The following is a 72,089-nucleotide window of genomic DNA, read 5'->3' as shown; positions in this document are numbered from 1 at the left end:
GCACCATCAGACCAATAAACGTGGATTTTTTAAATAATATTTTTTAAAGCACCATCAGACCAATAAACGTGGATTTTTTAAATAATATTTTTTCAAGCACCATCAGACCAATAAACGTGGATTTTTTAAATAATATTTTTTCAAGCACCATCAGACCAATAAACGTGGATTTTTTAAATAATATTTTTTCAAGCACCATCAGACCAATAAACGTGGATTTTTAAATAATATTTTTTCAAGCACCATCAGACCAATAAACGTGGATTTTTTAAATAATATTTTTTCAAGCACCATCAGACCAATAAACGTGGATTTTTTAAATAATATTTTTTCAAGCACCATCAGACCAATAAACGTGGATTTTTTAAATAATATTTTTTCAAGCACCATCAGACCAATAAACGTGGATTTTTTAAATAATATTTGTTCAAGCACCATCAGACCAATAAACGTGGATTTTTTAAATAATATTTTTTCAAACACCATCAGACCAATAAACGTGGATTTTTTAAATAATATTTTTTCAAGCACCATCAGACCAATAAACGTGGATTTTTTAAATAATATTTTTTCAAGCACCATCAGACCAATAAACGTGGATTTTTTAAATAATATTTTTTCAAGCACCATCAGACCAATAAACGTGGATTTTTTAAATAATATTTTTTAAAGCACCATCAGACCAATAAACGTGGATTTTTTAAATAATATTTTTTCAAGCACCATCAGACCAATAAACGTGGATTTTTTAAATAATATTTTTTTCAAGCACCATCAGACCAATAAACGTGGATTTTTTAAATAATATTTTTTCAAGCACCATCAGACCAATAAACGTGGATTTTTTAAATAATATTTTTTCAAGCACCATCAGACCAATAAACGTGGATTTTTAAATAATATTTTTTCAAGCACCATCAGACCAATAAACGTGGATTTTTTAAATAATATTTTTTCAAGCACCATCAGACCAATAAACGTGGATTTTTTTAAATAATATTTTTTCAAGCACCATCAGACCAATAAACGTGGATTTTTTAAATAATATTTTTTCAAGCACCATCAGACCAATAAACGTGGATTTTTTAAATAATATTTTTTCAAGCACCATCAGACCAATAAACGTGGATTTTTTAAATAATATTTTTTCAAGCACCATCAGACCAATAAACGTGGATTTTTTAAATAATATTTTTTCAAGCACCATCAGACCAATAAACGTGGATTTTTTAAATAATATTTTTTCAAGCACCATCAGACCAATAAACGTGGATTTTTTAAATAATATTTGTTCAAGCACCATCAGACCAATAAACGTGGATTTTTTAAATAATATTTGTTCAAGCACCATCAGACCAATAAACGTGGATTTTTTAAATAATATTTTTTCAAGCACCATCAGACCAATAAACGTGGATTTTTTAAATAATATTTTTTCAAGCACCATCAGACCAATAAACGTGGATTTTTTAAATAATATTTTTTAAAGCACCATCAGACCAATAAACGTGGATTTTTTAAATAATATTTTTTCAAGCACCATCAGACCAATAAACGTGGATTTTTTAAATAATATTTTTTCAAGCACCATCAGACCAATAAACGTGGATTTTTTAAATAATATTTTTTCAAGCACCATCAGACCAATAAACGTGGATTTTTTAAATAATATTTTTTCAAGCACCATCAGACCAATAAACGTGGATTTTTTAAATAATATTTTTTCAAGCACCATCAGACCAATAAACGTGGATTTTTTAAATAATATTTTTTCAAGCACCATCAGACCAATAAACGTGGATTTTTAAATAATATTTTTTCAAGCACCATCAGACCAATAAACGTGGATTTTTTAAATAATATTTTTTCAAGCACCATCAGACCAATAAACGTGGATTTTTTAAATAATATTTTTTCAAGCACCATCAGACCAATAAACGTGGATTTTTTAAATAATATTTTTTCAAGCACCATCAGACCAATAAACGTGGATTTTTTAAATAATATTTGTTCAAGCACCATCAGACCAATAAACGTGGATTTTTTAAATAATATTTGTTCAAGCACCATCAGACCAATAAACGTGGATTTTTTAAATAATATTTTTTCAAGCACCATCAGACCAATAAACGTGGATTTTTTAAATAATATTTTTTCAAGCACCATCAGACCAATAAACGTGGATTTTTTAAATAATATTTTTTAAAGCACCATCAGACCAATAAACGTGGATTTTTTAAATAATATTTTTTCAAGCACCATCAGACCAATAAACGTGGATTTTTTAAATAATATTTTTTCAAGCACCATCAGACCAATAAACGTGGATTTTTTAAATAATATTTTTTCAAGCACCATCAGACCAATAAACGTGGATTTTTTAAATAATATTTTTTCAAGCACCATCAGACCAATAAACGTGGATTTTTTAAATAATATTTTTTCAAGCACCATCAGACCAATAAACGTGGATTTTTTAAATAATATTTTTTCAAGCACCATCAGACCAATAAACGTGGATTTTTTTAAGTAATATTTTTTCAAGCACCATCAGACCAATAAACGTGGATTTTTTGAATAATATTTTTTCAAGCACCATCAGACCAATAAACGTGGATTTTTTAAACAATATTTTTTCAAGCACCATCAGACCAATAAACGTGGATTTTTTAAATAATATTTTTTCAAGCACCATCAGACCAATAAACGTGGATTTTTTAAATAATATTTTTTCAAGCACCATCAGACCAATAAACGTGGATTTTTTAAATAATATTTTTTCAAGCACCATCAGACCAATAAACGTGGATTTTTTAAATAATATTTTTTCAAGCACCATCAGACCAATAAACGTGGATTTTTTAAATAATATTTTTTCAAGCACCATCAGACCAATAAACGTGGATTTTTTAAATAATATTTTTTCAAGCACCATCAGACCAATAAACGTGGATTTTTAAATAATATTTTTTCAAGCACCATCAGACCAATAAACGTGGATTTTTTAAATAATATTTTTTAAAGCACCATCAGACCAATTTTTTAAATAATATTTTTTCAAGCACCATCAGACCAATAAACGTGGATTTTTTAAATAATATTTTTTCAAGCACCATCAGACCAATAAACGTGGATTTTTTAAATAATATTTTTTTCAAGCACCATCAGACCAATAAACGTGGATTTTTTAAATAATATTTTTTCAAGCACCATCAGACCAATAAACGTGGATTTTTTGAATAATATTTTTTCAAGCACCATCAGACCAATAAACGTGGATTTTTTAAATAATATTTTTTCAAGCACCATCAGACCAATAAACGTGGATTTTTTAAATAAATTTTTTCAAGCACCATCAGACCAATAAACGTGGATTTTTTAAATAATATTTTTTAAAGCACCATCAGACCAATAAACGTGGGATTTTTTAAATAATATTTTTTCAAGCACCATCAGACCAATAAACGTGGATTTTTTTAAATAATATTTTTTCAAGCACCATCAGACCAATAAACGTGGATTTTTTAAATAATATTTTATCAAGCACCATCAGACCAATAAACGTGGATTTTTTAATAATATTTTTTCAAGCACCATCAGACCAATAAACGTGGATTTTTTAAATAATATTTTTTCAAGCACCATCAGACCAATAAAACGTGGATTTTTTAAATAATATTTGTTCAAGCACCATCAGACCAATAAACGTGGATTTTTTAAATAATATTTTTTCAAGCACCATCAGACCAATAAACGTGGATTTTTTAAATAATATTTTTTCAAGCACCATCAGACCAATAAACGTGGATTTTTAAATAATATTTTTTCAAGCACCATCAGACCAATAAACGTGGATTTTTTAAATAATATTTTTTCAAGCACCATCAGACCAATAAACGTGGATTTTTTAAATAATATTTTTTCAAGCACCATCAGACCAATAAACGTGGATTTTTTAAATAATATTTTTTCAAGCACCATCAGACCAATAAACGTGGATTTTTTAAATAATATTTTTTCAAGCACCATCAGACCAATAAACGTGGATTTTTTAAATAATATTTTTTCAAGCACCATCAGACCAATAAACGTGTATTTTTTAAATAATATTTTTTCAAGCACCATCAGACCAATAAACGTGGATTTTTTAAATAATATTTGTTCAAGCACCATCAGACCAATAAACGTGGATTTTTTAAATAATATTTTTTCAAGCACCATCAGACCAATAAACGTGGATTTTTTAAATAATATTTTTTCAAGCACCATCAGACCAATAAACGTGGATTTTTTAAATAATATTTTTTCAAGCACCATCAGACCAATAAACGTGGATTTTTTAAATAATATTTTTTCAAGCACCATCAGACCAATAAACGTGGATTTTTTAAATAATATTTTTTAAAGCACCATCAGACCAATAAACGTGGATTTTTTAAATAATATTTTTTCAAGCACCATCAGACCAATAAACGTGGATTTTTTAAATAATATTTTTTCAAGCACCATCAGACCAATAAACGTGGATTTTTTAAATAATATTTTTTCAAGCACCATCAGACCAATAAACGTGGATTTTTTAAATAATATTTTTTCAAGCACCATCAGACCAATAAACGTGGATTTTTTAAATAATATTTTTTCAAGCACCATCAGACCAATAAACGTGGATTTTTTAAATAATATTTTTTAAAGCACCATCATACCAATAAACGCAGATTTTTTAATAATATTTTTTCAAGCACCATCAGACCAATAAACGTGGATTTTTTAAATAATATTTTTTAAAGCACCATCAGACCAATAAACGTGGATTTTTTAAATAATATTTTTTCAAGCACCATCAGACCAATAAACGTGGATTTTTTAAATAATATTTTTTCAAGCACCATCAGACCAATAAACGTGGATTTTTTAAATAATATTTTTTCAAGCACCATCAGACCAATAAACGTGGATTTTTTAATTAATATTTATTCAAGCACCATCATACCAATAAACGCAGATTTTTTAATAATATTTTTTCAAGCACCATCAGACCAATAAACGTGGATTTTTTAAATAATATTTTTTCAAGCACCATCAGACCAATAAACGTGGATTTTTTAAATAATATTTTTTCAAGCACCATCAGACCAATAAACGTGGATTTTTTAAATAATATTTTTTCAAGCACCATCAGACCAATAAACGTGGATTTTTTAAATAATATTTTTTCAAGCACCATCAGACCAATAAACGTGGATTTTTTAAATAATATTTTTTCAAGCACCATCAGACCAATAAACGTGGATTTTTTAATTAATATTTATTCAAGCACCATCATACCAATAAACGCAGATTTTTTAATAATATTTTTTCAAGCACCATCAGACCAATAAACGTGGATTTTTTAAATAATATTTTTTCAAGCACCATCAGACCAATAAACGTGGATTTTTTAAATAATATTTTTTCAAGCACCATCAGACCAATAAACGTGGATTTTTTAAATAATATTTTTTCAAGCACCATCAGACCAATAAACGTGGATTTTTTAAATAATATTTTTTCAAGCACCATCAGACCAATAAACGTGGATTTTTTAAATAATATTTTTTCAAGCACCATCAGACCAATAAACGTGGATTTTTTAAATAATATTTTTTAAAGCACCATCAGACCAATAAACGTGGATTTTTTAAATAATATTTTTTCAAGCACCATCAGACCAATAAACGTGGATTTTTTAAATAATATTTTTTCAAGCACCATCAGACCAATAAACGTGGATTTTTTAAATAATATTTTTTCAAGCACCATCAGACCAATAAACGTGGATTTTTTAAATAATATTTTTTCAAGCACCATCAGACCAATAAACGTGGATTTTTTAAATAATATTTTTTCAAGCACCATCAGACCAATAAACGTGGATTTTTTAAATAATATTTTTTCAAGCACCATCAGACCAATAAACGTGGATTTTTTAAATAATATTTGTTCAAGCACCATCAGACCAATAAACGTGGATTTTTTAAATAATATTTTTTCAAGCACCATCAGACCAATAAACGTGGATTTTTTAAATAATATTTTTTCAAGCACCATCAGACCAATAAACGTGGATTTTTTAAATAATATTTTTTCAAGCACCATCAGACCAATAAACGTGGATTTTTTAAATAATATTTTTTCAAGCACCATCAGACCAATAAACGTGGATTTTTTAAATAATATTTTTTAAAGCACCATCAGACCAATAAACGTGGATTTTTTAAATAATATTTTTTAAAGCACCATCAGACCAATAAACGTGGATTTTTTAAATAATATTTTTTCAAGCACCATCAGACCAATAAACGTGGATTTTTTAAATAATATTTTTTCAAGCACCATCAGACCAATAAACGTGGATTTTTTAAATAATATTTTTTCAAGCACCATCAGACCAATAAACGTGGATTTTTAAATAATATTTTTTCAAGCACCATCAGACCAATAAACGTGGATTTTTTAAATAATATTTTTTCAAGCACCATCAGACCAATAAACGTGGATTTTTTAAATAATATTTTTTCAAGCACCATCAGACCAATAAACGTGGATTTTTTAAATAATATTTTTTCAAGCACCATCAGACCAATAAACGTGGATTTTTTAAATAATATTTGTTCAAGCACCATCAGACCAATAAACGTGGATTTTTTAAATAATATTTTTTCAAACACCATCAGACCAATAAACGTGGATTTTTTAAATAATATTTTTTCAAGCACCATCAGACCAATAAACGTGGATTTTTTAAATAATATTTTTTCAAGCACCATCAGACCAATAAACGTGGATTTTTTAAATAATATTTTTTCAAGCACCATCAGACCAATAAACGTGGATTTTTTAAATAATATTTTTTAAAGCACCATCAGACCAATAAACGTGGATTTTTTAAATAATATTTTTTCAAGCACCATCAGACCAATAAACGTGGATTTTTTAAATAATATTTTTTCAAGCACCATCAGACCAATAAACGTGGATTTTTTAAATAATATTTTTTCAAGCACCATCAGACCAATAAACGTGGATTTTTTAAATAATATTTTTTCAAGCACCATCAGACCAATAAACGTGGATTTTTAAATAATATTTTTTCAAGCACCATCAGACCAATAAACGTGGATTTTTTAAATAATATTTTTTCAAGCACCATCAGACCAATAAACGTGGATTTTTTAAATAATATTTTTTCAAGCACCATCAGACCAATAAACGTGGATTTTTTAAATAATATTTTTTCAAGCACCATCAGACCAATAAACGTGGATTTTTTAAATAATATTTTTTCAAGCACCATCAGACCAATAAACGTGGATTTTTTAAATAATATTTTTTCAAGCACCATCAGACCAATAAACGTGGATTTTTTAAATAATATTTTTTCAAGCACCATCAGACCAATAAACGTGGATTTTTTAAATAATATTTTTTCAAGCACCATCAGACCAATAAACGTGGATTTTTTAAATAATATTTGTTCAAGCACCATCAGACCAATAAACGTGGATTTTTTAAATAATATTTGTTCAAGCACCATCAGACCAATAAACGTGGATTTTTTAAATAATATTTTTTCAAGCACCATCAGACCAATAAACGTGGATTTTTTAAATAATATTTTTTCAAGCACCATCAGACCAATAAACGTGGATTTTTTAAATAATATTTTTTAAAGCACCATCAGACCAATAAACGTGGATTTTTTAAATAATATTTTTTCAAGCACCATCAGACCAATAAACGTGGATTTTTTAAATAATATTTTTTCAAGCACCATCAGACCAATAAACGTGGATTTTTTAAATAATATTTTTTCAAGCACCATCAGACCAATAAACGTGGATTTTTTAAATAATATTTTTTCAAGCACCATCAGACCAATAAACGTGGATTTTTTAAATAATATTTTTTCAAGCACCATCAGACCAATAAACGTGGATTTTTTAAATAATATTTTTTCAAGCACCATCAGACCAATAAACGTGGATTTTTAAATAATATTTTTTCAAGCACCATCAGACCAATAAACGTGGATTTTTTAAATAATATTTTTTCAAGCACCATCAGACCAATAAACGTGGATTTTTTAAATAATATTTTTTCAAGCACCATCAGACCAATAAACGTGGATTTTTTAAATAATATTTTTTCAAGCACCATCAGACCAATAAACGTGGATTTTTTAAATAATATTTGTTCAAGCACCATCAGACCAATAAACGTGGATTTTTTAAATAATATTTGTTCAAGCACCATCAGACCAATAAACGTGGATTTTTTAAATAATATTTTTTCAAGCACCATCAGACCAATAAACGTGGATTTTTTAAATAATATTTTTTCAAGCACCATCAGACCAATAAACGTGGATTTTTTAAATAATATTTTTTAAAGCACCATCAGACCAATAAACGTGGATTTTTTAAATAATATTTTTTCAAGCACCATCAGACCAATAAACGTGGATTTTTTAAATAATATTTTTTCAAGCACCATCAGACCAATAAACGTGGATTTTTTAAATAATATTTTTTCAAGCACCATCAGACCAATAAACGTGGATTTTTTAAATAATATTTTTTCAAGCACCATCAGACCAATAAACGTGGATTTTTTAAATAATATTTTTTCAAGCACCATCAGACCAATAAACGTGGATTTTTTAAATAATATTTTTTCAAGCACCATCAGACCAATAAACGTGGATTTTTTTAAGTAATATTTTTTCAAGCACCATCAGACCAATAAACGTGGATTTTTTGAATAATATTTTTTCAAGCACCATCAGACCAATAAACGTGGATTTTTTAAACAATATTTTTTCAAGCACCATCAGACCAATAAACGTGGATTTTTTAAATAATATTTTTTCAAGCACCATCAGACCAATAAACGTGGATTTTTTAAATAATATTTTTTCAAGCACCATCAGACCAATAAACGTGGATTTTTTAAATAATATTTTTTCAAGCACCATCAGACCAATAAACGTGGATTTTTTAAATAATATTTTTTCAAGCACCATCAGACCAATAAACGTGGATTTTTTAAATAATATTTTTTCAAGCACCATCAGACCAATAAACGTGGATTTTTTAAATAATATTTTTTCAAGCACCATCAGACCAATAAACGTGGATTTTTTAAATAATATTTTTTCAAGCACCATCAGACCAATAAACGTGGATTTTTTAAATAATATTTTTTAAAGCACCATCAGACCAATTTTTTAAATAATATTTTTTCAAGCACCATCAGACCAATAAACGTGGATTTTTTAAATAATATTTTTTCAAGCACCATCAGACCAATAAACGTGGATTTTTTAAATAATATTTTTTCAAGCACCATCAGACCAATAAACGTGGATTTTTTAAATAATATTTTTTCAAGCACCATCAGACCAATAAACGTGGATTTTTTGAATAATATTTTTTCAAGCACCATCAGACCAATAAACGTGGATTTTTTAAATAATATTTTTTCAAGCACCATCAGACCAATAAACGTGGATTTTTTAAATAATATTTTTTCAAGCACCATCAGACCAATAAACGTGGATTTTTTAAATAATATTTTTTAAAGCACCATCAGACCAATAAACGTGGATTTTTTAAATAATATTTTTTCAAGCACCATCAGACCAATAAACGTGGATTTTTTAAATAATATTTTTTCAAGCACCATCAGACCAATAAACGTGGATTTTTTAAATAATATTTTATCAAGCACCATCAGACCAATAAACGTGGATTTTTTAAATAATATTTTTTCAAGCACCATCAGACCAATAAACGTGGATTTTTTAAATAATATTTTTTCAAGCACCATCAGACCAATAAACGTGGATTTTTTAAATAATATTTGTTCAAGCACCATCAGACCAATAAACGTGGATTTTTTAAATAATATTTTTTCAAGCACCATCAGACCAATAAACGTGGATTTTTTAAATAATATTTTTTCAAGCACCATCAGACCAATAAACGTGGATTTTTTAAATAATATTTTTTCAAGCACCATCAGACCAATAAACGTGGATTTTTTAAATAATATTTTTTCAAGCACCATCAGACCAATAAACGTGGATTTTTTAAATAATATTTTTTCAAGCACCATCAGACCAATAAACGTGGATTTTTTAAATAATATTTTTTCAAGCACCATCAGACCAATAAACGTGGATTTTTTAAATAATATTTTTTCAAGCACCATCAGACCAATAAACGTGGATTTTTTAAATAATATTTTTTCAAGCACCATCAGACCAATAAACGTGGATTTTTTAAATAATATTTTTTCAAGCACCATCAGACCAATAAACGTGGATTTTTTAAATAATATTTGTTCAAGCACCATCAGACCAATAAACGTGGATTTTTTAAATAATATTTTTTCAAGCACCATCAGACCAATAAACGTGGATTTTTTAAATAATATTTTTTCAAGCACCATCAGACCAATAAACGTGGATTTTTTAAATAATATTTTTTCAAGCACCATCAGACCAATAAACGTGGATTTTTTAAATAATATTTTTTCAAGCACCATCAGACCAATAAACGTGGATTTTTTAAATAATATTTTTTAAAGCACCATCAGACCAATAAACGTGGATTTTTTAAATAATATTTTTTCAAGCACCATCAGACCAATAAACGTGGATTTTTTAAATAATATTTTTTCAAGCACCATCAGACCAATAAACGTGGATTTTTTAAATAATATTTTTTCAAGCACCATCAGACCAATAAACGTGGATTTTTTAAATAATATTTTTTCAAGCACCATCAGACCAATAAACGTGGATTTTTTAAATAATATTTTTTCAAGCACCATCAGACCAATAAACGTGGATTTTTTAAATAATATTTTTTAAAGCACCATCATACCAATAAACGCAGATTTTTTAATAATATTTTTTCAAGCACCATCAGACCAATAAACGTGGATTTTTTAAATAATATTTTTTAAAGCACCATCAGACCAATAAACGTGGATTTTTTAAATAATATTTTTTCAAGCACCATCAGACCAATAAACGTGGATTTTTTAAATAATATTTTTTCAAGCACCATCAGACCAATAAACGTGGATTTTTTAAATAATATTTTTTCAAGCACCATCAGACCAATAAACGTGGATTTTTTAATTAATATTTATTCAAGCACCATCATACCAATAAACGCAGATTTTTTAATAATATTTTTTCAAGCACCATCAGACCAATAAACGTGGATTTTTTAAATAATATTTTTTCAAGCACCATCAGACCAATAAACGTGGATTTTTTAAATAATATTTTTTCAAGCACCATCAGACCAATAAACGTGGATTTTTTAAATAATATTTTTTCAAGCACCATCAGACCAATAAACGTGGATTTTTTAAATAATATTTTTTCAAGCACCATCAGACCAATAAACGTGGATTTTTTAAATAATATTTTTTCAAGCACCATCAGACCAATAAACGTGGATTTTTTAATTAATATTTATTCAAGCACCATCATACCAATAAACGCAGATTTTTTAATAATATTTTTTCAAGCACCATCAGACCAATAAACGTGGATTTTTTAAATAATATTTTTTCAAGCACCATCAGACCAATAAACGTGGATTTTTTAAATAATATTTTTTCAAGCACCATCAGACCAATAAACGTGGATTTTTTAAATAATATTTTTTCAAGCACCATCAGACCAATAAACGTGGATTTTTTAAATAATATTTTTTCAAGCACCATCAGACCAATAAACGTGGATTTTTTAATTAATATTTATTCAAGCACCATCATACCAATAAACGCAGATTTTTTAATAATATTTTTTCAAGCACCATCAGACCAATAAACGTGGATTTTTTAAATAATATTTTTTAAAGCACCATCAGACCAATAAACGTGGATTTTTTAAATAATATTTTTTCAAGCACCATCAGACCAATAAACGTGGATTTTTTAAATAATATTTTTTCAAGCACCATCAGACCAATAAACGTGGATTTTTTAAATAATATTTTTTCAAGCACCATCAGACCAATAAACGTGGATTTTTTAAATAATATTTTTTCAAGCACCATCAGACCAATAAACGTGGATTTTTTAAATAATATTTTTTCAAGCACCATCAGACCAATAAACGTGGATTTTTTAATTAATATTTATTCAAGCACCATCATACCAATAAACGCAGATTTTTTAATAATATTTTTTCAAGCACCATCAGACCAATAAACGTGGATTTTTTAAATAATATTTTTTCAAGCACCATCAGACCAATAAACGTGGATTTTTTAATTAATATTTATTCAAGCACCATCATACCAATAAACGCAGATTTTTTAATAATATTTTTTCAAGCACCATCAGACCAATAAACGTGGATTTTTTAAATAATATTTTTTCAAGCACCATCAGACCAATAAACGTGGATTTTTTAAATAATATTTTTTCAAGCACCATCAGACCAATAAACGTGGATTTTTTAAATAATATTTTTTCAAGCACCATCAGACCAATAAACGTGGATTTTTTAAATAATATTTTTTCAAGCACCATCAGACCAATAAACGTGGATTTTTTAAATAATATTTTTTCAAGCACCATCAGACCAATAAACGTGGATTTTTTAATTAATATTTATTCAAGCACCATCATACCAATAAACGCAGATTTTTTAATAATATTTTTTCAAGCACCATCAGACCAATAAACGTGGATTTTTTAAATAATATTTTTTCAAGCACCATCAGACCAATAAACGTGGATTTTTTAAATAATATTTTTTCAAGCACCATCAGACCAATAAACGTGGATTTTTTAAATAATATTTTTTCAAGCACCATCAGACCAATAAACGTGGATTTTTTAAATAATATTTTTTCAAGCACCATCAGACCAATAAACGTGGATTTTTTAATTAATATTTATTCAAGCACCATCATACCAATAAACGCAGATTTTTTAATAATATTTTTTCAAGCACCATCAGACCAATAAACGTGGATTTTTTAAATAATATTTTTTAAAGCACCATCAGACCAATAAACGTGGATTTTTTAAATAATATTTTTTCAAGCACCATCAGACCAATAAACGTGGATTTTTTAAATAATATTTTTTAAAGCACCATCATACCAATAAACGCAGATTTTTTAATAATATTTTTTCAAGCACCATCAGACCAATAAACGTGGATTTTTTAAATAATATTTTTTAAAGCACCATCAGACCAATAAACGTGGATTTTTTAAATAATATTTTTTCAAGCACCATCAGACCAATAAACGTGGATTTTTTAAATAATATTTTTTCAAGCACCATCAGACCAATAAACGTGGATTTTTTAAATAATATTTTTTCAAGCACCATCAGACCAATAAACGTGGATTTTTTAATTAATATTTATTCAAGCACCATCATACCAATAAACGCAGATTTTTTAATAATATTTTTTCAAGCACCATCAGACCAATAAACGTGGATTTTTTAAATAATATTTTTTCAAGCACCATCAGACCAATAAACGTGGATTTTTTAAATAATATTTTTTCAAGCACCATCAGACCAATAAACGTGGATTTTTTAAATAATATTTTTTCAAGCACCATCAGACCAATAAACGTGGATTTTTTAAATAATATTTTTTCAAGCACCATCAGACCAATAAACGTGGATTTTTTAAATAATATTTTTTCAAGCACCATCAGACCAATAAACGTGGATTTTTTAAATAATATTTGTTCAAGCACCATCAGACCAATAAACGTGGATTTTTTAAATAATATTTTTTCAAGCACCATCAGACCAATAAACGTGGATTTTTTAAATAATATTTTTTCAAGCACCATCAGACCAATAAACGTGGATTTTTTAAATAATATTTTTTCAAGCACCATCAGACCAATAAACGTGGATTTTTTAAATAATATTTTTTCAAGCACCATCAGACCAATAAACGTGGATTTTTTAAATAATATTTTTTAAAGCACCATCAGACCAATAAACGTGGATTTTTTAAATAATATTTTTTCAAGCACCATCAGACCAATAAACGTGGATTTTTTAAATAATATTTTTTCAAGCACCATCAGACCAATAAACGTGGATTTTTTAAATAATATTTTTTCAAGCACCATCAGACCAATAAACGTGGATTTTTTAAATAATATTTTTTCAAGCACCATCAGACCAATAAACGTGGATTTTTTAAATAATATTTTTTCAAGCACCATCAGACCAATAAACGTGGATTTTTTAAATAATATTTTTTAAAGCACCATCATACCAATAAACGCAGATTTTTTAATAATATTTTTTCAAGCACCATCAGACCAATAAACGTGGATTTTTTAAATAATATTTTTTAAAGCACCATCAGACCAATAAACGTGGATTTTTTAAATAATATTTTTTCAAGCACCATCAGACCAATAAACGTGGATTTTTTAAATAATATTTTTTCAAGCACCATCAGACCAATAAACGTGGATTTTTTAAATAATATTTTTTCAAGCACCATCAGACCAATAAACGTGGATTTTTTAATTAATATTTATTCAAGCACCATCATACCAATAAACGCAGATTTTTTAATAATATTTTTTCAAGCACCATCAGACCAATAAACGTGGATTTTTTAAATAATATTTTTTCAAGCACCATCAGACCAATAAACGTGGATTTTTTAATTAATATTTATTCAAGCACCATCATACCAATAAACGTGGATTTTTTAAATAATATTTTTTCAAGCACCATCAGACCAATAAACGTGGATTTTTTAAATAATATTTTTTCAAGCACCATCAGACCAATAAACGTGGATTTTTTAAATAATATTTTTTCAAGCACCATCAGACCAATAAACGTGGATTTTTTAATTAATATTTATTCAAGCACCATCATACCAATAAACGCAGATTTTTTAATAATATTTTTTCAAGCACCATCAGACCAATAAACGTGGATTTTTTAAATAATATTTTTTCAAGCACCATCAGACCAATAAACGTGGATTTTTTAAATAATATTTTTTCAAGCACCATCAGACCAATAAACGTGGATTTTTTAAATAATATTTTTTCAAGCACCATCAGACCAATAAACGTGGATTTTTTAAATAATATTTTTTCAAGCACCATCAGACCAATAAACGTGGATTTTTTAATTAATATTTATTCAAGCACCATCATACCAATAAACGCAGATTTTTTAATAATATTTTTTCAAGCACCATCAGACCAATAAACGTGGATTTTTTAAATAATATTTTTTAAAGCACCATCAGACCAATAAACGTGGATTTTTTAAATAATATTTTTTCAAGCACCATCAGACCAATAAACGTGGATTTTTTAAATAATATTTTTTAAAGCACCATCATACCAATAAACGCAGATTTTTTAATAATATTTTTTCAAGCACCATCAGACCAATAAACGTGGATTTTTTAAATAATATTTTTTAAAGCACCATCAGACCAATAAACGTGGATTTTTTAAATAATATTTTTTCAAGCACCATCAGACCAATAAACGTGGATTTTTTAAATAATATTTTTTCAAGCACCATCAGACCAATAAACGTGGATTTTTTAAATAATATTTTTTCAAGCACCATCAGACCAATAAACGTGGATTTTTTAATTAATATTTATTCAAGCACCATCATACCAATAAACGCAGATTTTTTAATAATATTTTTTCAAGCACCATCAGACCAATAAACGTGGATTTTTTAAATAATATTTTTTCAAGCACCATCAGACCAATAAACGTGGATTTTTTAAATAATATTTTTTCAAGCACCATCAGACCAATAAACGTGGATTTTTTAAATAATATTTTTTCAAGCACCATCAGACCAATAAACGTGGATTTTTTAATTAATATTTATTCAAGCACCATCATACCAATAAACGCAGATTTTTTAATAATATTTTTTCAAGCACCATCAGACCAATAAACGTGGATTTTTTAAATAATATTTTTTCAAGCACCATCAGACCAATAAACGTGGATTTTTTAAATAATATTTTTTCAAGCACCATCAGACCAATAAACGTGGATTTTTTAAATAATATTTTTTCAAGCACCATCAGACCAATAAACGTGGATTTTTTAAATAATATTTTTTCAAGCACCATCAGACCAATAAACGTGGATTTTTTAATTAATATTTATTCAAGCACCATCATACCAATAAACGCAGATTTTTTAATAATATTTTTTCAAGCACCATCAGACCAATAAACGTGGATTTTTTAAATAATATTTTTTAAAGCACCATCAGACCAATAAACGTGGATTTTTTAAATAATATTTTTTCAAGCACCATCAGACCAATAAACGTGGATTTTTTAAATAATATTTTTTCAAGCACCATCAGACCAATAAACGTGGATTTTTTAAATAATATTTTTTCAAGCACCATCAGACCAATAAACGTGGATTTTTTAAATAATATTTTTTCAAGCACCATCAGACCAATAAACGTGGATTTTTTAAATAATATTTTTTCAAGCACCATCAGACCAATAAACGTGGATTTTTTAAATAATATTTTTCAAGCACCATCAGACCAATAAACGTGGATTTTTTAAATAATATTTTTTCAAGCACCATCAGACCAATAAACGTGGATTTTTTAAATAATATTTTTTCAAGCACCATCAGACCAATAAACGTGGATTTTTTAAATAATATTTTTTCAAGCACCATCAGACCAATAAACGTGGATTTTTTAAATAATATTTTTTCAAGCACCATCAGACCAATAAACGTGGATTTTTTAAATAATATTTTTCAATTGCCAGTGAACGTGAATTTTGTTATAATATTTTTTCAAGGACCAATGAAACGTGGATTTTTTAATAATATTTTTTCAAGGGCCAGTAAATGTCGAGTTTTAAATAATATTCTTCAAGGGACAGTAAATTTGGATTTTTTAAATAACATTTTTTCAATGGCCAGTAAACGTGGATTTGTTAAATAATTTTTTTAAAGGGTCAGTAAACGTGGAATCGGGTGACGTAGTTGATAAAAGATGCCAAGGAACGGTCCTGAGCTGCTTTAACATGGCAAAGTCCAGGGTTTATCTTCGTCCAATTTCATCTCAAGTGGACACTGACCTCCCCGTGGTGTCACCTGGGGTAGCTGCCTTTAACACCTGTTAAAGTTAGTGAGTTAAAATCTGCCGCGCGTTCACCCATAAGAACGTTAAAAACTTGGGTTTGGGCGCTGGGTTAGTAACCCTCCCCTAGAATAAGCAGCCTACTATGAAAAAAAAAAAAATCAAAAGGAAACAGAAACAAATCCCTCTTAAGTTGACGACCCCCGCAAACGTTTTATGGACCATGATCTGCGAATCTGCACATGGATTGTTCACACTCTTTATAGAGAAGGTGCAGTTTACGCATTGGCAGATGTACTTAAAAAGTACATTACTGCCATACAGGAAATACGTTGGATTGCGTCACAACACCTAAAGGTGACGCACTGTATTATAGCTGCCATGGCACAAAGCATGAGCTTGGTTGCGGATTTGTAGTTGGTCGGAGGTTAAAACATCTGGTCTCCAGCTTCACCCCACTGAATGAAAGGTTCGCTGCAATTCGATTAAAAGCAAAATTTTTCAACATCAGCTTTATTTGCGCTCATGCTCCCACTGAAGACAAGGACGAACATACCAAAGATATATTTTACGAGCGCTTAGAAGAAACATATGACCGTTGCCCTGCCCATGACATTAAAATTATACTAGGCGATTTTAATGCCAAAATTGGAAAGGAGAATATCTTTGGTCCAACAGTCGGGAAATTCAGTCTCCACAGTGAAACATCTGACAATGGTTTTGAGGCTGATAGATTTCGCAGCGGCAAAAAACATGGTAGTTAGCAGCACCAGATTTCAACATCTCGACATGGCTGTCTCGAGATCAAAAAACAAGAAATCAAATTGATCACGTTGTGATAGATGGAAGACATTCATCGACCGTGTTGGATGTACGTTCGTTCCGAGGAGCAAACATAGACTCGGACCACTACCTTGTTGCAGCAAAGGTACGCACCCTATTAAACGTAGCAAACAAAGTACGAACAGACACAACACGAAAGTTAGACATCGGTAAGCTGTAAATACAACAGTTTGCCACAGCATATTCCACTCATCTAGCCCAATTGCTTAATAAAAGCACTCCTCATCCCGATAACATATCAGCGCAATGGCAAAGTATTGCCCACTCCATGCAAACAGCCGCAAAATCCATGCTTAGATACCAGAGACCTCCCCAGGGAATCCATGGTATGATCAGGAGTGTCGTGCTGCTACCTACTTTATAATCCGTAGCAACGCGTACCGCACGAGAGAGATATCGGGAGAAAAGAAGAGAGGAGAAACGACTTTTCCGCAGGAAAAAGAGAGAGATGGAAAAGTGGAGTGTGAAAAAATCGAGATGTACAGGAACCAGAATGAAGTCTGAAAATTCTTCCAAAGAGTCAAGCATCAAACGGGTGGCCTTGGTACAGGCACATTCTCCTGTAGAGACCAGCAAGGTAATTTGGTAACTGATACAGATAGTGTGCTCAGGATATGGAAAGAACATTTTTCAAAACTGTTGGTATCCAATAGCAGCGAAGACGACGAAGATACCACAGACCCAATCCCAGAAGATGGTATTGAATGTATACCGCCCAACCAAGATGAGGTGAAGACAGCAATAAATCGGTTGAAGAATAATAAGGCAGCAGGAGCCGATTGGTTACCAGTCGAGCTGTTCAAAACCGGAGGCGACACGCTGATAAGGTGTATGCATCAGCTTGTTAGCACCATCTGGCAGGAAGAACGAGTACCCGACGATTGGAACCTGAGTATCCTGTGGCCCGTCCACAAGAAGGAAGATACGACTGTATGCTCTAACTATAGGGGCATAAGTCTAATCCCTATTGCCTACAAGATCGTGTCAGGGGTATTGTGCGAACGACTAAAGCCTATGGTCAACTAAATAATTTGACCATACCAATGCGGCTTTAGACCTAGCAAGTCCACCATTGACCAGATATTTACCCTGCGGCAAATCCTGAAGAAGAACCAAGAGATGCAGATCGACACCTACCACCCTTTTGTCGATTATAAAGCAGCCTTCGACAGCCCGCTGCGTTCAAAGATATTCCAAGCCATGTCTGAATTTGTTATCCCCACAAAGCTCATTCCGCTTTGTAAAATGACTTTAACTGACACGAGGTCCTCAGTTAAAATAGGAAAGAACCCCTCCGAAGAGTTTATTACCAAAAGAGGTTTCAGACAAGGAAACAGCCTTTCGTGTGATCTCTTCAACATCCTGCTGGAAAAGGTTATACGAGAGGCAAACGTCAAAAGAAGTGGCACAATCTACACAAATAGCCACATGTTACTTGCGTATGCTGATGATATAGACATCATGGGACGATCAGTAAAATAAGTAACTGATACCTTTATGAAGGTCGAAGGAGAATCTGCTAAAGTGGGTCTGGCGGTAAACGGTGAGAAGAAAAAGTTAGTGGTGTCGACGCGCAATGCGTCCATTGAGTTCGGACGAACTGTGGAAGTTGGTTCCTATAATTTTGAGGTAGTAAAAGACTTCGTCTACCTCAGCATCTCCGTAAACACAACAAACGACATTAGTTGTGGAGAATTGTATTGACCAACAGATGCTACTTTGGTTTAAGTAAGCAGTTTAAAAGCAAAGCCACATCCCGTCAAACAAAATAACAATCTACAAAACATTGATACTACCTGTGCTGATGTATGGCTCCGAAGCCTGGGTACTTGTGCGAGCAAACATGACAGTGCTTGGTGTGTTTGAGAGAAAAATTCTTCGAAAGATCTACGGACCAACCTGCGTTGACGGTGAATATCGACGTCGCATGACCCACGAGCTCTATCTGCTACACAACGACATCAATATAGTTAAACGTATCGAAATGCAGCGATTGCGTTGGCTAGGCCGTATCATAAGAATGAGCGAAGATGAACCCGCTAAAAAGGCGTATAAATACGGACCGCGTATAAATCGGTGCACGCAGAATTGGCAAGCCAAGGAATAGATGGCGCAAACAGAGTGCGAAGCAACAAATAGAGAGAAATGGAGATCTTTTCTTAGTTCGGCCTATGCACAGTGGAAAGTGGCCAAAAATATTTCCCGTGTAAATATCAAGCCAATACGCTGGTTACACCTTTGTGCGGCAGCGAAGAGTGTTTTAAGAAACCACGAGCGAAACATTCTTCCCCCTTTCCCCTTGGGAGGGTGTATACGGTAAGAATTGTTTTATGCTGTTAATACAAAATGACATGAACAAAGGCCCCGATTATCTTATGATGCAAAAATAGGCTTGGGTAAACAAAACAATCTCCAAAACAAAACAATCTCCAAACGAATTTAGTGGATCAAAAAAATCAACATTTTTGTCTGAAAATTCGTAAAATTTTTAATATAGATCTTATAGAGTTCTTCCTGGAAGGCGTGGATTTTTTAAATGATATTTTTTCAGGGGCCAATAGACGTGGATTTTTTTTTTTTAAATAATAATTTTTCAATTGTCAATAAAAGTGGATTTTTTAAATTATACTTTTTCAGAGGCCAATAGACGTGGATTTTTTAAATGATATTTTTTCAGGGCCAATAGACGTGGATTTTTTAAATAATAATTTTTCAAGGGTCAATAAACGTGGATTTTTTAAATTATACTTTTTCAGAGGCCAATATACGTGGATTTTTTAAAAAATATTTTTTCAGGGGCCAATAAACTTGGATTTTTTTAAAAATATTTTCAGGGGCAAATAAATGTGGATTTTTTTAAATAATATTTTTCAGGGGCCAATAAAAGTGGATTTTTTAAATAATATTTTTTCAAACGCCATCAGGCCAATAAACGTGGACTTTTTAAACAATATGTTTTCATCCAAAATCAGACCAATAACCGTTTTTTTGTTTGTAAAGAATATCCCCTTTTAATAAAATCAGAAATATCCCAATTATTGTTTATTTTGAACCACTGTGTGTGCCATTTATTGGTTTTTGTCAATAAATTTGTGTGTGCAATTGCCATTGTTGTTCTTAAATGTTGTTAGTGTCAATTGCTGACTGTTAATATGTATTGCACTATCATTCTATCGGCGATTTATTTTGTTTTTTTTTTCGTCTACCAATTCTCCTTTTACAACCAACATTGTATTTGTGTATTTTCCAATTTTCGTTGACTTGTGTAGTTAGGAGTAAGGATAAAAAACTTCCCCTATCATATGTTACCATCTTGTTAAAACTTTTGATAATGCTTTTATTATAATGTAATCAGAAATGGCTTTAACTACTGGGACGTCACTGCTGCCGCAAAGAACATCATCTGTCTGCAAAACCATAGAGGGAGAAAGTAATAAAAAATGGGTTTAAAACCATTTACAAGCAACAAAAAGCTGCTAAAAATTAACCCTCTATTTGTACAAATCAAAATATTGTGCCAGCTCATTGTCGAGTCGAGCGAGCGAGTCGAGCCACATTTGCAGTTAAAGTCTTCCAGTTCTCGTTCATGAATGAGAAATACGCTGAGAGGGCACAAAAGCGACTGACAAACCCCATAGATTGACAAGGAACCAAAGTGGCGGAGTCGTAGACAGACAGTCAAAAAAATAAAACTTTACCACAATGAAGTCTGTCTGTCTCTGTGAATCCTTGGGAAAAAATTAATTGCATTAAATTTTAATCCTTCATTTTCAATTAAAGACAACTCTTGTGCCTTTTGTGCCCATTTTATTGTCCTTTTGCTGAGCACACAAATACACCAACATGAAGGATATCATAGAACCGGTTAGTGTAGTTGGTCTTTTGTTTTTTGTTACATTTTCATTTTTATTAAAATTTAACAAAAACATAAAAAAATGAGGAAAAGAAAGTATGTCAACGAACACATGATACCTTACATTAATATTAATATCCCTCACAAACCTCAAATGTTCCCACAATTACTGGAAAACACTAAATTATAATTTCATCCCTGTTTAATGGTATGATATTGGATGAAAGAATATTATTAAAAAATCCAAATTTATTATTCTGAAAGAATATTCTTAAAAAATCCACATTTATTGGTCTGATGTTGGATGAAAGAATACTCTTAAAAAAATCCACGTTTACTGGTCTGATGTTGGAAGAAAGAATATTATTAAAAAATCCACGTTTATTGGTCTAAAATTGGATCAAGGAATATTCCTAAAAATTCACGTTTATTGTTGTGATGTTGGATGAAAGAATTTTCTTAAAAAATCTACGTTTATAGGTCTGATGTTGGATGAATGAATACTCTTAAAAAATCCACGTTTATTATTCTGAAAGAATATTCTTAAAAAATCCACATTTATTATTCTGAAAGAATATTCTTAAAAAATCCACATTTATTGGTCTGATGTTGGATGAAAGAATATTCTTAAAAAATCCACGTTTATTGGTCTGATGTTGGATAAAAGAATATTCTTAAAAAATACACGTTTATTGGTCTGACGTTGGATGACAGAATATTCCTAAAAAAATTCACTTTTATTGGTCTGATGATGGATGAAAGAATATTCCTAATAAATCTACGTTTATTAGTGTAATGTTGGACGAAAGTATATTTTTAAAAAATCCACGTTTATTGGTCTGATGTTGGTTGAAAGAATATTTAAAAAAATCCACGTTTATTGGTTTGATGTTGGATGACAGAATATTCCTAAAAAATCCACATTTATTAGACTGATGATGGATGAAAGAATATTCTTAATAAATCCACATTTATTAGTGTTATGTTGGATGAAAGAATATTTTTAAAAAATCTACGTTTACTGGTCTGATGTTGGATGAAAGAATATTCTTAAAAAATCCACGTTTATTGGTCTGATGTTGGATAAAAGAATATTCTTAAAAAATCCACGTTTATTATTCTGAAAGAATATTCTTAAAAAATCCACATTTATTGGTCTGATGTTGGATGAAAGAATATTCTTAAAAAATCCACGTTTATTGGTCTGATGTTGGATAAAAGAATATTCTTAAAAAATACACGTTTATTGGTCTGACGTTGGATGACAGAATATTCCTAAAAAATTCACTTTTATTGGTCTGATGATGGATGAAAGAATATTCCTAATAAATCTACGTTTATTAGTGTAATGTTGGATGAAAGAATATTTTTAAAAAATCTACGTTTACTGGTCTGATGTTGGATGAAAGAATATTCTTAAAAAATCCACGTTTATTGGTCTGATGTTGGATAAAAGAATATTCTTAAAAAATCCACGTTTATTATTCTGAAAGAATATTCTTAAAAAATCCACATTTATTGGTCTGATGTTGGATGAAAGAATATTCTTAAAAAATCCACGTTTATTGGTCTGATGTTGGATAAAAGAATATTCTTAAAAAATACACGTTTATTGGTCTGACGTTGGATGACAGAATATTCCTAAAAAATTCACTTTTATTGGTCTGATGATGGATGAAAGAATATTCCTAATAAATCTACGTTTATTAGTGTAATGTTGGACGAAAGAATATTTTTAAAAAATCCACGTTTATTGGTCTGATGTTGGTTGAAAGAATATTTAAAAAAAATCCACGTTTATTGGTTTGATGTTGGATGACAGAATATTCCTAAAAAATCCACATTTATTAGACTGATGATGGATGAAAGAATATTCTTAATAAATCCACATTTATTAGTGTTATGTTTGATGAAAGAATATTCTTAAAAAATCCACGTTTATTGGTCTGATGTTGGATGAAAGAATATTCTTAAAAAATCCACTTTTATAGGTCTGATGCTGGATGAAAGTATATTCTTAAAAAATGCACGTTCATTGGTCTGATGTTGGATGAAAGAATATTATTAAAAAATTCACGTTTATTGGTCTGATGTTGGATGAAAGAATATTCTTAAAAAATCCACTTTTATAGGTCTAATGCTGGATGAAAGTATATTCTTAAAAAATCCACGTTTATTGGTCTGATGTTGGATGAGAGAATATTCTTAAAAAATCTACTTTTATAGGTCTGATGTTGGATGAAAGAATATTCTTAAAAAATCCACGTTTGTTGGTCTGATGTTGGATGAAAGAATATTTTTAAAAAATCCACGATTATTGGTCTGACATTGAACGAAAGAATATTCTAAAAAATCCACGTTTATTGGTCTGATGTTGGATGAAAAAAAAAATCCACTTTTATTGCTGTGATGTTGGATGGAAAATTAATGTTTAAAAATCCACGTTTATTGCTGTGATGTTGGATGGAAAATTAATCTTAAAAAAATCTATGTTTAGTGTTGCGATGTTGTATGAAAATTAATGTTTAAAAATCCACGTTTATTGCTGTGATGTTGGATGGAAAATTAATCTTAAAAAAATCTATGTTTAGTGTTGCGATGTTGTATGAAAATTAATGTTTAAAAATCCACGTTTATTGGTCTGCTGTTGGATGAAAAATTAATGTTAAAAAAATCCACTTTATTGGTCTGCTGTTGGATAAAAAATTAATGTTTAAAAAATCCATGTTTATTGTTGTGATGTTGGATGAAAAAATAATGTTAAAAAAATCTTACTTACTTAGCTGGCCCATTACAGAACATTTGTTCCATAGGCCGGACTAAGAAAACTCCAATTTTCTCTATTTGTTGCTTCGCACTCTGGATTACCGCGCCTTTTCATTTCTTTTTCCACTTGTTTGCGCCATCTGTTCCCTGGCCTTTTTACGCCTTTTTAGCGGGTTCATCTTCGCCCATTCTTATGATATGGCCTGCCAACGCAATCTCTCGATACTTTTAACTATATTGATGTCGTTGTATAGCAGGTACAGCTCGTGGTTCATTCGACGGCGATATTCACCGTCAACGCAGATTGGTCCGTAGATCTTTCGAAGAATTTTTCTCTGAAACACACCAAGCACTGCCATGTCTACTTGCGCAAGTACCCAGGCTTCGGAGCCATACATCAGCACGGGTAGTATCAGAGTTTTGTAGAGCGTTATTTTTGTTTGACGAGATGTGGCTTTGTTTTTAAACTGCTTACTTAAGCCAAAGTAGCATCTGTTGGCCAATACAATTCTTGTTTTTATTTCACAACTGATGTCGTTTGTTGTGTGTACGGAGGTGCCGAGGTAGACGAAGTCTTTTACTACCTCAAAATTATAGGAAACAACTTCTACAGTTGGTCCGAGCTCAATGGACGCGTCGACACCATCAACTTGGTTTTCTCACCGTTTACCGCCAGACCCACTTTAGCAGATTCTCCTTCGACCTTCATTAAGGTATCAGTTACTTCTTTTACTGATCGTCCCATGATGTCTATATCATCAGCATAAGCAAGTAACATGTGGCTATTGGTGTAGATTGTGCCAATTCTTTTGACGTTTGCTCTCGTATAACCTTTTCCAGCAGTATGTTAAAGAGATCGCACGAAAGGCTGTCTCCTTGTATGGAACCTCTTTTGGTACAAAACTCTTCGGAGAAGTTCTTTCTTATTTTAACTGAGGATCTCGTGTCAGTGAAGGTCATTTTACAAAGCCAGATGAGCTTTGCGGGGATACCAAATTCAGACATGGCTTGGAATATCTTTGAACGCAGCGGGCTGTCGAAGGCTGCTTTATAATCGACAAAAAGGTGGTAGGTGTCGATCGGCATCTATTGGGTCTTCTCCAGAATTTGCCGCACGGTAAATAACTGGACAATGGTGGACTTGCCAGGTCTAAAGCCGCATTGGTATGGTCCAATTATTTCGTTGACCATGGGTTTTAGTTGTTCGCACAATATCCCTGACACTATCTTGTAGGCGATAGGGAGAAGACTTATGCCCTTATAGTTGGAGCATACAGTCTTATCTCCTTTCTTATGGACGGGACACAAGATGCTCAGGTTCCAATCGTTGGGTACGCGTTCTTCTTGCCAGATGGAGCTAACTAGCTGATGCATACACCTTATCAGCGTGTCGCCTACGGTTTTAAACAGCTCGGCTGGTAGGCCATCAGCTACTGCTGCCTTATTCTTCAGTCGGTTTATTGCTGTCTTTACCTCATATTGGCCGGTGGTATACATTCAATACCATCTTCTGGGATTGGATCTGTGGTATCTTCATCGACTTCGCTACTATTGGATACCAACAGTTTGGAAAAATGATCTTTCCATATCCCTAGCACATTATCTACATCAGTTACCAGATTACCTTGCTGATCTCTACAGGAGGATGTGCCAGTTCCAAAGCCATCAGTTTGATGTTTCCTTCTTTGGTAGAATTTTCTGACTTCAGTCTGGTTCTTGTACATCTCGATTTTAAAAATCCACGTTTCCAAAATATTTATAAAAATATTTGTAATGTCCTTTGTAGGGTATAACACGAAACCATCCTTTGCCTATTGCTTTGTAAAACATTTTGTTGTTTTTGTTGCTGTTCTCTCAAATGGACTCTTAAAAACATTTGGCACATGATAATCTTTTGCATTTTGTTAAAGTGTTTTTAAAGTTGTTGCATTTCTTTTTTTGTACATTTTATACAATTACAAAACGACACACTTCGCCACCGCCACCACCTTTCCCTTTACGTTTCGATGTTAAACAGCAGAAGTAGCAGCAACAACTCTAAAACAATTATGCACCACAAAATCTCTTCCACATCTTGGCGTTATAAATGTTTGGCAGTTTATTCAGCCACTTTTTGCCCGTTTCTTCGTCTGTCTGTCTGTCCTGCCATTTATTTGACTATTTTATCTTTGTTTTACATATGTTACAACAACGATGTTGTAACATTGTTGTTCATTGTTCGTTGCAAGTAAAATGTTCTTTTACAAGATGCTACTACCAGCAGTACTTACTGTTTTTTCGTTTATTGGATGCTATGCAGTAAACACAAAATTTGAAGTTCTAAAGGAGCAGGAGGATACGGGCTACAACAATGTTATATGATATGCATAAGGATAAAGTCATTTACAATACAATTACATAAATAGTGTATGAATATATGTTTTTTTATTTGTGTAGACTTAGTATGTTTTGCATTGCCAAAAACCAGCTATTGTTGGATGTATTTTTTGTTATCGGAAACAAAATCAGTTATTATGGAAGAATACATTTTCATGTTTTTTTTATTTTTTTAATTTCAGATTCATACTTGAGCATCAACGAGAAGCTAAGTGTTCAGTGTTCTTTCAATTTAATTATTATTATATTTAAAAAAATAAATATGAATTGTATGTACATTCAAAATCTGCGGATCAAAAACTTCTCCAACTGCAAACTTCGTTTAACAACATATTTAATAAAATTATCCTAAATACCAACCAATCTGATTCCGATATGAAAACCTGTCATTATTATGTCATTAACTTTTTACCATTTTATATAAAATGGTCACAATCAAGATTTTTATCGCTTTAAAATTAGCTTTTTATAATTTTTATAAGCTTTTGCTCATTACAAGCATAGCAACTACTGAGATAATCAGCTACAACTACAGTATCGCCTTAAGTCAACTGATCTAATCAAAATTCCATAAAGGCACACTGCTTGGCTGTTGTTGTAATCAAAGAAAATATGGGAAGAAAAAATACAAACTTCAGGAAACTCCAATCAATAAATCATGACACCAAGCAGCAAGTTGAGATTGAACGAGAGAACGGCAAACCTGATATGATGACCATACCACCCACAATGATGAAAAAGAAAAATGGAGGAGTAAAAATAGAGAACGACCAACGACAAGACCTTGCTTGCAGCAAGTCCCATTAAGCTAGAAAGGCCATTCAAAATGACTTTTTATTATCAGCCTTTCGTCAGTATTGTGTCTTTTCTTCTCGTCATCTTTGTCGTTGTTTGTCATAATGAATGTTATCGCAACTCTTTTTGAATTTTCCTTATTTGTTTCTTTTCTTGCTTCAATCAAAAAGATATTTTAAGTTGCTAATATTTAGCGTCAACAATATAATCAGCAAAAGTAAAACTTGTCTTTAGGGTTTATTGGTCGCTTACAAGAAGGACAACATTTATGTAGGAGAAGAGAGTTAATATGCTAAGCGTTATTACAGCCGACACCACATTATTGTAATACAAACATTTTGGAAAGGGGAAGGGGCTATAAATGTTATATTTTATACTAGCAGACCCCGGTCCGCCCTGATCACTCGTCGCAATGAGTTTTAATGACAACTTTTTGTGGACTCTTGACTGCTTGACAATTCAAAAATAGGTATTTTTACCTTACTTCTTCGGTCCATTGTCAAACTGACGAGGATTTTAAATTTACCAAGAGATTTTGTCTGTAACCTTTATTTTCCCTTACGGACTGTCGGATTTTTTAGCAAATTGATGCTGTTTAGGATTTATTATCGTCCATGTCCTCTGTCCTTATCCTAAAGTGATCTAATTATAAAAGTTAAAAAAATGGTAAAGTCGAATTCTCCCGCTAATTGAGACTTATATGTTTTAGTATTTCATGGCTGATGGACCGCTGAACCTCGCCATTTAAGGAAATTTGTAAATATATAGGGCTTTTTACAGCTTTCTGGCTGTTTTCTCAAGAAGTGTGGATTTGCCGCTGGAAAAAATTTTACTGTCGTAATGGGGAATACAAGTTGCTGCAACAAAAATCGAAGTGATCCGAGAGCAGGTCTTAAAGTGAACATATCCGAAGTTTTGTGTGGGAGGTACCCGAAGGAGTGTACAAATATAGTACCTATTCGAATCTGATCTATATCTGGTAGATATATTAGGACGTGTAAAGTATGGACCAAATCGGTCAACCCCTTCACGAGTTATCCTGCGCACAATGTTTCCGGACATTTTTTAACTTTTGTGGGGGAGGTACCTGAAGAAGTGGACCGATATGGCTTATCTCTGAACTTAAACTAAGTTTTGACAAAATATTACAAAGGCCAAATTTTGGACCGAATCGGCAGATCCGTATACTGCGCTCCAACCACTACACACGGTGTTATAAGCTTTTTTGCACCTTTCTGACTTTTTCCCAGGAAGTTTGGCTTGCCCCTGATGAAACTTGTACCACCGTACAGGGGCAGTGAATACAAGTTGCTTCAACCATAATCAAAGCAATTCGATACCAGGTCCTAAACTGAACTTTTCCGAAATTTTGTGTGGGAGGTTCCCGAAGGAGTGGATTGAGTGCATATTGAAAACTCATCTAAGCCTGGTAGAAGTTTTACCATGTGTAAAGTATGGACCAAATCGGTTACTCCCTTCAAGAGTTATCATGCGCACAAATTTTCCGTACATTTTCAAACTTTTGTGGGGGAGCATAAATGCTGAGGGTATAAACAGGCGTGGTCGGGTCTTTAGGCCCCAAACAAGTACATCATTGTAATTTAAACCGATACGCGCGTAATTTTTACAAATATATCGTTTTTATACCCTCAGCATTTATGCTAACGAGGGTATATACACGTTCATACGGTCAAAATGTGCCTCATCGAAATAATGGTTTTAGATACCAAGTATGTTTGGACAAAATTGGTTTCAGACAATTTGGAGTTGATTTAGCCATGTCCGTCAGTCTGTCTGGAGCGCACGATAACTCTCGAACGGATCAACCGATTCGGTCCACTCCTTCCGGTATATAACGAGTGGTTTTATCTAAGGCTGAGGTAAGCTCAGTCGTCTCCAGGGTCAAATCAAGGACCCACAAACCTTAAGAAATAACACGAGGGTTGATTGGTGAGCGAGTAGCAGGCCGCAAGCGTTGACGGTGAATTGGTGACGGGCGAGCAGCGGGCTACGAGCGTTGACTGGTGGGCGAGTAGCTGGCCGCAAGCGATGACAGTGATGAGCGGACAACGGACTGTCGCTGATTCGGATCGGTGAGCGGACTGCGAGCTATTGTCTGCGAGCGTATAGCTACGTCCAGACGCTGAGCGGTTTGCAAGCGTGTATTGGCGTACGGGCGCTGAGCGAGAAGCTGAATACAGTCGTCGCTGATTCGGAACGGTGAGCGTACAGCGAGCTGTTTTCTGCGAGCGTATAGCTATGTCCAGACGCTGAGCGGCTTGCAAGCGTGTATTGGAGTACGGGCGCTGAGCGAGTAGCTTGATACGGGCGTCGTAGATTCGGAGCGGTGAGCGTACAGCGAGCTGTTGTCTGCCAGCGTATAGCTATGTCCAGAGGCTGAGCGGTTTGCAAGCGTGTATTGGCGTACGGGCGATGAGCGAGTAGCTGGCTACGGGCGTCTCTGATTCGGAGCGGTGAGCGGACTGCGAGCTGCTGTCTGCGAGCGTGTAGCTATGTCCAGACGCTGAGCGGTTTGCAAGCGTGTAGCGGCGTACGGGCGCTGAGCGAGTAGCTGGCTACGGGCGTTGCTGATTCGGAACCCGCTCGGCGCCTGGAAGGGAGTAATCGATTTGGTCCATACTTGGCACATCGTGAAATTTCTACCAGACTTAGATGAGGTTCCAATATGGACTCAATCGGTCCACTCCTTCATGTACTTCCCACACAAAATTTCGGAAAAGTTCAGTTTAGGACCTGTTCTGTTTGTTGTAACAATTTGTATCAAGTTTGATCAGGGGCAAGTCCATACTTCTTGAGAAAATAGCCTGAAAGTTGCAAAAAACCCCTATGACATAGTGTGTAGTGGTTGGATCGCACAATAACTCTTGAACGGATCTGCCGATTCGGTCTAAAGTGTGGCCTTCGTAATATTTTGTGCAAACTTAGTTTAAGTTCGTAGATAAGCCAGGTACCTCAACCACCAGATATAGATCAGGTTCGAATATGGACTATATTTGTCCATTCCTTCGGGTACCTCCCACACAATATTTTGGATAAATTCACTTTAAGACCTGCTCTCGAATCACTTTTATTTTTGTTGAAGTATCTTGCATTCTCTGCCTCAATTACGGCAGTAAAAGTTTTTTTCAGGGGCAAGTCCATACTTCTTGAGAAAACAGCCCGAAAGGAAAAAAATCCCCTATGGCACCATATGTATGTAGTGGCTGTAGAGCTGGAACCGAATACTGCGTTCGATCACACTTTGGATATCGTAATATTTCTTCGAATATTAGAAGAAATTCGAAGGTAGTGTTTATAGGTCCACTGCTTCCGGTACCTCTCCCACAAAAGTTCGAAAATATTCGCTAAAATGATAAACGTAATATCTCACAAACGTATCAACCGATTTTGATCCTTTGGACATTTTTACCGAAGGTGTTCCTAGTGGCCCGATATTATGCATTTCGTAGGCTAGTATGGTACAAAAGCCCTATCCATCGATATCCCCCGCAAATTTTTGAGCAATCCATATTTCTGTCGGTTCATACGCCCATAATTTTTTTTTTGGAAAAAGGTATTTCAATCCACACAGGCTGAGGGTATATCAAGCTTTTTGTAGAAAATTAACTTATGTTGAAACTGAGGTATGGGGTATTGTAACTCGCGATCAGTTTTACTATACCATAACTTTTGACCGCATTTCGGTAAAATAAACTGTTTTAACCCGATTCACCGAGGGGTTTCTTAAAATAATAATTTGAGCGGAAGCTGTGGTCGTACTAATGTAAAAAAATCGGAAAAAATCGTTGAATTAAACGAGTTTCATTATGTTATTTTCCAATTAGTGGTTTTACAACACAATGTAGAGCTTAATGCTCAAAGGAGACGTTAAGGAGTACGCTTCAGGGTTGAAGTTTCTAATGTATGATTTTTTAATATATCCACTGTATCTACCTCAAACGGATGCTGACATTTTGAAACCTGAAAAATGGGGTTTTTTTAATTTTTGCTCTAATCGGGATGCGCAGCTGGATTTCCCTAAATGCTTATTATTTGATTGTAGTACTCGCGATTTCGCATTTTTTAATGTATAACATGAGGGTGTAGCCCTCACAGGATCACAGTAATCTGCGCCCAAACACGAAATTTTTGTGCGTAAATTTTTCTCAAAAACCTATTTTTTTGGTTTAAAATTTACAAACGTCTTTCGATTTCCGTGGAAACCCGCGTAAATTTAGTTTTTTTACGTTCTGAATCTAACAAGCCACGACGCGCAAAAATCCACCCACTAGATCGGCGGATATGATACCCCTCAAATTTTGAAAATTTGCAAAAAATTATTTTGAAAATATCGCATATTAAAACGCGTTTTGGATGTGTCAGTTCTACTTAAATAAATAGATCGATACGCGTGTTTAAACTGTGCGAAAACAGATATTTAAAAACTCTCGTAAATCCAGAGATATAACAGATTTTTTCTAAAAATTGAGTGCGATGCTACATCCACGGTACTTGAAGGATCGCATTGAAACGGCATAGAACGATGTATTTTTTAATGGTGATTATTGAAATCGGATGCGCATAAAATGTAAATGAACTTCGCGGAAGTTATGACCATTTTACAATATTTTGCACCCTAATATGCAGCAGATGCTACATCGTGGCCGCCAAATAGAATTTGACAAACTGTACATCAAATAAGAGGGATTGATTCGCTGTGTTGGAAAATCGGATGCGCATCATGTCATTTTCATAATTACGCGGTTTATATGCGTCTCAAATGTTATAATATTCAATATAACATTATTTTAACGTTATGCCACAATTGGATTTCCTTGTGATTTAATATAAGGTTCTAATAATATTATCCAATAGGAAAACTATAAGCGAAAAATTTGTTACAACGGAATATCATCATTATTGCGTGAAATTTTCACGAAAATGCCGAAGAACTCAAACATTTTTTCTCCAAAATTTCCTATAAAACCATAAAAAATAAAATTAGAATAATATGATTTTAATTTTTTCCTCATATTTTCTTCGTATTTTTGCAAATAACATGAATACTATAGCTCCAACCTTCACAACTTAGGTTTCATTTTATTCCTCAAAATGTCTGGATGCTGTTATAATTTTTTTTATATATTTTTCGTAAGTATGAGCGCTATTGTTTCAAAAATATGTTTGTAAATACGTGAAATTATTTAACAAAATTGATTTTTCGCGAATCCATTGAGACTTTGCAATTATTTTTTGCATCATTGCAAAGGTTACGAATTCAGTTAACGATAATAGGATATAACAGCTAAATATATGAAGCCGCGATTTTTTTAGAATTTTTTCTAATTATTATAATTAAAACGGTCATATCGCATTGCGCGCAACGATCAAAGTTAGTAACGAAAACAGATTTGGAATGCAGATTTTTTTCTTAATCTGTGTACCAAAAATCATTGATGTAGTATCAAAATTTTTTTTTGATTTTTTTGAAATTGAAAAGACAATTTTAGACATTTTTCCTGATATATCTTTTAAGGCCAATATTTTTTGACACGTCCAAAAACATTTCAATTTATCCAAAAATATTTAATTTTTATAATATACAATCACAGCTATGTTAAATTTTCAAAAATATTGGTGATATATAGATATTTTATATTTTAGGTTTTATATTTTACTAGCTGACCCGGTCCGCGTTGCTGGCCCGTTGTTTGGGTTCTCCGTGTAAACTTTAGTTATTTATCCAGTATTGATACACCCATAATTAGGCATCCCTCTAGAAACTTCATAATATAAATCAATATTTTGACATAAATTCCATGTAATGGTATCCCCCAAATTTAAGATATAAAATCTCTTTTATTATACCCTTCACCATAAATCGACAGTTTAAAGCACTTTGTGACCCACATATAATGGTCGGTGCACGTCAATTGACATTGCTATATATTGGATTGTTGGTCTCGGTTGGGGTCGTAACTATTACTGCAAAGAATTGTTGGTATAGGTCCACGTTTTGATATAGCTCCCATAGAACGGTACCGGCTGATTTTCGCTATTTTTGAGGATTTAACATCATTATCACACCGAAATGGCTGAAATATGGTTTTAATATATTTTAAAGAGGAGAGCATAAATATTCGTATCGACCGAAAGACACGCCTTTTTATTTGCGCTCGGTATGTAACAGTAATAGGTTCACGTTTTGATATAGCTCCCATAAAACAGTACCTCCCGATTTTCGATAGTTCAGAGATATAGCCACTGTTCAGTATACGTCCTCGTTTTGATATAGCTCCCATAGAACGGTGGCGCCTGATTTTCGCTATTTTTGGTGGATTTAACCTCATTCAGGCCGATCGAACGTAACGCTTTTTTTCTTCGCGCTCTATATGCAATAGTGGTAAAATACCCCTCAGCGAAATGTATGTTCCTTCCGGATATGTATGGCAACATTTATATAATTCATAAAAAAATTACTTCTATAAATTGTAGTTGTTATTATCGAGATTTTGCTGTATTTAAAAAAATGTATCTTTACCTAGCTATTCCAAGGACTGAAATCAATGCTCATGAAGTTTCACTTCCCACATTTTGAGATTTTATCCGTAATTATAATATTTTCAAAAATCGAACACGATCGCGGTATTCTGATTCCAATGATGATATTGTATTGTATACCAATAACTTTGTCTGATTTCCAATGGATCTTTCTGGAATTTCGATCTTGTGACATCTCAAGTTATCCGGATTTTACTGTTTTCCAAAATGTGGAGTTGATCGCGCTGTCCCACTTATTGTTTAGTGTTCAGCGTTTATAGCGTTTTTTAGGCATGCTTACAAAATTATGTATATTATCTGAAATAATAAATGTTTGCAAATTTTTTTGATGACCGCGATATTTCACTTCCCATTCAGGGTCAAGACAGTAATTACAGTAGTATTGCAAACAATCTGTAAACAATACGTTCAAAAATATCATGGACTTCAGATTTAAAAAAAAAAAAAATTTTGAAGGAGAACCTCCGGTCACTACACTTAGCCGTATTAAAATAGCACACGATCGCGCTATCCCACTTGTTCAAGCTAGTGTTTATATCATTTTTGTGTCACGCTTACTAAAATTATGTATATTAATTGAAATAATACATTTTTCAAATGACCGCGATCATTCAGGGAAAACAATCATTCAGGGAAAACAATCTGTACGTTCAAAAATATCAAAGATTTCAGATTTTCTTAAAAACATTGTATAAAAACAGCTTACCACAGTTCTAATTAATTGAAATAATACATTTTTGAATATTTTGGGATAACCGCGATTTTCACTTCCGCGACGACCATTCAGGGTCAAGACTGTAATTACCATAGCATTGCAAACAATTTGTAAACAATATATTAAAACGTATCTTGAATTTCGCGGTTTTCTTAAAAAAAATTGTGGGGAGGACCACCGGTCACTACACTTAGCGGGATAAAAAAATAGATTACGACCTATTCTCAGACCTAAAAACTCCACATACAAAATTTCATAAGATTTCCCAATCGATTTTTCGGAATTTCAATATAGTGACATCTCAAGTCATCGGGAATTTACTGTATTCCAAAATATGGCGTTGACCGCGTTATCCCACATATTGGAGCCAGTGTTTTAGCGGTTTTGTAATCACGCTTACTAAAATTAGGTATATTATCTGAAATAATACATTTTTGAATAATTTGGGATGACCGCGATATTTCACTTCCGCGAAGACCATTCAAAAAAATATATAGCCTATTTTCACCACCGGTGTTCCCAGTACATTATCTGAAATTTTCAAGAAAATCTATTCAGCCGTTTTTGAGTCTATTCGGAACATACAAACATACAAACAAACAAACATACTAACATACACACATTGCCTTTTATATATTAGATAGTTTCTTTTCTTATTTTATATTATAATTTTAAATTTTATATTTTAGTGTTTTAAATATTTCTTTAGTTATTCGCGATCCTTCTGTCATTTCTCATATTTTTAAATGGTTTTATTTAGCTCACCCCGTTTGTTTTATTTATTATTTATTCTTGGGTCAAATTTAGTAATTCAAATTTCACCCTCTTCCTGTCAACCGATTAATCTGAAATTTTGTATACACTTTGGATTTTGGTGACAATACAATTATATTTATTCATTATCATTATAAATTCAAGATGGCGGCCGCTACAAAATGGCGGATAACGTAGGTTTTATCAATCCCATCAATATGGGTATCAAATGAAAGGGCTCAACAAGCTCAACAACAATATACTATAAAAAATTTAAATCCAAGATGGCGGCCGCTACAAAATGGCGGATAACGTAGGTTTTATCAATCCCATCGATATGGGTATCAAGTGAAAGGTCTCAACAATTAGAATACAATTTACTATGCAAAATTTAAATCCAAGATGGCGACCGCTACAAAATGGCGGATAACGTAGGTTTTATCAATCCCATCGATATGGGTATCAAATGAAAGGGCTCAACAAGCAGAATACAATATACTATAAAAAATTTAAATCCAAGATAGCGGCCGCTACAAAATGGCGGATAACGTAGGTTTTATCAATCCCCTCAAAATGGGTATCAAATGAAAGGTCTAAACAAGTAGAATACAATTTACTATGCAAAATTGAAATCTAAGATGGCCGCCGCTACCAAATGGCTGATAACAATTTTTTATCAATCCCACCAATATGGGTATCAAATAAAAGGGCTTGACAAGAAGAATACAGTGCACTAGACAGGACATCTTATACACCAGAAAGCCATACAGTTTCCAGCTAAGTACAATTACGGGACGACTGAAAGAATAATGTTGCCTTTAATACTATCATGGGCTTCTACTATACATAAAATGCAGGGCAGCACTGTGGATCACGCAGTCGTATACTTAGGTGCGAAACTGTTTGAAGAAGGTCAAGTCTACGTGGCTCTTAGTAGAGTAAGATCTTTGCAGGGACTACGTATAGAGGAGTTGGACTGCAATAAACTAACGGGCAAGAAACCTTGCAATAGTGAAGCACTAAACGCATTAAACAGAATGCGAAATAAAAACTAGAAAATAAAACAAGTAAGAACAGACTATAGTCGGACGGGGCCGACCATGTGATACCCTATACCACTATCCCTGTGCACTAGCTTTCCGGGCTAGCTGTTATAAGATGTGCATTAGAAATTTTACCAATTTTCACACAAAAGTTTTGATCAATTTAACCCGCTAAATATTATCCGATCATACCGTTGACTTGCACGCTACTTCTTCATCTCAAACCAAAACTACGTTTAAAATTTCGCGCCGATCGGACTATTATTGCGACCTACAGAGCGGCTACAAAATCGAGCAAAAATTTTGTTTTTGGTCCATTTCATCCCTTTAACATTTCACGATCATCGCCAAAAACTAATCAGTTCTATTCTGGTCCAAACCCGACCTCCATACTAAATTTCGTGACAATCGGTCCATAATTGCGGCCTCTAGCTTGATTACAATTTTTAATGGACGGACAGACGGACGGACGGACGGACGGACACACATCGCTAAATCGCTTTATCTCGTCGAGATATGAAGTTTGGTATACCACATGAGGGGTCTACGACGAATATTTAGCGGCGTTACATGAATTTTTGGGAAAACAAACTTATTATACCCTTTTCCACATTGTGGTATAGGGTATAAATAGGCAAAAAAACTTTTTAAGTTAAACGGTTTTATGTTAAACATACATTGCAATGTTTAATATAAAGGTACTAAAAACCAAAAAATAATAAAATAGATACAGTCGTGGGAATTATAAACATATGCATAGACTAGACTAAAATAAAACCGTGGGGCACGTCAATTGTCTACAAATTATCGACTTAATGTGCGATAGAAGAATCGTTTAATTCGTCGTTAGGCAGTTGGCCCGCAGACGGTGAGGAAATTACTTACTATTTCTTGCTCATGGAAATTCCAATAGTTATACACTCCATGTAAATAAAAGAGATGTTTCAACTAGTTTATCGTTGGACATTCACACTGCTGCCTGGCGAGGAAGCGTTTCACTGCTCGTAGTTTGTCTTTAATCGACAAAGTACTACTCGCTAACCACTATGAAACCCTAAAACTCGCTTATAATCGAGCTTGCTAGCTTGTTTCCACATTCTAGCCCTATTTATCACACGTCCATCGTTGTCGGTTGAACAACTGCCTAATTATAGTGTAACATTACAAAACAAACATTTTAATCAACGATTGTAGACAATTGACGTGCCCCACGGTTTTATTTTAGTCTAGTCTATGCATATGTTTATAATTCCCACGACTGTATCTATTTTATTATTTTTTGGTTTTTAGTACCTTTATCTTAAACATTGCAATGTTTATGTTTAACATAAAACCGTTTAACTTAAAAAGTTTTTTTACCTATTTTTATTTCTAAATTATTTTGAAGATAAAAATTGAGCAGCAGCAGGCTTAGTGACTGATGACCAATAACATGAAAGGAACTGTCAACACAAACCAATTACAACAACTTCCTCCGTACTTAAACGTTGTAGTTGTTGCTGGTGTTGCTCCTTTTTTCAACGGCTCCGACATAGAACCCCCAGTCATACGAATGTCATTATCATCAAAAGAAAAAAATGTTGTTATATTGTGGCTTTGGTCGCCTTCATAATTTTCTCTGCCCCCCCATCTTCTCCTGCTCAAGGGACCTCATCAAAAACTTTTAATACACAAATGACTGTTTATACTGCTGCTGCATCTGTTATTGTTGAGGCAGACAAGCAAGCGAATGCCCCGCACAATATTTGTGTGGGCATAATGAAATTCTTGTTTATTTCTTATCAGCATAACTCTATCATTCACATTTATCCAACCATCCATCTGGGTTCAGCTCAGTACACAAACAAAAATATGGAAAAGAAAACGAAAAGGCCAACCAAACGGATTCAAACGAAGGTATCCGTTTATTCAGACAGTTCATTCATTCATCCATCTATCCAACTCAGTGTTCGACTATACATTGAAAACAACTGGTAAACGCCATTCTGTCAAAAGAGGTCGTCTGATTATCATTATTATTTCCAGTAACATCGGTTTTGCAGGATTCGGGCAGCAACAACACTGGTTGTGAAGAGACAAATTGGGATTAAGAGTTCTAAAAAGATCCTTACCAAACCAAAATGAAACTATCTCAAGGAGTGATTTCCATATTTAGATCAAGTCGCAAGATGAACACTCGACCCATTCCTTGATAATACACTGAAATGTACATAAATGCTTGAAATATATACATACGAGGGTCACAAAAGACCTTCTTGCCTAGTCAAAACGCAGTGTCGCCAGGCGTCATTTGACATTTTTTTGGAAAGTTTGACAGTTGTTAGCCTAAGAGTTGGTGGAATATATGCCCAAGGATGCGTTTTTCTCACGATATATAGCACTGCGTTCTTGCATTATTCGTTCACACGCTGCTTATTTTTTTCTGGCACAACGCCGTTTTTGGACAACCCTCACGAACTTCGTTTTTTTTGGCAAGTGTCTACCACGACTGAATTCATTATACCAGATTTTCATAATGCTATAGGATGGTCCTTAATTAACACACAAAGATTTAATTTGATCGATGTACTCTCGCCGTGATTATTCACGTCGGAAGTTGTGAAAAATTATAGGACGAAAATATTCAGAAGTAAATTCCATTACTTTTGAAAAGTTATTTTTTAAAGTCACTGCAAACAACTCAACACATGTTCGTATGTGAAACTGTCCTGAGTACGCTTAGGCTAAAAACTGTCACACTTTCCAAAAAAAGTGTCAAATGACGACTGGCGACACTGCGTGTTGCCTAGGCCAGAAGGTTTTTTAGTGACCCTCGTATATGAAGGATTGAGAAATTTATCTTTCGTGTAGACTGTGTTGATTGCATTTGTTAGTGGGTGCTTGGGTGCCACCGCGGTGTTATGATAAGCCTATCTGTCTGGCACACTGAATGCCAAATATTTCCTTCGAAACCACTGTCTAACCAGCCGCAGTTTTTGACAACATAAGTTTAAATTTAACCCTTTTTGTGAATCTTGCTGCTACTCACTCACGTCCTTTCCTTTCGCCTTATTATTTTTATGAGTGATGTTGTCGCCACTGTTGTACCATATTTCTTCGTATTGTTGTTGATATTGTTGTTGTTGTTCTCGGGCTCATTTAAAAAATTTAATTTGATTTCTTACACTGATAACCCTCGTTCTCCTTTTTTTGCCTAACGCCTACTTAACTTCAGTTTGATGACCAAGGAGTGTCGTCGTTCCCATTATGATTGAACGGATGAATGAATGCATGGATAGATAGACGGCTGACTGGCTGGTTGTCTGTCTGTCCGATCTATCTGTTGACTGAACTGAATTTACGAATGTGATGCATTTACTGTTGCTAAATGTCGCACAACGAACGGCATTCATAAATGATGGTGAGTGGCTTAACAGCTGGGGATTAAGAAAAAGAAAACCAAAAATAGCCTGTTGTCCATTCAACGATTTAAGATTTTGGGTGCAAGGCATTTGGTTGTATTTTATTGGACCTTCTATCTATAGAATACCTTAATGAGGTTAATCTATCCATGGAGGACTCCATGCCATGTATCCATATACGACATTAATGCAGTGTTCTATCTCAAGAATACCTTTTCGAAGTCTTTCATCTATAGAATGACTTTATGAGGTCATATTTTAGAAAATCATTATGAAGTTTTTTTACTTTAGAATATCTTTACTAGATCTGCTATCCATAGAAGACCCTTATGAGGCCTTCAATCTATAGATGACCTTTATGAGGTCTTCTATCTATAGAAGGCATTTATGAGGTCTTCTGTCTATAGACTAATTTTTGGAATCTTCTATATATAGAAGATCTTCTATCCATGAAAAATGTCTTATAAGACATTTTTGATGTCCCTATCTATAGAAGACCTTTATGAAGGTTCCTACCTGTAGAATTAGACCTTAATGTGACCGATATGTAGAAGGCTTTTAGGGGGTCTTTTTCTTATAGAAGACTTTTTTGAGGTCTTTTATCTATGGAAGATCTTTATGAGGACAAAAGATAATGCCAGAAGGACTAAACTTATTACGGATTGGGACTTATGCACGGCATTTTTTTCTATTTTGTTACGTATTCTATCTATAGAAGACTTGAATGCCCTATATCGATATACGACCTTAATGTAGTGTTCTATCTCAAGAAGATCTTTACGAGGTCTATTATCGTACCAATTGACAAAGCCTAATGAAATCTCCTCTCCATAGAAGACCTTTATGTTTATTGTAGAAGTATCCCTTTATGAAGTCTTCTATCTATAGAGAAACCTTAGGATGTATTTTATTGATGTACAAAAGATTTTTGTGAGGTTTTCTATCTAAAGAAGACTTTTATGAGGTATTCTACCTAAAGAGGAGGCGTTCTACCTATATAGGTATTCTACCTACAGACGACCTTTATGAAGTTTCCAACCTGTATAATTAAACCTTGATGTGACTGATCTGTAGAAGGCTTTTGGGGGCTCTTCTACTTTAAGGGAATTCGGGAATAACCAGGATTTTTTAGAGCTTGTATGTTGTTATCACACATCTCAAAGGTGAAATTCAAGCCTGTCGTTCAGGAACGATTTTGCACGGCATTTGATTCTATTTTATTAGGTCTTTTATCAATAGAAAACCTTAATGAGGTCAATCTATCCATGGAAGACTTCATGCCCTGTATTTATATACCGTCTTAATGTGGTGTTCTATTTCAAGAAGATCATTTCGATGTATAATATCTATAGAAGAGCTTTATGCGATTTTCTACCAATTGACGAACAACTTAATGAAATCTCCTCTCTATAGAAGACCTTTATGTGTATTATAGAAGAATACCTTTATGAGGTCTTCTATCTATAGAGAACCTTTAGGATGTGTTTTATCGATGTACAGAAGACTTTTGTGAGGTTTTCAGCCTAAAGAAGACTTTTTTGGGGTCTTCTACCTAAAGAGGAGATTTTCTACCTACTGAGGTCTTCTACCTTAAAGAGCTTTATGAAGTTTCCTACCTGTAGATTTAGACCTTAATGTGATCTATCTTTAGAAGGCCTTTAGAGGGTCTTCTACTAATAGAATACATTTGTGAGGTATTTGATCTGTGGAAGACTTTTATGAGGTTTTCTATCTTCCGTAGAAAGTCTTTTTGCGACTTATATGGGAATAGTTTCAACAAACATAAGAGGGGGTAATAAAAGCTAAGGGATTTCAAGGATAAGCTTCAGTTCGTGTGTTGTTCACCTTCCTAAGGGAATTTTTAGTGATTGTCTCTTGTTATCACACATCCCAAAGGTGAAAGCCAAGTCACTCGTTCACGAACGATTGTGCACGGCATTTGGTTTTATTTTATTAGTGCTTCTATTTTTAGAAGACCTCAAAGATGTCAATCTATCCATTGAAAACTCTATGCCCTATATCTACATATATACGACCTTAATGTAGTGTTCAATCTCAAGAAGCTCTTAATAAGGTCTAATATCTATAGATCATTATGCGGTTTCCTACAAATTGACGGAAATCCTAATGAAATCTCCTCTCTATAGAAGTCTTCTATATTTATACCCTCAGCATTTATGCTAAGGAGGGTATATACACTTTCATACGGGCAAAATGTGCCTCATCGAAATAATGGTTTTAAACCCCAAGTATGTTTGGACGAAATGTGTTTCAGGCAATTTGGAGTCGATTTAGCAATGTGCGATTTGGTCCTAAATTTGGCTTTCGTAATATTTTGTCCAAACTTAGTTTATGTTTGAAGATGGGTTATATCGGTCCACTCCTTACGGTACATCCCCCACAAAAGTTCGAAAATGTTCAGGAAATTTGTGCGCACGATAAATCTTGAAGGGGACAGCCGATTTGATCCAAATTTGGTTGCATATCGTGAAATATCTACCAGACTTAGATGAGGTTCCAATATCGACTCAATCGGTCCACTCCTTCGGGTACCTCCCACACAAAATCTCGGAAAAGTTCAGTTTAGGATCTGCTCTCGAATCTCTTTGATTTTTGTTGTAGCAACTTGTATTTACCGCCTCCCATACGATGGTACAAGTTTCATCAGGAGCAAATTCATACTTCTTGTGAAAATAGCCTGAAAGGTGAAAAAAACCCCTTATGACACCGTGTGTAATGGTTGGATCGCAAGATATCTATCGAACGGATCTGCCGATTGGGTTTTAGCAATATTTTGTCCAAACATAGTTTAAGTTCGAAGATAAGTCATATCGGTCCATTCCTTCAGGTACCTCCCCCACAAAACTTGAAAAATGTTCGGAAAAATTGTGCGCACGTTAACTTTTGAAGGGAGTGACCGATGTAATCCATACTTTGCACATCCTAATATATCTACTAGATATAGATGAGGTTCGAGTATGGACTATATTTGTCCACTACTTCGGGTACCTATCACACAAAATTACGGATAAGTTCACTTAAAGACCTGCTCTCGAATCACTTTGATTTTTGTTGGAGCAACTTGCATTCGCTGCATCAATTACGACAGTTTTTTTTTTCAGGGGCTAGTCCATACTTCTTGAGAAAACAGCCCGAAAAATGAAACAACTCCTATGGCAACAAAAGTTTGGCCTTTGCCATAGCTTGTCATAGTTTTAGTTCGAAGATAGGCAATACCGGTCCACAACTTCCGGTACTTCACCCGAATGTTTAAAAAATTTTACTTAAGTTGTATGCACGATATATCTTGACCAAATTTAGTCCAAACTTTGGATCTCCTAATATTTTGTCCAAATTTAGTTTAACTTTTAAAATTGTGGTACCTTAGTTTAAGGTCTGTTCGCCTCTGTCACACTTTTGAACTTTTATCCTAATCCATATTTTCGTTGGCAAGTTCAAAAAAGGCCTCAAAATACTGAAAAGACAGTAAATACATTCGATCTGTCCGAAGATGAAAGTTTCAATTCACATAGGCTGAGGGTATATCTCTCTCCATAATAAAAGCGGCAATATTTCCCGGAATGCCTGCTCCGAGCTCTTTTGCTAATAAATGTGGGAATTGACAACTTCGTAGTTGGATTTATCGTCGTCGTCAAAATACGAGAATCTCCCGAACGGTCAACGAAGTCGATCGTAAGAGAAAAAGAGGAGATCGTAATGTATGCGAATGAATTGTACGATCTTGGCATCAGCTACCTTCCCCAGCAAAATTAAATGGAAGTGATTCGTTGTGAAATCATGATTTCACTGGTTCTTTTGCATGAGTGCGAAAGGAGTCGTGAAAGATCCGATCTTTTTCATCGAATTTTCATGAGTGCAATTGAAGTCGTGAAAGATCCGATCTTTTTCATCGAATTTTCATAAGTGAAATTGAAGTGGTGAAAGATCCGATCTTTGTCATAATATTGTCATGAGTTTAAATAAATTGATAAGTACCCGCACAATAAATTATAAAATACTCATGTACCCGAATAATTGTGTACTTGCAGAGGTAATTGTTAAAATGAAAATAAAAGTCAGATGAAAGTGATCGATAGTGGCAAAATTTATATATTTTAATTAAAAATACAATGTAAATTGATATAAAACAAAAGAAAAATATATTTTGTGTTTGGAAACCTGTTTCGTTTTGTGGATATTAAAAATAAGTATGAAAGAGACCCGGTCTATAAACCACGAGCTCCACCAGCCGACCAGCACCGATATAGTAAAACATATCGAGCTGCAATTATTGGGTTGGCTGGGCCGTGTCAACAGGATGGATAAAGTTGCCACCGGTATATTAATACGAGCCATTTGACGTTACGCCACCCGAGGGAAGAACAAAACTCCAATGGAAAGATCAAGTTCAATATGATATCACAAAACATGGGATCCAAAGTTAGGGAAGCAAAGTAGAAGATCGGTATAAAAGAGACCATTACATGGTAACTATTACAGGATAAGTTTTTCTTTTGAAATAACATAACAGAATTCAAATTTATACTAGATTTCCCAAATGATGAGCTTGGTACAGAGATTGAAACATAATTTATGGAATATTGGAAAAACGGAACCCCAAGTTGAAAGAAATATCTTGCAGCCATCGGAAGAAATAAAAATGATATTCCAGATTAATATAATATATAATTTTGAAAATTACATACAAAATAAAGAAAAAAAACATTGCATTGTTATTAATTCAACAAATTACATAATTGTATTGCAAATGTTATTTCTGATTGGCGAAAATTCGGATCCAAAGCATTGGTGCAAGAAGCCATGACAATGAACTGGTACAAGAAGCCATGACAATGAACTGGTGCAAGATTGTATGACAATGAACTGGTGCAAAATGCCATGACAATGAACTGGTGCAAGAAGCCATGACAATGAACTGGTGCAAGATGCTATGACAATGAACTGGTGCAAAATGCTATGACAATGCATTGGTGAAAGTGTGTGTCACTCCCTTGTAAATGTCATTGGTGATTCACCTAAATTTTCACCTATGACATGTCACTTGCACCCATGATTCAACTCATGATTTGTCATCGAACATTTTGCTGGGTCCCTAATGTCATTTGTGATAGATAGAATTCCTACTTGACTGATCTTACCACGTGAGGAATATGCAAATATCAGCAATAAATCTACGGTCACTCTGTTAACCACATGGTCTGGCGAGCTGATGATAGCAGAATCCTGACCACCAAGTACCCCAAAATTCTAGGGCTCACATTCGACAGCATGTTCACCGTCTCCGCGCATGTCATTGCTATCTGCGACAAACTGAGATGTAGGAACAAGCTCCTCAAGTCCCTAACCGGCAGCACTTGGGGTGCAGATAAAGAAACCGTTGTTAACCACATATAACGCAATAAATCGGTGTGTGGTAAGCTATGCGGCGCCTGTGTGGTCCGCGAATACAAGTGCACCTCGATTGAAAAATATCCAAACCTGTCAGAATGCCGGCCTGAAAATTGCAACAGGGTGTCTTCTCATGTCTTCAAAGGACCAACTACATGAGGAGACAAAAATTCTTCCAGTACTGCAACACAATGGCATGCTCTCGTTATAGTACTTGCTAGGGTGTCACCGGGAGAGCCATCCCAATCACTATATGTTGGATAGAACCCCCCTCCCAGGCATATCAGGAGGTATCTTAATGGTCTAGAAAGAGAGGTCCAGCGTTACAAGAGATAACCTCTGGATCAACAAGGCTATCAAGCAGGTTTAAATAGCATTCACACAGATGCTGTCACAGATGACATAAACATCAATCGCAACAGAGAAGCGCCAGTTAAGTTATTACGAAAAACGTTAATGACATATACGTTTTTCGTAATAACAAACAAATAACATTAAGTATTGCATTACTGAACTTCAATGCATTTGGTGCGGAAACTTCTATAGCGATATAGAAAAAATTACACCGTATTTCATAGTAGTTTTTCAATGTCTACACGTCTACAAAAAAATGATAACCCTAATGTACAGCTTAACTGTAGTTCTCATTACTGGAGCGGTAAGAAGCACTTCACAGGTGGCCTTAAATATTGTACTGTGTATTCAACACCCCGGATATTCAGGTTCAGCAAAGTAAGAGGTAGTTTACACTATCTATCAATGTCATATGACACGAAATAAAAACATTCCATATCTACCCACGGAGGCAATATGGAGACGTAATTTTATTATATTTTTGTTGCGGTGGACGCACAGAATAAATGGCGTAAGGAAAATCTCCAATATTCCACATATTAGTGAATATTTAACGATGGAAAAGTTCATGTCATATGACATTTACATATAGTGTAAACTACCCCTAAGTAGCTAAGTAACAGATGATATGAAACCGACTACATTTCGTCGGTTCTGGACTTCAATTCATGCTGTATATATATAGAGAAGCTGCTCTAAAGAGCTTTAAAGTCTCTCTGAGTATTTTAGCAATGTAAGTGGTGGTGTCTTAAGATTGTGCTGAACAAGCAAAACGGTTCCTCAATTTTCTGTCCTACTGGTGGAGGACTGTTCTTCCTCATTTGTAACACATTGCCCTAACATAGCAGTGGACCGTATTTATGCCTATTGTTAATCTGCAATTGTTCTTTATAAGCGAAAGTAAATATGAGTCCCTCATTTGGAGATGAATGCCCTGATTGCCTTGGAAACCTTCAACTGGTTGGGTTCGTTTTGCCATATCTGGCTAGCTTTATCCCAATATCCTAGTTCCACCAGACGCATGAAATTCCACAAAGATGTCATTTGATTTCCTACAATGTTGCAATGGCAGGTAACCCCACAGAAAGTGACGGATGATTTTAGGTACCCAAGGCTTTCTTACAATCCAGAACTGGCGCAGACTTTATGGAGTAGGACTTAACTGATTATACTGATACATATGTACATAGTCAGTGGTCCATCGATGTCCCTATTTATATTTTTAATCACGGATGTCGCTATACACTTTTCCCATTTTCCATATTAGATTCATCGGTAGAAATCTCTATATCTTCTTAAGTCGAAGAGCGCTCTTGGATGCTGCTCCTTTACAAGAAGATCTAACGGAAGAAGATCTAGTAGCACGTTAAAGACAGCCCGTATCACTAGTGCTGATGTAACGTGACAAGTGTCACATACATACAATAACACCTACGGTCTTCCCTTACCATCATAGCAGCAATGAGTCGATATGCACTCAACAGCATCTCCATCTACGCCAGTCATTCATTGAAGTCATTTGCTTGCTGTACTCAATGCACAATAATTCGCATTCACTTCATTCCAGTTGATCCTTTAGTATTCCAGTTTTCGCCGTTGAAGTTAGCTTGCTCTCCACCAAGGCAATTCCTGGGTGGCTTGTTGCGTTTGCAAATTTTGGAAGGGACTACCCACTGTGGCTGTCCAACTAATACATTGCACACAGTGAATTCTTGTTTGCTGTCCCTCACAGAGACTATGGTTTCCTGTTCCTGTCGTCAGCTGAATGATCAGCAATCAACACGTTCCCGATCACCGTTAAATCGTAGAACCCGAACGCCAACCAGCTTCGTCTCCACAACAACCGCAGAAGCCGTTTATCAATCAGGCTTGTTGTTCCCGATCATCAACGCAGTTCGCCATTAACTAACATCGTCGATACTAAAACATCAATCAACAACATCGTTCCCGATCATTCCTAGCAGTTAGTCACCCTTATCACCAGCCTTACTACAAGCCTATCAATATCGCATTTCATTGAATTATAACATACTAGTATTTAGATCAATAAACATCCGATTGAACCCCTAGAAGGGATAAAACTAGTCTTTTATTTCGTAAGGTTTAGTGGGTCCTTATGGAGACCCTGGACGCGACTGGACTTACCCCAGTCGACGAATAAATCACGTTACAATGACCACTGATGTCGCTCTTTGGACTCTGTTTAATTCGTACAGTACGATTTTTTTTGTCTAGAGAGTTCTATCAAACCAGAGCACCATAGGTGAGAACCGGACGTACTATGGTCAAAAACAACCAGTGTATGACTTGCTATCAGTCCTCACTTGGCGCGTTCTTCGCCGACGGGCCCAAGTTGTACCTAAATACTTGGCTTCCGAATAGAGTTTTGGGGTGACATCATCCATCGTTGGTAGATTGGTACATTCAATTCAATTTCCCTCTTATTCCTGAAAAGGACCAGCTCAGTTTTAGAAATTTTTACTTCAAGGTTAAGACCATACCGCTAACTTGACAAGAGCTTCTTGTATGAGATCAGATTTCCTAATGTAACTATCACCGATATGTGGACTGAATTACTATGAATCTGTGGTCCTTCTAAAACACTACAGGATTCTTTAAAGGCATTTTGGGTCGTTTGGGTATTCACTTTCGACTTATTTCTTCTCCATCCCTTCTTATCCCTTGATTGCTTTCTTTTCGTTCTTTCTTTGCTTTTCATCCCCTTTCCTCTTCTTATCATTTTTCAGGATAAACGTATATAGGCAAATTAGTTTTTTTAGCCAAAACTTAATTTTAGGTAATTTTAAGCTCCATACTATTACCTTTAACTCGTCTCCATTACACCCTAAGACACCCGTGACTATTTGCATGCTTACAGACATCTACGTTTATCCTTCATTTAATAGCTATGGTATGGAATTTGTTCCGACTATTCTATCCTCATGACGTATCCCTTTTTCCAAACTTAATTAATTATTGTTATAATATTAATTTGTTCGTAGTAAATAAAAAGCATCTCTAGGGTAGGAATAATCAAATCATTTCCTCCCTTTGTCTCAAAGACATGACCATAAATACGAAGGCTAGAGATGAATATAAACAAATTCGTCTCCTCCTCACCCCCTAAAGCTTGGAAATTTGATTTGCTTATCTCTGCCATCATCATCATCATCCAGTTAAATGAAGTCATACGCAAAAGGGTTAATGACTCAATAAAAAGGGAAATGATGAAAATGAAATAAAGTTTTTGTTGTTGTTGCTTTATTCGCACCAAGTTCAAGCAAAATGGACATAATGGACTATATAAGCTTCTCTACACACACATAAAGCATATACAGCAATAACAACATCAACTTGTCATCTTTTGCTAAGTGCAAAATCATTTCCATTATGCTATGGGGAAGATGGAGGAGGCTTGGGAAGGGTGGATCCAGGGTGTGTCCGTCTGTCTCTATGTTTGTCTAAAAGATAAAGCGTAAACATATTTATGTTCTAATAATCATAAAAATATAAAAACAACATTAAATGAAATGGATGTTAGCGTGGGGTCGGTCGGTCACTTTTCCAAGGCTATACTGCGTATGCGAAGTGCAAGTGTGTGCGTGGGCTTTGTAAAGGCGGCATCGATGACAAAGAATCGTGTTGCTTAGTATTTCAAATCCATATAACACTACTTTCTTTTTTTATTTGTGCTTATGGATTTGTCTTTGAAGATGGTGTTGAGTGAGAGCTTAAGGAGCCAGATATTAAAATCAACAGCCTTAAATCAGCAAAACGGATATTAAATTTGAAAAAAAAGATTGGTCAGAAAGAAGTAATAACTGCATCCATAGTCAAGTGGGTGAACATGGTGTTCGCTTACATTGTGTTTATTGGGACGTCGTAAAGTTGAAATTCATATAAAATTAAGTTTGTAAGCCCTTTGAAACATATTCGTTTTAATTTACCAAGATTCTTCTCAAGTGGGCATAATTCGCAGCAACAAATTCCATTACAAAATAATAAGTGTGGCTGCAACTACTTACTAAGTGGCCTACAAAAACTCATTGTACTTATATTAACATAACCAATTGTTTGCCGACGACTAGTCTCGACCTATATTTGGTAGAAACGTTATATGGGGACTATATCATTGTCATACCTAACCATATGACAGCAATAATAGTGCAATATCTTCATGAACTATTGACACACTAGGTTCAAACCAGTCCCTAATCAACTAGTCAATTGTGACATTGGAACTAATCTATCACTACTACGACAGATTAGTTCCAATATCACAGTCGACTTCTGAAGGACAAAGCACATAAGTATTGGTATGATAGGTCAGTAGTACTGGTGACAAAGTGTGCATATGCCAGATCAGTCTCCCGGAAACTTCGACTTTTTATCTGGAGTTCTTCCGAACCATTACTTGAAATCAATATTGGAGGTTTATTGATTTCAAGTAATGGTTCGGAAGAACTCCAGATAAAAAGTCGAAGTTTCCACAAATTTCATTATAAATTCATTATTTTCCTAATATTTCGTTCACTTTATCTCTATCGTTATAAAACATGCAAACAAAATATTTTAAAAACCTCATAGTTTTCCTTTCTTGCCAAAAAGATTTCGTCATACATTCATGATATGTTGTTACCAACTTAGTCTAGACGTAACCAAACCAAATATCTCTGTTCGCCAAAAAAAAAGTGATTGCCTTTTTTTGATGATGCTAAACTGAACTGGAGTTGACTTATCTTATTGGCAAAACTATGAACTAGACAATTTTTGTTTTAATATTATAAACCACAAAAGCAGCATCAGCATAGAAATTTTTTGCATATGATTTTGAAAACTTTGTGAAAAAATTCAATGTGTTTTTGTAGGCAACAATAATTGAACGGGAGTGGGCAATGATTTTAAATGAAACTATATTTCCTTAGTCCACAGAAAGTGGATTTTTAAAAGAATAATTTTCAAGAACCAGTAGACCTCAAAACATGGATTTTTTAAACAATAATTTTCAAGGACCAGCAGACCACAAAACGTGGATTCTTTAAAAGAATAATTTTCAAGGACCAGCAAAATATTTTGCAAGGCCGTGGATTTTTTAAAAAATATTTTTCAATGACGTGAATTTTTTAAAGACTATTATAATTCCAAGGACGTAGGTTTTTTAAATAATATTTTTGCACGGCCGTGTATTTTTTAATGAATATTTTTTCCAATAGGTAGATTTTTTAAAGAATATTTTTTTTAAAACCCGTGGATTTTTTAAAGAACATTTCTTCAAGACGTGGATTTTTTAAAGAATATTTTTTCAGAACGAGGATTTTTAAAGATTATTTTTTCAAGGACGTGGATTTTTTTTAAAGAATATTTTTTCAGAACGTGGATTTTTAAAGATTATTTTTTTAAGGACGTGGATTTTTTTTAAAGATTATTTTTTCAAGGACGTGGATTTTTTTTTAAAAATATTTTTTCATGGATTTTTTAAAGAATATTTTTCAAGTACGTGGAATTTTTTATAGATTATTTTTTCAAGGACTTGGATTTTTTTAAAGAAATTTTTTCAAGAAAGTGTTTTTTTTTTGAAGAATTTTTTGTTCAAGTACTTGGATTTTTTTAAGAATATTTTTTCAAAGACGTTGATTTTTTAAAGAATACGTTTTAAAGACGTGGATTTTTTAAAGAATATTTTTACTAGGACGTTCATTTGTTATAGATTGTTTTTCAAGGATGTTGATTTTTAACGAATATTTTTTTCAAAGAAGTGGATTTTTTAAAGAATAATTTTTAAGGACGTGAGTTTATGTAAATAATATTTTTTTCAAGGACGTGGATTTTTTTAAAGTATATTTTTTCAATTACTTCTTTGTTAAAAGAATATTTTTTTGGAAAGTGTATTTTTTTAAGATTATTTTTACAAAGACGTTGATTTTTTTTAAAGATTATTTTTAAAAAAACCGTTGATTTTTTTAAAGAATGTTTTTTCAAGGACGTGGATTTTTTAAAGAATCTTTATTCAAGGCCGTGGATTTTTTAAAGAATATGTTTTCAAGAACGTGGATTTTTTATAGAATATGTTTTGAAGTCCGTGGATTTTTTAAAGGATATTTTTTCAAGGACGTGGATTGTTTAATAATATTTTTTCAAGGACGTGGATTTTTTAATAATATTTTTCAAGGACGTGGCCTTTTTAATAATATTTTTTCAAGGACGTGGATTTTTTAATAATATTTTTCAAGGACGTGGATTTTTTAATAATAATTTTTCAAGGACGTGGATTTTTTAATAATATTTTTTCAAGGACGTGGATTTTTTAATAATATTTTTTCAAGGACGTGGATTTTTTAATAATATTTTTTCAAGGACGTGGATTTTTTAATAATATGTTTTCAAGGACGTGGATTTTTTAATAATATTTTTTCAAGGACGTGGATTTTTTAATAATATGTTTTCAAGGACGTGGATTTTTTAAAGAATATTTTTTCAAGGACGTGGATTTTTTAATAATAATTTTTTAAGGACGTGAATTTTTTTAATAATATTTTTTCAAGGACGTGGATTTTTTAAAGAATATTTTTTCAAGGACGTTCATTTTTTAATAATAATTTTTCAAGGACGTGGATTTTTTAAAGAATATTTTTTCAAGGACGTGGATTTTTTTAATAATATTTTTTCAAGGACGTGGATTTTTTTAATAATATTTTTTCAAGGACGTGGATTTTTTTAATAATATTTTTTTCAAGGACCTTAATTTTGTAAAGGTATGTATATATTTTCAAGGACCTTAATTTTTTAAAGGTATGTATATATTTTCAAGGACCTTAATTTTGTAAAGGTATGTATATATTTTCAAGGACCTTAATTTTTTAAAAGTATGTATATATTTTCAAGGACCTTAATTTTTTAAAGGTATGTATATATTTTCAAGGACCTTAATTTTTTAAAGGTATGTATATATTTTCAAGGACCTTAATTTTTTAAAGGTATGTATATATTTTCAAGGACCTTAATTTTTTAAAGGTATGTATATATTTTCAAGGACCTTAATTTTTTATATTTTCAAGGACCTTAATTTTTTAAAGGTATGTATATATTTTCAAGGACCTTAATTTTTTAAAGGTATGTATATATTTTCAAGGACCTGAATTTAAAAAAAAAATGTTAAGGACGTGGAATTTTTTGAAGAATATTTTTTCAAGCTCTTGGACTTTTTAATAGATAATTTTTGTAAGGACTTGGATTTTTAAAAGAATATTTCTTCAATGACGTTGATTTCTCTAAAGAATATATTTTCAAGGACGTGTATTTTTTAAGGATATTTCAATTTCAATTTCAATGACTTGGATTTTTTTAAATGTTTTTAATTACGAGGATTTTTTTAAAGAATATTTTTTCAATGACTTGGATTTTTTTTCAATTTTCAAGGACCTTGATTTTTTTAAAGAATATTTTTACAAGGACGTTGATCTTTTTAAAGAATATTTTCCCAATTACTCGGATTTTTTTTAAGAATAATTTTCAAAGACGTGTTTTTTAAAGAGTCATTTTTCAAGGGCCTGGATTTTTTAAAAAAATATTTTTATAGGGATTTTGATTTTTTAAAGAATAATTTTTCAAGGACTTCGATTTTTTTAAAGAAATTTGTTCAAGGAATTGGATTTTTTTTAAAGAATATTTTTCAAGGACCTGGATATTTTAATCAATATTTTTCATGGACGTGGATGTTTTAATAAAATTTCTTCAAGGACCTGGACTTTTTTTTAATTTTTTCAATTACGTTTAATTTTTTAATGAATATTTTTTCAAAGACCTTGATTTTTTTAAAAGATATTTTTACAAAGACGTTGATTTTTTTGAAAAATATTTTTCCATGTACTTTGATTTTTTAAGAATATTTTTCAAAGACGTGGTTTTTTAAAGAGTTATTTTTCAAGGACGTGGATTTTTTAAAGAATTATTTTTCAAGTACGTGGAGATTTTAAAGAATTTTAAATTTTTTTTTTTTTAAGAACTTGGATTTTTAAAAGTAAATATTTCAAGGACGTGGATTATTTAAAGAATATTTTTTTAAGGGCGTGGATTTTTGTAAACAATATTTTTCCAATGGTGTGAATTTTAGAAAGAATATTTTTTCAAAGACATTAACTATTTTTAAAAATTATTTTCCAAGGTCGTAGATTTTTTATAGAATGTTTTTAATTTTTTTAAAGAAAAATTTTCAAGACGTGGATTTTTTTAAATAATATTTTTTCTAGGACGTTGATTTTTTTTAAGAATATATTTTCAAGGAGTTTTATATTTTTTAAGAATATTTTTCCAAGGACTTGGGTTTAAAAAAAAAAAAAATCAGTTACGTGGAATTTTTAAAGAATATTTTTTCAAGGACGTTGATTTTTTCTAAAGAATATTTTTACAAGTACTTGGATTTTTTTAAGAATATTTTTGAAAGACTTGGATTTTTTTAAAGAATATTTTTTCAAGGACGTGGATTTTTTTAATGACATTTTTTCAAGAACTTGGATTTTTTCAAGAAAATTTTTCAAGGACTTGGATTTTTTTTAAAGAAATTTTTTTCAAAGACGTTAACTTTTTTAAAAAAATTATTTTTCACGTTGATTTTTTATAGAATATTTTTCATTTGTTTTAAAGAAAAATTTTCAAGACGTAGATTTTTTTAAAGAAAATTTTCAAGGACTTTGATTTTTTTTAAAGAGTATTTTTACAAGGACTTTGATTTTTTTAAAGAATATCTTTCCAAGTACTTGGATTGTTTAAAGAATATTTTTCAATGACGTAGTTTTTTAAGGAGTAATTTTTCAAAAACGCCAAATTTAAAAAAAAAATAATTTTTCAAGCGCGTTGATTTTTTAATTTTTTTAAGGAAAATTTTTCATGCGCGTTGATTTTTTATAGAAAGTTTTTCAATTTTTTAAAGAAAAATTTTCAAGACGTGGATTTTTTTTAATGAATATTTTTTCTAGGACCTTGGTTTTTTAAAGAAAGTAAAATGGATTTTTTAAGAATATTTTTCAAAGAAGTGGATTTTTTTAGAATATTTTTCAAGGACTTGGTTTTTTAAAGAATATTTTTTTTAAGACGTTGATTTAAAGTCTTGTATTTTTTAATGTTAATTTTTTAAGGGCGTGGATTTTTTAAAGGATAATTTTTGTAAGGGCGTGGATTTTTTAAAGGATAATTTTTGTAAGGGCGTGGATTTTTTAACGATAATTTTTGTAAGGATGTAGATTTTTAAAGAATATTTTTTCAATGAACTTGGATTTTGTGAAACAAAATTTTTACAAAGACGTAAAAAGCATTGACAGATCTGCTTTCACAAATTATAGCCCTCATCACATAACATTATAGTTTTTCTTCCTTAGCTGCTGGCAAATGACACTAAAATTCCACAGCCACCAAGTAAAGAGATGAGATAGCTCTCTCTCAGCCAAAAAAAAAGTTAATATCTGTTAAATATAAAAGTTTTTCCATCAAACTCACCAACCAGCAAACCACACAGTCAAATTGTTCGACCCGCCATTACGCTGGCAGGCGGTTTTGGGAATGCGGAATATTTTTTGTTTTAATTTCTAAGTTATTTAGAGTTTATTTTTTAGAATAACCATTTGTTTTGTTATGTGTTTGCCCTGAGGCTAATGTCCTTTAGCAGGATAACGATAATATAGTTCACAAAGCAACAAAAATACCCACATCCACAGAAATACCAGCAGGAAACAAATAAAATAAATTCCTACCCCCTTTTTCCTGTGTCTTGTGGACAAAAAAACCAAAGCTGAAAATTATTTCTGCGGGGGGTTTATTGAAAAGGAAATCATACCGCGTCATAAGTAATGAATGGATTGGACGACAAGGAAAAGAAAATCACAAGAAAATCCTCAATTGAATCGTGGGTTATTATGTAACCAGCCAATAATATTTGTTGCATGCTTGGATGGTTGTCCTCATCAGCAGCAAATTTTTACCCTGGGCCAATCTACTCCTCCCTGTGATGATAGGACACCACACCATTTACTTAGTGTGGTGATGTGTGTGTTATAGTAAATCTGCTCGTGACGGCATTTATTATAGCTTGGTGTAATGTGACAATTTCGTAGTTTTGTTATTGTAATTTAAAGTTGTTGCTTTTCCATTGAATACTGGTGTTGTTTTCTTTTTCGTGGTTAGCGGTTTTAGTTTGTTACTGTTGTCATTCGCTGTGCATGTGTCTGTATGACGTGGTTACATACATATTTTATTTGACAGTTTTTACTCTTCATCGAAGTTAGTTTACTCTGAAACAACTTATTACTTGATATCCTGAAGCTATTGTGAGGGATGCGGTATTTGGATTTTGCACTTGTGTTGAAGTGTGCGCACACAAGTCTATTACCACCATCAACGCTTTTGTCAACCACTAGACCAAAACTACAGCCAAGCGAATATTTGATCATTATTAGCAAAAACACCAATCTGCACCATTGCGAGGAGAGGAGAACGACAAAAATTGGAAATATTTATAAAAAATATTTTTTAAAAAATCCACGTTTATTGGTCATTTAATCCTTGAAAAAATATTTTTTAAAAAATCCACGTTTATTGGTCATTTAATCTTTAAAAAAATATTTTTTAAAAAATCCACGTTTATTGGTCATTTAATCCTTGAAAAAATATTTTTTAAAAAATCCACGTTTATTGGTCATTTAATCTTTAAAAAAATATTTTTTAAAAAATCCACGTTTATTGGTCATTTAATCCTTGAAAAAATATTTTTTAAAAAATCCACGTTTATTGGTCATTTAATCCTTGAAAAAATATTTTTTAAAAAATCCACGTTTATTGGCCATTTAATCCTTGAAAAAATATTTTTTAAAAAATCCACGTTTATTGGTCATTTAATCCTTGAAAAAATATTTTTTAAAAAATCCACGTTTATTGGCCATTTAATCCTTGAAAAAATATTTTTTAAAAAATCCACGTTTATTGGTCATTTAATCCTTGAAAAAATATTTTTTAAAAAATCCACGTTTATTGGTCATTTAATCCTTGAAAAAATATTTTTTAAAAAATCCACGTTTATTGGTCATTTAATCCTTGAAAAAATATTTTTTAAAAAATCCACGTTTATTGGTCTTTTAATCCTTGAAAAAATATTCTTTAAAAAATCCACGTTTATTGGTCTTTTAATCCTTGAAAAAATATTCTTTAAAAAATCCACGTTTATTGGTCTTTTAATCCTTGAAAAAATATTCTTTAAAAAATCCACGTTTATTGGTCTTTTAATCCTTGAAAAAATATTCTTTAAAAAATCCACGTTTATTGGTCTTTTAATCCTTGAAAAAATATTCTTTAAAAAATCCACGTTTATTGGTCTTTTAATCCTTGAAAAAATATTCTTTAAAAAATCCACGTTTATTGGTCTTTTAATCCTTGAAAAAATATTCTTTAAAAAATCCACGTTTATTGGTCTTTTAATCCTTGAAAAAATATTCTTTAAAAAATCCACGTTTATTGGTCTTTTAATCCTTGAAAAAATATTCTTTAAAAAAATCCACGTTTATTGGTATTTTAATCCTTGAAAAAATATTCTTTAAAAAATCCACGTTTATTGGTGTTTTAATCCTTGAAAAAATATTCTTTAAAAGATCCACGTTTATTTGTCTTTTAATCCTTGAAAAAATATTCTTTAAAAAATCCACGTTTATTGGTGTTTTAATCCTTGAAAAAATATTCTTAAAAAAATCCACGTTTATTGGTCTTTTAATCCTTGAAAAAATATTCTTTAAAAAATCCACGTTTATTGGTGTTTTAATCCTTGAAAAAATATTCTTTAAAAGATCCACGTTTATTTGTCTTTTAATCCTTGAAAAAATATTCTTTAAAAAATCCACGTTTATTGGTGTTTTAATCCTTGAAAAAATATTCTTTAAAAATCCACGCTTATTGGTCTTTCAATCCTTGAAAAAATATTCTTTAAAGAATCCACGTTTATTGGTGTTTAAATCCTTGAAAAAATATTCTTAAAAAAATCCACGTTTATTGGTCTTTTAATCCTTGAAAAAATATTCTTTAAAAATCCACGTTTATTGGTGTTTTAATCCTTGAAAAAATATTCTTTAAAAAATCCACGTTTATTGGTGTTTTAATCCTTGAAAAAATATTCTTTAAAAAATCCACGTTTATTGGTGTTTTAATCCTTGAAAAAATATTCTTTAAAAAATCCACGTTTATTGGTCTTTTAATCCTTGAAAAAATATTCTTTAAAAAATCCACGTTTATTGGTCTTTTAATCCTTGAAAAAATATTCTTTAAAAAATCCACGTTTATTGGTCTTTTAATCCTTGAAAAAATATTCTTTAAAAAATCCACGTTTATTGGTCTTTTAATCCTTGAAAAAATATTCTTTAAAAAATCCACGTTTATTGGTCTTTTAATCCTTGAAAAAATATTCTTTAAAAAATCCACGTTTATTGGTCTTTTAATCCTTGAAAAAATATTCTTTAAAAAATCCACGTTTATTGGTCTTTTAATCCTTGAAAAAATATTCTTTAAAAAATCCACGTTTATTGGTCTTTTAATCCTTGAAAAAATATTCTTTAAAAAATCCACGTTTATTGGTCTTTTAATCCTTGAAAAAATATTCTTTAAAAAATCCACGTTTATTGGTCTTTTAATCCTTGAAAAAATATTCTTTAAAAAATCCACGTTTATTGGTCTTTTAATCCTTGAAAAAATATTCTTTAAAAAATCCACGTTTATTGGTCTTTTAATCCTTGAAAAAATATTCTTTAAAAAATCCACGTTTATTGGTCTTTTAATCCTTGAAAAAATATTCTTTAAAAAATCCACGTTTATTGGTCTTTTAATCCTTGAAAAAATATTCTTTAAAAAATCCACGTTTATTGGTCTTTTAATCCTTGAAAAAATATTCTTTAAAAAATCCACGTTTATTGGTCTTTTAATCCTTGAAAAAATATTCTTTAAAAAATCCACGTTTATTGGTCTTTTAATCCTTGAAAAAATATTCTTTAAAAAATCCACGTTTATTGGTCTTTTAATCCTTGAAAAAATATTCTTTAAAAAATCCACGTTTATTGGTCTTTTAATCCTTGAAAAAATATTCTTTAAAAAATCCACGTTTATTGGTCTTTTAATCCTTGAAAAAATATTCTTTAAAAAATCCACGTTTATTGGTCTTTTAATCCTTGAAAAAATATTCTTTAAAAAATCCACGTTTATTGGTCTTTTAATCCTTGAAAAATATTCTTTAAAAAATCCACGTTTATTGGTCTTTTAATCCTTGAAAAAATATTCTTTAAAAAATCCACGTTTATTGGTCTTTTAATCCTTGAAAAAATATTCTTTAAAAAATCCACGTTTATTGGTCTTTTAATCCTTGAAAAAATATTCTTTAAAAAATCCACGTTTATTGGTCTTTTAATCCTTGAAAAAATATTCTTTAAAAAATCCACGTTTATTGGTCTTTTAATCCTTGAAAAAATATTCTTTAAAAAATCCACGTTTATTGGTCTTTTAATCCTTGAAAAAATATTCTTTAAAAAATCCACGTTTATTGGTCTTTTAATCCTTGAAAAAATATTCTTTAAAAAATCCACGTTTATTGGTCTTTTAATCCTTGAAAAAATATTCTTTAAAAAATCCACGTTTATTGGTCTTTTAATCCTTGAAAAAATATTCTTTAAAAAATCCACGTTTATTGGTCTTTTAATCCTTGAAAAAATATTCTTTAAAAAATCCACGTTTATTGGTCTTTTAATCCTTGAAAAAATATTCTTTAAAAAATCCACGTTTATTGGTCTTTTAATCCTTGAAAAAATATTCTTTAAAAAATCCACGTTTATTGGTCTTTTAATCCTTGAAAAAATATTCTTTAAAAAATCCACGTTTATTGGTCTTTTAATCCTTGAAAAAATATTCTTTAAAAAATCCACGTTTATTGGTCTTTTAATCCTTGAAAAAATATTCTTTAAAAAATCCACGTTTATTGGTCTTTTAATCCTTGAAAAAATATTCTTTAAAAAATCCACGTTTATTGGTCTTTTAATCCTTGAAAAAATATTCTTTAAAAAATCCACGTTTATTGGTCTTTTAATCCTTGAAAAAATATTCTTTAAAAAATCCACGTTTATTGGTCTTTTAATCCTTGAAAAAATATTCTTTAAAAAATCCACGTTTATTGGTCTTTTAATCCTTGAAAAAATATTCTTTAAAAAATCCACGTTTATTGGTCTTTTAATCCTTGAAAAAATATTCTTTAAAAAATCCACGTTTATTGGTCTTTTAATCCTTGAAAAAATATTCTTTAAAAAATCCACGTTTATTGGTCTTTTAATCCTTGAAAAAATATTCTTTAAAAAATCCACGTTTATTGGTCTTTTAATCCTTGAAAAAATATTCTTTAAAAAATCCACGTTTATTGGTCTTTTAATCCTTGAAAAAATATTCTTTAAAAAATCCACGTTTATTGGTCTTTTAATCCTTGAAAAAATATTCTTTAAAAAATCCACGTTTATTGGTCTTTTAATCCTTGAAAAAATATTCTTTAAAAAATCCACGTTTATTGGTCTTTTAATCCTTGAAAAAATATTCTTTAAAAAATCCACGTTTATTGGTCTTTTAATCCTTGAAAAAATATTCTTTAAAAAATCCACGTTTATTGGTCTTTTAATCCTTGAAAAAATATTCTTTAAAAAATCCACGTTTATTGGTCTTTTAATCCTTGAAAAAATATTCTTTAAAAAATCCACGTTTATTGGTCTTTTAATCCTTGAAAAAATATTCTTTAAAAAATCCACGTTTATTGGTCTTTTAATCCTTGAAAAAATATTCTTTAAAAAATCCACGTTTATAGGTCTTTTAATCCTTGAAAAAATATTCTTTAAAAAATCCACGTTTATTGGTGTTTTAATCCTTGAAAAAATATTCTTTAAAAAATCCACGTTTATTGGTGTTTTAATCCTTGAAAAAATATTCTTTAAAAAATCCACGTTTATTGGTGTTTTAATCCTTGAAAAAATATTCTTTAAAAAATCCACGTTTATTGGTGTTTTAATCCTTGAAAAAATATTCTTTAAAAAATCCACGTTTATTGGTGTTTTAATCCTTGAAAAAATATTCTTTAAAAAATCCACGTTTATTGGTGTTTTAATCCTTGAAAAAATATTCTTTAAAAAATCCACGTTTATTGGTGTTTTAATCCTTGAAAAAATATTCTTTAAAAAATCCACGTTTATTGGTGTTTTAATCCTTGAAAAAATATTCTTTAAAAAATCCACGTTTATTGGTGTTTTAATCCTTGAAAAAATATTCTTTAAAAAATCCACGTTTATTGGTGTTTTAATCCTTGAAAAAATATTCTTTAAAAAATCCACGTTTATTGGTGTTTTAATCCTTGAAAAAATATTCTTTAAAAAATCCACGTTTATTGGTGTTTTAATCCTTGAAAAAATATTCTTTAAAAAATCCACGTTTATTGGTCTTTTAATCCTTGAAAAAATATTCTTTAAAAAATCCACGTTTATTGGTCTTTTAATCCTTGAAAAAATATTCTTTAAAAAATCCACGTTTATTGGTCTTTTAATCCTTGAAAAAATATTCTTTAAAAAATCCACGTTTATTGGTCTTTTAATCCTTGAAAAAATATTCTTTAAAAAATCCACGTTTATTGGTCTTTTAATCCTCGAAAAAATATTCTTTAAAAAATCCACGTTTATTGGTCTTTTAATCCTTGAAAAAATATTCTTTAAAAAATCCACGTTTATTGGTCTTTTAATCCTTGAAAAAATATTCTTTAAAAAATCCACGTTTATTGGTCTTTTAATCCTTGAAAAAATATTCTTTAAAAAATCCACGTTTATTGGTCTTTTAATCCTCGAAAAAATATTCTTTAAAAAATCCACGTTTATTGGTCTTTTAATCCTTGAAAAAATATTCTTTAAAAAATCCACGTTTATTGGTCTTTTAATCCTTGAAAAAATATTCTTTAAAAAATCCACGTTTATTGGTCTTTTAATCCTTGAAAAAATATTCTTTAAAAAATCCACGTTTATTGGTCTTTTAATCCTCGAAAAAATATTCTTTAAAAAATCCACGTTTATTGGTCTTTTAATCCTTGAAAAAATATTCTTTAAAAAATCCACGTTTATTGGTCTTTTAATCCTTGAAAAAATATTCTTTAAAAAATCCACGTTTATTGGTCTTTTAATCCTTGAAAAAATATTCATTAAAAAATCCACGTTTATTGGTCTTTTAATCCTTGAAAAAATATTCTTTAAAAAATCCACGTTTATTGGTCTTTTAATCCTTGAAAAAATATTCTTTAAAAAATCCACGTTTATTGGTCTTTTAATCCTTGAAAAAATATTCTTTAAAAAATCCACGTTTATTGGTCTTTTAATCCTTGAAAAAATATTCTTTAAAAAATCCACGTTTATTGGTCTTTTAATCCTTGAAAAAATATTCTTTAAAAAATCCACGTTTATTGGTCTTTTAATCCTTGAAAAAATATTCTTTAAAAAATCCACGTTTATTGGTCTTTTAATCCTTGAAAAAATATTCTTTAAAAACTATACGTTTATTGGTCTTTTAATCCTTGAAAAAATATTCTTTAAAAAAATCCACGTTTATTGGTCTTTTAATCCTTGAAAAAATATTCTTTAAAAAATCCACGTTTATTGGTCTTTTAATCCTTGAAAAAATATTCTTTAAAAAATCCACGTTTATTGGTCTTTTAATCCTTGAAAAAATATTCTTTAAAAAATCCACGTTTGTTGGTCTTTTAATCCTTGAAAAAATATTCTTTAAAAAATCCACGTTTATTGGTCTTTTAATCCTTGAAAAAATATTCTTTAAAAAATCCACGTTTATTGGTCTTTTAATCCTTGAAAAAATATTCTTTAAAAAATCCACGTTTATTGGTCTTTTAATCCTTGAAAAAATATTCTTTATTGCTCTTTTAATCCTTGAAAAAATATTCTTTAAAAAATCCACGTTTATTGGTCTTTTAATCCTTGAAAAAATATTCTTTAAAAAATCCACGTTTATTGGTCTTTTAATCCTTGAAAAAATATTCTTTAAAAAATCCACGTTTATTGGTCTTTTAATCCTTGAAAAAATATTCTTTAAAAAATCCACGTTTATTGGTCTTTTAATCCTTGAAAAAATATTCTTTAAAAAATCCACGTTTATTGGTCTTTTAATCCTTGAAAAAATATTCTTTAAAAAATCCACGTTTATTGGTCTTTTAATCCTTGAAAAAATATTCTTTAAAAAATCCACGTTTATTGGTCTTTTAATCCTTGAAAAAATATTCTTTAAAAAATCCACGTTTATAGGTCTTTTAATCCTTGAAAAAATATTCTTTAAAAAATCCACGTTTATTGGTGTTTTAATCCTTGAAAAAATATTCTTTAAAAAATCCACGTTTATTGGTGTTTTAATCCTTGAAAAAATATTCTTTAAAAAATCCACGTTTATTGGTGTTTTAATCCTTGAAAAAATATTCTTTAAAAAATCCACGTTTATTGGTGTTTTAATCCTTGAAAAAATATTCTTTAAAAAATCCACGTTTATTGGTGTTTTAATCCTTGAAAAAATATTCTTTAAAAAATCCACGTTTATTGGTGTTTTAATCCTTGAAAAAATATTCTTTAAAAAATCCACGTTTATTGGTGTTTTAATCCTTGAAAAAATATTCTTTAAAAAATCCACGTTTATTGGTGTTTTAATCCTTGAAAAAATATTCTTTAAAAAATCCACGTTTATTGGTGTTTTAATCCTTGAAAAAATATTCTTTAAAAAATCCACGTTTATTGGTGTTTTAATCCTTGAAAAAATATTCTTTAAAAAATCCACGTTTATTGGTGTTTTAATCCTTGAAAAAATATTCTTTAAAAAATCCACGTTTATTGGTCTTTTAATCCTTGAAAAAATATTCTTTAAAAAATCCACGTTTATTGGTCTTTTAATCCTTGAAAAAATATTCTTTAAAAAATCCACGTTTATTGGTCTTTTAATCCTTGAAAAAATATTCTTTAAAAAATCCACGTTTATTGGTCTTTTAATCCTTGAAAAAATATTCTTTAAAAAATCCACGTTTATTGGTCTTTTAATCCTCGAAAAAATATTCTTTAAAAAATCCACGTTTATTGGTCTTTTAATCCTTGAAAAAATATTCTTTAAAAAATCCACGTTTATTGGTCTTTTAATCCTTGAAAAAATATTCTTTAAAAAATCCACGTTTATTGGTCTTTTAATCCTTGAAAAAATATTCTTTAAAAAATCCACGTTTATTGGTCTTTTAATCCTCGAAAAAATATTCTTTAAAAAATCCACGTTTATTGGTCTTTTAATCCTTGAAAAAATATTCTTTAAAAAATCCACGTTTATTGGTCTTTTAATCCTTGAAAAAATATTCTTTAAAAAATCCACGTTTATTGGTCTTTTAATCCTTGAAAAAATATTCTTTAAAAAATCCACGTTTATTGGTCTTTTAATCCTCGAAAAAATATTCTTTAAAAAATCCACGTTTATTGGTCTTTTAATCCTTGAAAAAATATTCTTTAAAAAATCCACGTTTATTGGTCTTTTAATCCTTGAAAAAATATTCTTTAAAAAATCCACGTTTATTGGTCTTTTAATCCTTGAAAAAATATTCATTAAAAAATCCACGTTTATTGGTCTTTTAATCCTTGAAAAAATATTCTTTAAAAAATCCACGTTTATTGGTCTTTTAATCCTTGAAAAAATATTCTTTAAAAAATCCACGTTTATTGGTCTTTTAATCCTTGAAAAAATATTCTTTAAAAAATCCACGTTTATTGGTCTTTTAATCCTTGAAAAAATATTCTTTAAAAAATCCACGTTTATTGGTCTTTTAATCCTTGAAAAAATATTCTTTAAAAAATCCACGTTTATTGGTCTTTTAATCCTTGAAAAAATATTCTTTAAAAAATCCACGTTTATTGGTCTTTTAATCCTTGAAAAAATATTCTTTAAAAACTATACGTTTATTGGTCTTTTAATCCTTGAAAAAATATTCTTTAAAAAAATCCACGTTTATTGGTCTTTTAATCCTTGAAAAAATATTCTTTAAAAAATCCACGTTTATTGGTCTTTTAATCCTTGAAAAAATATTCTTTAAAAAATCCACGTTTATTGGTCTTTTAATCCTTGAAAAAATATTCTTTAAAAAATCCACGTTTGTTGGTCTTTTAATCCTTGAAAAAATATTCTTTAAAAAATCCACGTTTATTGGTCTTTTAATCCTTGAAAAAATATTCTTTAAAAAATCCACGTTTATTGGTCTTTTAATCCTTGAAAAAATATTCTTTAAAAAATCCACGTTTATTGGTCTTTTAATCCTTGAAAAAATATTCTTTATTGCTCTTTTAATCCTTGAAAAAATATTCTTTAAAAAATCCACGTTTATTGGTCTTTTAATCCTTGAAAAAATATTCTTTATTGCTCTTTTAATCCTTGAAAAAATATTCTTTAAAAAATCCACGTTTATTGGTCTTTTAATCCTTGAAAAAATATTCTTTATTGCTCTTTTAATCCTTGAAAAAATATTCTTTAAAAAATCCACGTTTATTGCTCTTTTAATCCTTGAAAAAATATTCTTTAAAAAATCCACGTTTATTGCTCTTTTAATCCTTGAAAAAATATTCTTTAAAAAATCCACGTTTATTGGTCTTTTAATGCTTGAAAAATATTCTTAAAAAATCCACGTTTATTGGTCTTTTAATGCTTGAAAAATATTCTTTAAAAAATCCACGTTTATTGGTCTTTTAATCCTTAAAATATTCTTTAAAAAATCCTTGAAAATATTCTTTAAAAAATCCACGTTTATTGGTCTTTTAATCCTTGAAACAATATTCTTTAAAAAATCCACGTTTATTGGTCTTGTAATCCTTGAAAAAACATTCTTTAAAAAATCCACGTTTATTGGTCTTTTAATCCTTAAAAAAATATTCTTTAAAAAATCCACGTTTATTGGTCTTTTAATCCTTGAAAAAATATTCTTTAAAAAATCCACGTTTATTGGTCTTTTAATGCTTGAAAAATATTCTTTAAAAAATCCACGTTTATTGGTCTTTCAATCCTTAAAATATTCTTTAAAAAATCCTTGAAAATATTCTTTAAAAAATCCACGTTTATTGGTCTTTTAATCCTTGAAATATTCTTTAAAAAATCCTTGAAAATATTCTTTAAAAAATCCACGTTTATTGGTCTTTTAATCCTTGACATATTCTTTAAAAAATCCTTGAAAATATTCTTTAAAAAATCCACGTTTATTGGTCTTTTAATCCTTGAAAATATTCTTTAAAAAATCCTTGAAAATATTCTATAAAAAATCCACGTTTTTTGGTCTTTTAATCCTTGAAAAAATATTCTTTAAAAAATCCACGTTTATTGGTCTTTTAATCCTTGAAAAAATATTCTTTAAAAAATCCACGTTTATTGGTCTTTTAATCCTTGACATATTCTTTAAAAAATCCTTGAAAATATTCTTTAAAAAATCCACGTTTATTGGTCTTTTAATCCTTGAAAATATTCTTTAAAAAATCCTTGAAAATATTCTATAAAAAATCCACGTTTTTTGGTCTTTTAATCCTTGAAAAAATATTCTTTAAAAAATCCACGTTTATTGGTCTTTTAATCCTTGAAAAAATATTCTTTAAAAAATCCACGTTTATTGGTCTTTTAATCCTTGACATATTCTTTAAAAAATCCTTGAAAATATTCTTTAAAAAATCCACGTTTATTGGTCTTTTAATCCTTGAAAATATTCTTTAAAAAATCCTTGAAAATATTCTATAAAAAATCCACGTTTTTTGGTCTTTTAATCCTTGAAAAAATATTCTTTAAAAAATCCACGTTTATTGGTCTTTTAATCCTTGAAAAAATATTCTTTAAAAAATCCACGTTTATTGGTCTTTTAATCCTTGAAAAAATATTCTTTAAAAAATCCACGTTTATTGGTCTTTTAATCCTTGAAAAAATATTCTTTAAAAAATCCACGTTTATTGGTCTTTTAATCCTTGACATATTCTTTAAAAAATCCTTGAAAATATTCTTTAAAAAATCCACGTTTATTGGTCTTTTAATCCTTGAAAATATTCTTTAAAAAATCCTTGAAAATATTCTATAAAAAATCCACGTTTTTTGGTCTTTTAATCCTTGAAAAAATATTCGAAGCATTGTGGCGTTTTTTTTTTTTTTTTTATTGGGATAGCGTTTGCAATTTTGTTTTTTCAAAATAGTCTGGCTTAATCCCATTGTTGTTGTTTTAATATTTTAAAACAACTATTTTATTAGTGGAAAAGATTTGGCATTGTTCGCCAAGGGGTAAGGCAGGGAATACTATAGTTTCGATCCACGCCACTGGATCTCATCAGTTCCCTTGTTTCTTGTTTGTGGATATTCTCCACCGAAGTTATTTTTCAATAACTTCTTCAACAAGAAACTTTTTATACCCAAACATCAATCGTCAGCTCGAAGTATAAAGGTAAGCAAAGAAAAAAGTTCAATGAGAAGTTTTTCCTTGGCAACCTCATACAACTCCGACGAAAGTGTCTGCGAAACAATTCAAACCTCTTCCACTTGTGTGTGTCGTCGAATTTCGACAAATGCACACACCAAAATTTGGTTGGTCTGCTTTACAGCAAAAACAACACACGTCGTGCCAGTGTCTTCAATTTGAAGCATTGTGGCGTTTTTTTTTTTTTTTATTGGGATAGCGTTTGCAATTTTGTTTTTTCAAAATAGTCTGGCTTAATCCCATTGTTGTTGTTTTAATATTTTAAAACAACTATTTTATTAGTGGAAAAGATTTGGCATTGTTCGCCAAGGGGTAAGGCAGGGAATACTATAGTTTCGATCCACGCCACTGGATCTCATCAGTTCCCTTGTTTCTTGTTTGTGGATATTCTCCACCGAAGTTATTTTTCAATAACTTCTTCAACAAGAAACTTTTTATACCCAAACATCAATCGTCAGCTCGAAGTATAAAGGTAAGCAAAGAAAAAAGTTCAATGAGAAGTTTTTCCTTGGCAACCTCATACAACTCCGACGAAAGTGTCTGCGAAACAATTCAAACCTCTTCCACTTGTGTGTGTCGTCGAATTTCGACAAATGCACACACCAAAATTTGGTTGGTCTGCTTTACAGCAAAAACAACACACGTCGTGCCAGTGTCTTCAATTTGAAGCATTGTGGCGTTTTTTTTTTTTATTGGGATAGCGTTTGCAATTTTGTTTTTTCAAAATAGTCTGGCTTAATCCCATTGTTGTTGTTTTAATATTTTAAAACAACTATTTTATTAGTGGAAAAGATTTGGCATTGTTCGCCAAGGGGTAAGGCAGGGAATACTATAGTTTCGATCCACGCCACTGGATCTCATCAGTTCCCTTGTTTCTTGTTTGTGGATATTCTCCACCGAAGTTATTTTTCAATAACTTCTTCAACAAGAAACTTTTTATACCCAAACATCAATCGTCAGCTCGAAGTATAAAGGTAAGCAAAGAAAAAAGTTCAATGAGAAGTTTTTCCTTGGCAACCTCATACAACTCCGACGAAAGTGTCTGCGAAACAATTCAAACCTCTTCCACTTGTGTGTGTCGTCGAATTTCGACAAATGCACACACCAAAATTTGGTTGGTCTGCTTTACAGCAAAAACAACACACGTCGTGCCAGTGTCTTCAATTTGAAGCATTGTGGCGTTTTTTTTTTTTATTGGGATAGCGTTTGCAATTTTGTTTTTTCAAAATAGTCTGGCTTAATCCCATTGTTGTTGTTTTAATATTTTAAAACAACTATTTTATTAGTGGAAAAGATTTGGCATTGTTCGCCAAGGGGTAAGGCAGGGAATACTATAGTTTCGATCCACGCCACTGGATCTCATCAGTTCCCTTGTTTCTTGTTTGTGGATATTCTCCACCGAAGTTATTTTTCAATAACTTCTTCAACAAGAAACTTTTTATACCCAAACATCAATCGTCAGCTCGAAGTATAAAGGTAAGCAAAGAAAAAAGTTCAATGAGAAGTTTTTCCTTGGCAACCTCATACAACTCCGACGAAAGTGTCTGCGAAACAATTCAAACCTCTTCCACTTGTGTGTGTCGTCGAATTTCGACAAATGCACACACCAAAATTTGGTTGGTCTGCTTTACAGCAAAAACAACACACGTCGTGCCAGTGTCTTCAATTTGAAGCATTGTGGCGTTTTTTTTTTTTTTTTTTTTTTTTTTTTATTGGGATAGCGTTTGCAATTTTGTTTTTTCAAAATAGTCTGGCTTAATCCCATTGTTGTTGTTTTAATATTTTAAAACAACTATTTTATTAGTGGAAAAGATTTGGCATTGTTCGCCAAGGGGTAAGGCAGGGAATACTATAGTTTCGATCCACGCCACTGGATCTCATCAGTTCCCTTGTTTCTTGTTTGTGGATATTCTCCACCGAAGTTATTTTTCAATAACTTCTTCAACAAGAAACTTTTTATACCCAAACATCAATCGTCAGCTCGAAGTATAAAGGTAATATTCTTTAAAAAATCCACGTTTATTGGTCTTTTAATCCTTGAAAAAATATTCTTTAAAAAATCCACGTTTATTGGTCTTTTAATCCTTGAAAAAATATTCTTTAAAAAATCCACGTTTATTGGTCTTTTAATCCTTGAAAAAATATTCTTTAAAAAATCCACGTTTATTGGTCTTTTAATCCTTGAAAAAATATTCTTTAAAAAATCCACGTTTATTGGTCTTTTAATCCTTGAAAAAATATTCTTTAAAAAATCCACGTTTATTGGTCTTTTAATCCTTGAAAAAATATTCTTTAAAAAATCCACGTTTATTGGTGTTTTAATCCTTGAAAAAATATTCTTTAAAAAATCCACGTTTATTGGTCTTTTAATCCTTGAAAAAATATTCTTTAAAAAATCCACGTTTATTGGTCTTTTAATCCTTGAAAAAATATTCTTTAAAAAATCCACGTTTATTGGTGTTTTAATCCTTGAAAAAATATTCTTTAAAAAATCCACGTTTATTGGTCTTTTAATCCTTGAAAAAATATTCTTTAAAAAATCCACGTTTATTGGTGTTTTAATCCTTGAAAAAATATTCTTTAAAAAATCCTTGAAAATATTCTTTAAAAAATCCACGTTTATTGGTCATTTAATCCTTGAACAAATATTCTTTAAAAAATCCACGTTTATTGGTGTTTTATTCCTTGAAAAATATTCTTTAAAAAATCCTTGAAAATATTCCTTAAAAAATCCACGTTTATTGGTCTTTTAATCCTTGAAAATATTCTTTAAAAAATCCTTGAAAATATTCTTTAAAAAATCCTTGAAAATATTCTTTAAAAAATCCACGTTTATTGGTCTTTTAATCCTTGAAAATATTCTTAAAAAAATCCTTGAAAATATTCTTTAAAAAATCCACGTTTATTGGTCTTTTAATCCTTGAAAATATTCTTTAAAAAATCCTTGCAAATATTCTTTAAAAAATCTACGTTTATTGGTCTTTTAATCCTTGCAAATATTCTTTAAAAAATCTACGTTTATTGGTCTTTTAATCCTTGAAAAAATATTCTTTAAAAAATCCACGTTTATTGGTCTTTTAATCCTTGAAAAAATATTCTTTAAAAAATCCACGTTTATTGGTCTTTTAATCCTTGAAAAAATATTCTTTAAAAAATCCACGTCTATTGGTCTTTTAATCCTTGAAAAAATATTCTTTAAAAAATCCACGTTTATTGGTCTTTTAATCCTTGAAAAAATATTCTTTAAAAAATCCACGTTTATTGGTCTTTTAATCCTTGAAAAAATATTCTTTAAAAAATCCACGTTTATTGGTCTTTTAATCCTTGAAAAAATATTCTTTAAAAAATCCACGTTTATTGGTCTTTTAATCCTTGAAAAAATATTCTTTAAAAAAATCCACGTTTATTGGTCCTTTAATCCTTGAAAAAATATTCTTTAAAAAATCCACGTTTATTGGTCTTTTAATCCTTGAAAAATATTCTTTAAAAAATCCACGTTTATTGGTCTTTTAATCCTTGAAAAAATATTCTTTAAAAAATCCACGTTTATTGGTCTTTTAATCCTTGAAAAAATATTCTTTAAAAAATCCACGTTTATTGGTCTTTTAATCCTTGAAAAAATATTCTTTAAAAAATCCACGTTTATTGGTCTTTTAATCCTTGAAAAAATATTCTTTAAAAATCCACGTTTATTGGTGTTTTAATCCTTGAAAAAATATTCTTTAAAAAATCCACGTTTATTGGTGTTTTAATCCTTGAAAAAATATTCTTTAAAAAATCCACGTTTATTGGTCTTTTAATCCTTGAAAAAATATTCTTTAAAAAATCCACGTTTATTGGTCTTTTAATCCTTGAAAAAATATTCTTTAAAAAATCCACGTTTATTGGTGTTTTAATCCTTGAAAAAATATTCTTTAAAAAATCCACGTTTATTGGTGTTTTAATCCTTGAAAAAATATTCTTTAAAAAATCCACGTTTATTGGTGTTTTAATCCTTGAAAATATTCTTTAAAAAATCCTTGAAAATATTCTTTAAAAAATCCACGTTTATTGGTCTTTTAATCCTTAAAAATATTCTTTAAAAAATCCTTGAAAATATTCTTTAAAAAATCCTTGAAAATATTCTTTAAAAAATCCACGTTTATTGGTCTTTTAATCCTTGAAAATATTCTTTAAAAAATCCTTGAAAATATTCTTTAAAAAATCCTTGAAAATATTCTTTAAAAAATCCACGTTTATTGGTCTTTTAATCCTTGAAAAAATATTCTTTAAAAAATCCACGTTTATTGGTCTTTTAATCCTTGAAAAAATATTCTTTAAAAAATCCACGTTTATTGGTCTTTTAATCCTTGAAAAAATATTCTTTAAAAAATCCACGTTTATTGGTCTTTTAATCCTTAAAAAAATATTCTTTAAAAAATCCACGTTTATTGGTCTTTTAATCCTTGAAAAAATATTCTTTAAAAAATCCACGTTTATTGGTCTTTTAATCCTTGAA

This window comes from Musca autumnalis, unplaced genomic scaffold (assembly GCF_047663935.1).
Source record: "Musca autumnalis isolate F117 unplaced genomic scaffold, ASM4766393v1 scaffold_2, whole genome shotgun sequence".
Taxonomy (NCBI): domain Eukaryota; kingdom Metazoa; phylum Arthropoda; class Insecta; order Diptera; family Muscidae; genus Musca; species Musca autumnalis.
Note: the sequence above shows the minus strand (reverse complement) of the source record.